This window comes from Chelonia mydas, chromosome 2 (assembly GCF_015237465.2).
Source record: "Chelonia mydas isolate rCheMyd1 chromosome 2, rCheMyd1.pri.v2, whole genome shotgun sequence".
Classification (NCBI taxonomy): Eukaryota; Metazoa; Chordata; order Testudines; family Cheloniidae; genus Chelonia; species Chelonia mydas.
In genome coordinates, this window is record NC_057850.1 from 237061634 (window position 1) to 237133722 (window position 72089).

The 72089-nt window shown below is 42.1% G+C and overlaps 1 long non-coding RNA gene across 1 annotated transcript; it reads right to left on the minus strand.

The window, feature by feature from the left end:
• Nucleotides 1–12596: 12596 nt before the first annotated feature.
• Nucleotides 12597–58450, minus strand: LOC122464766. The gene is made up of 4 exons (XR_006289112.1): nt 58317–58450; nt 52472–52568; nt 16946–17022; nt 12597–13370 (listed from the first exon to the last, which is right to left on the minus strand). It is a non-coding gene; the product is annotated as an uncharacterized LOC122464766 (long non-coding RNA).
• Nucleotides 58451–72089: the final 13639 nt, after the last annotated feature.

The window sequence follows — 72089 nt, forward strand, 5'->3', positions numbered from 1 at the left end:
TACACTGGAGGGTAGGGTTAGGATACAGAAGGCCCTAGACAAATTAGAGGATTGGGCCAAAAGAAATCTGATGAGGTTCAACAAGGACCAGTGCAGAGTCCTGCACTTAGGACGGAAGAATCCCATCCACCGCTACAGACTAGGGACCGAATGGCTAGGCAGCAGTTCTGCAGTAAAGGACCTAGGAGTTACAGTGGACGAGAAGCTTGATATGAGTCAGCAGTGTGCCATTGTTGCCAAGAAGGCCAACTGCATTTGGGGCTGTATAAGTAGGGGCATTGCCAGCAGATTGAGGAACGTGATCGTTCCCCTCTATTCAACATTGGTGAGGCCTCATCTGGAGTACTGTGTCCAGTTTTGGGCCCCACACTACAAGAAGGATGTGGAAAAATTGGAAAACATCCAGCGGAGGGCAACAAAAATGACTAGGGGACTGGAACACATGACTTATGAGGAGAGGCTGAGGGAACTGGGATTGTTTAGTCTGTGGAAGAGAAAAATGAGGGGGTATTTGATAGCTGCTTTCAACTACCTGAAAGAGGGTTTCAAAGAGGATGGATCTAGACTGTTCTCAGTGGTAGCAGATGACAGAACAAGGAGTAATGGTCTCAAGTTGCAGTGGGGGAGGTTTAGGTTGGATATTAGGAACAACTTTTTTACTAGGAGGGTGGTGAAACACTGGAATGCGTTACCTAGGGAGGTGGTGGAATCTCCTTCCTTAGAAGTTTTTAAGGTCAGGCTTGACAAAGCCCTGGCTGGGATGATTTAGTTGGGGATTGGTCCTGCTTTGAGCAGGGGGTTGGACTAGATGACCTCCTGAGCTCCCTTCCAACCCTGATATTCTATGATTCTATGATTCTATGCACTCCCCAGACACTGCCAACACACTCTTATCAACCTCCTGGCTCCAGTCTGTACCCGCTGCATTCCATTCTTGCCCCATTACAGTCCAGCCCTGCAGACTTCCAGTACCCACTGCACTCAACATCCATCCCTCTGCAGTTTAGCTCTGCTGAAGTACAGTACCTGCTGCACTGCACTGCAAAGGAGAAGGTTAGATATGATACCTGGACGTACACAATAAAATAATTGGTTTGGTTTGAAAGCAATCTTTATTCCATTAAGTGAAAGCAAAGAGATCCCTGCAAAGCAACAGTCAGTTTTCTTAAACCTTCACAGTGCATCGTCTGCACCAATTACAATCACATCCTAGTATTACAAGCATTGCACTCCTGAGCATAGCAACAAATATTAGTGGCTTTCAGCTTCAAATTGCTGCCTCAAGGCATCCCTGATCCTTATGGCCCTGTGCTGCACCCCTCTAATAGCCCTGGTCTCCGGCTGTTCAAATTCAGCCTCCAGGCACTGAGCCTCAGTGGTCCAGACCTGAGTGAAGTTTTCACCCTTCCCTTCACAAATATTATGGAGCATACAGCACATGTCACATAAGCATAGGAATGTTGTCATCGACCAGGTCCAGCCTCCCTTATATGCAATGCCAATGGGCCTTTAAATGGCCAAAAGCACACTCAACAGCCATTCTGCACTTGCTCAGCCTATTGTTGAACCACTCCTTAGTGCTGTCAAGGTGCCCCATGTATGGTTTCATAAGCCATGGCATTAAGGGGTGGGCAGGGTCTCCCAGGACCACAATGGGCATTTTGACTTCCCCTATGGTGATCTTCTGGTCTGGGAAGAAAGTCTCTTCTTGCAGCTTCCTAAATAGGGCAGTGTTCCAAAAGAAACGTGTGTCATTCACCTTTCCAGAACAGCCTGTGTTAATGTCCATGAAATGCCCACGGTGATCCACAAGCGCCTGGAGAACCATAGAGAAATACCCCTTCTGATTAATGTACTCGGTGGCTAGGTGATCTGGTGCCAGAATTGGAATATGCGTGCCATCAATCGCCCCTCCGCAGTTAGGGAAGCTTATTTGTGCAAAGCCATCCACAATGTCATGCATGTTGCCCAGAGTCATGGTCTTTCGGAGCAGGATGCGATTAATGGCCCTCCAAACTTCCAACAACATGAGTCCAGTGGTTGACTTTCCCACTCCGAACTGGTTAGCAATCGATCGATAGTAGTCTGGAGCAGCCAGCTTCCACAGTGCAATTGCCACGTGCTTCTCCAAAGACAGGGCAGCTCTCATTCTTGTGTCTTTGCAGGGCTGGGGCAAGCTCATCACACAGTGCCATGAATGTGGCTTTCCTCATCCAAAAGTTCTGCAGCCACTGCTCGTCATCCCAGATGTGCATGACGATGTGATCCCACCATTCAGTGCTTGTTTCCCAAGCCCAAAAGCGGCGTTCGGCTGTGGTCAGCACATCCGTGAATACCACAAGCGGCCTCGTGTCATAGCTATTACACATGGCGAGATCAGTGTCGAACTCCTGTTGCCTTTGCAGTTTAAGGAATAACTCCACTGCCACGTGTGATGTGAGAGTGAGCAGCATATTGGTCAACAGTGTGGGATCCATTCCTGAAAACTGAAGAGGCAGAGTGGGGTACACAAACAGTTGAAAGATGGCACCAAATGCGGACGGAAGCACAGGGACTTCTGGGATATGAAGCCATGCATCATGGGGCATTGGGACAGGACCCAGGATGCCCCGGGATACCCTCCGCCTTCCCACAACTCTTAGTGGCAGAAGAGGAAGAGATGCTCTGTGGGATAGCTGCCCAGAGTGCAATGCTCCGAATACCAATGCAAGTGCCACAAGTGTGAACTCGCTATTGCTCAGCCAGCTGATAGTGTGAACACACAACAGCGGTTTTCCTTCAGCGCTCTCTGAGCGGCCATGTAACTGCTGGTGATGTAACTCTGCCAGTATATACATACCCTTAGATCCTGAAGGAGAGCAATTGCCTTCCCATGCAAACTGATGTCCCTGGAGAGGAGCTGAAAGAATGAGTAAAATAAAAAAAGAAAAATGGTGCAAACACTTGGGAGAGAAGAAAAAGGTTGACAATGTGGGACTAGATTAAAGTGACAGCTAGTACAGGCATTTAGTGTATTAGTTTAATGAGAATGGAAACACTGTGCTAAACATTGATAGTGGCACATGGAAGTAATGAATCAATCTGTTGCATCTCTATCCAATTAAGAATGATTATAATATAGTCTTGTCTTTTTCTCTGGTGATTAGGATTAGTAGATGCTCCTTAGGAAGAAGGCTAATAACTAAGGCTAATAACAGGATATTGTATGTCTTTATCTGGGGCTGCAGTTCTCAAACATTTTCCTTCAAGCTCACCCCAAGTCCAGCCTCTCTCTCCAGTGAGTAATGCCTTTGGCCAAGAACCTTTGGTACCAGTTTTCATGGTACCGCAGAAAGGGAGCTGATTAACTTGGCATTGCAAACAATTTCTGGCTAACCTGTGCTATTAGGATTGGAGAAGTTTCTTTTTCTCTTTTCCCCTCACCCTTCCTCTTCCCTCTTTGACTGCTAGATGCTTCATTTGCTCTCTCCTCTCCCTCCTTTCTTCTTGGTGGCCTGTTCTCATACTGCAGGTTTTGAGTAACTGCAAACAAGTAGCTTACATCCTACAGTTAGAGAACAGTGCTCCTGGGAATAGGAAGAGAAACTCTACCTTCACCTTTCTTCTTGGCTGCTTGGAGCATGATGCCTTCATTGTCTCCCCACTGCTGGGCTCTGAGAGGAAGAAAGCAAGCTCCCCTCTCTTATTCCCTTTTCCAGACCCTTGGGAAGGGGTGGGAGCAATGGTCTCCTGAAAGACTCTGACATTTCTTTCTTTTATCTGTCGGCCCTTGCGGGGTAGGAGGGCTGTTTCTTCTCTCTCCTGTTCATACTGTATGCCCCCACTCTGCCCACAGCTTTGCTGATGGAGGGGTTACTGGGCTGTTGCTAAGAGAAAGTAAGGAAGGAGTAGAGAATGGAGTTCTCAGTACTCTTGACCTTCTTCCCTAATGGGATTTGTATGGAGATTCTTGCTGTTTCTTCTTCCAGGAAGAGAGACATTCTTAAGTACTTCTTGGGTGTTGGTGCCCCACTTCTTAGGACAGGGCTTGTATAATTGTATCAGGGTTTCAGGTTTGTCTGCATTGTGATCATTTATGCACCTAGAAGGGAAGCGCTGACTGCATGAAAATCAGAACAGTGCCAGGAATATTCTAAGCATTCACTGGATGCCTGTATTTCTGCCTTTCACCATCATGAGTAGTAAAATGCATTATTCCTTTAATGTTCATCTCACTTTGAATTCTAAGGGAATGTTCAGCCCAATTAGTGCTGTAGCTTAAAACAATAAAACCTTCCAGAATCTCTAGTTGGGGGGGGAAATGCTTTTATCTATTTGGTAAATAATTTATTAATCCCACTGATGTATCCTCCCTGACAGCAACAGAGCCAGATAAGTGATGGTTCAAAATCAATTTATCATGGTCCAGTGTGTTCTCAGTGACCTACTTGGTCTGTTATATAGGTCAACCTGAATAGGATGCTCCGATAACAGAAGTGCTTATTTAAAAACACACCCTGGAGTTTGGTTCCGTCTGTTTATGGCAGCATGCACTGCATTTCCATGCAGGAGACCCAGGTACAGGACTGGGCTAGGGACAGTCTTGGTGGAGATCACACTCTTATCCCTCAGGGAAGGCAAAATCTGCACTGCTTAATGAGCTCCCCCACAGTGACTGACCATGCAGCAGCACTATCTAGGAGGAGACTCTGTGCTCTACTTTCTCTGACCTTGTTATTATCACACTGCCCTCTGCCAGTGATGGCAGCCTTTGCTCCCCATTTGCCTGCCTCTCCCACAACTCCTTCAATGTGATTTCTCCCACAAAGTCTTCTACAGGTGGAGCTCCTTCCCTGAGCGAGTCCAGAAAGCCACTACCTCTTTCCTTTTAAATCCCTGCTGAGATGCCAACAAGAAACTTGTCGATTAAGCCTCTCACTTATTTATTCTAACCGTCTACCTGAAAGGCAAACAAAAGGTTTGCTCTAACATGCCATGCACTAGTCTGGCTTAGTAACCAATGAAACTGATCAATGTTGTCCCTGTCCTTCCACCCCACTGTCTGGCTACTCAGCCCCATTGCATCTTGTCCGGTATAAGGCAGTGATCCTATTAGGAGCTCTGCACGGGTGAACCTTTGCAACTGCCCATTGAAGGCAATGGGGCTCTGTGCAGATGCAGGAATCCATTCACATAAGGCATTGGGACACTGAGCATTGCCATGCCTAAGTGTTAGGGATCCTAGCAAATCGCTGGGATTCACAAAGCCTGAGTTAGGCGTCTAGGCTCTCTGTACAATGAATGGGGAGAGAGAAGTGTATCTCTGCTGCATGTTCCTTTTGGTGGTGCATGGAGTTCCCATACTGTACGCCCCCACTCCCGCACGGCTATACATAGAGGTGTAGATGGTGAGGCAACTGCTTAGGCAAGTAGAGTTAAGACATGCCTGAACCCTGTGGGCATGTAACCCTGTATAAATAAAAGGGCTCTCTGCTGGCCCAAGCAGTACCTCCCCTGTCTAGACTGCTATTTTTAGCAGAGTGTCCTGCTGCCTCCCCTCACCAGAGCCTTTCACCGATGGACGTAGCTACACACCACAGTGTGCATGCAGCTTGCTTTTCACTGTGGCGTGTAGCTACACATACCCTACATGCCACTGCCACTGGTGTACAGCATAGATGGGGGGAGGGATAGCTCAGTGTTTGAGCATTAGCCTGCTAAACCCAGGGTTGTGAGTTCAATCCTTGAGGGGGCCATTTAGGGATCTGGGGCAAAAATTTGGGATTGGTCCTGCTTTGAGCAGGGAGTTGGACTAGATGCCCTCCTGAGGTCCCTTCCAACCCTGATATTCTATGATGTACCTGGAAATGGGAAAACAGAAGCCAGCATGCTAGGCAGCTCCTTGCCGAAGATGCCAAGCCAAGGAGTGGGTGCTAAGCCTCGCTCCTCTCTGAGACAGACACCTAAGTCAGGGCTTTAGGGAGAGACCTCTCTCTGCTTGGGATTCTTAGCTGAAAACCTTCCCTTGGAGTTAGGTGCCTATGCAGTTTTAGAAAGAAGCTGGGGGCAAAGGCCCTCCCTCAGAACTTTTAGCCCAGTACTCACCTGGGATGTGGGAGACCCCCCCAGTCAAATTACCCTTCTGCTTGAAGGAGAGAAAGGATTTGAACTAGGCTCTGCTACCTTTCAGTTGGGTGCACTAACCACTGGGCTATGGAACAGTCTCATGTGGGGTTCCCTCAGTCTCAGCTGTGGAAGCTGTTCCAGTGTGGCTAATGAATGAAAGAATCACTGGGCCACTGAGAGACACAGATCATGACTCTGTAGCCTGGTGGTGAGAGCATTCACATAGGATCCAGTGTCCCTGCTCCAATGAGTTTTAAAATTATTTACTCACAGTGGAATATCTCCAACAGGAGAGACTAAAGGAACCCTCATATGAGAATATCCCATATACTAGTGGTTAAAGCATGCCCCTGAGGTGGTAGAGCCCTGTTCAAATTCCTTCTCTGCCTCAGGCAGAGGATGGACTTGAACTGGGAGGGGGGTCTCCCACATCCCAGGTGAGTACTCTACTGTGACACTCTTTACCACAAAGTAGCTCCCTAGAACCCCCATATTCACCCCTGTCATATGATTATATGTTTTGTACAATGCATGTTGGTGAAGTATCATTTTAAAAGTCTTGATCTGTTGAACCTTAATATCCTGTTGAATTGTATGTCAAATTATAGAGTATTGATGTATGTGTTACTGAACTATGTTGTGAGGTTGGGAGATGCCCACAGCTGGCCTTTCAGTAGGGACAAACGAGCACCCATCACTGGCCAGGCAGGCATTGGGGCCCATCAAGAAGAATCTCTCCCAGAGGCTCCTTAGAGAGGGCACGTACGCAATGGAGACTGCCTGACCCCCACGTCACAGCAAGGATCTTTCTAGCTGTTGGAAAAAAGTTTCAAAGAGGGACAGTGATGTCATCACTTGGCCTCTCTCCTCCCCTGATCTGAACACCTGGAAGATCATCAGGAAGACAAAGACTTTGAAATGGGGAGATTGGTCCCAGCCTGGGAAGGGAATCAAGTCTGTGTACTGAGAACTGGTGGGCTGCCTGTAACACCTATACGGAGAAGAGACTGCTTGATTCAAACCTTGCTTCATCTGTAGAATTTGGACTGCAAATTTATTCTTATTTTTTGTGTAACCAACTTTGATCTTTATGCCTGTTACTTGTAATCACTTAAAATCTATCCTTCTGTAGTTAATAAATCTGTTTTTTATATTTTACCTAAAACAATGTGGTTTTGGTTGATGCGCTTGGGGAATCTCCACTCAGGTTAACAAAGGTTGCTGCATGTCTATTACCCTTTTGTTTGTGTGGTGAACTAATTAGTGAGCTTGCACTGTCCATGGGACTCTTGAGCAGTGTAAGACAGTATATTTCTGGGGTGATTGGCTAGTGCCTGTCTCTGTATGAATAATGAGTAGCTCAGGGAGCATTCATGCAATTTAGCTGAGTGTGCGGCTCAACATACTGATGGCTGAGTGATCACAGCCCCTGGAGGGGTTCGCTGCTTGTCACTGGCATAGCATTGTGTGAGACAGCCAAGGCTGGAGAGTTAAGGAGACACCATGATCCCACAGTTCCAGGTTGTACCCGGGATCTCATCACACTTACCCACTGGGCTAAAAGTTATGAGGTAGCTCTTCTTCCCCTCCCATCCCCACCAGCCTCTTTGTGCAAGCTCATCTATCGGCATCCAATCCGGTACGAAGGTGAGGTCTGAGTATACTTACCAGCTCAGGCCCCTCAGGCAAGTTAGGCAGAGCAACCCTACCTTTCCCTGGTGCATGCATGACTCTGGGGCTTAGGCCTCTGGACACCTGGAAAGGGGCTGCAATATGCATGTGCACAGGCAGAAACATAGGTGCCTAGTGAACTTTTACTGCAACAATGTAGATGCTGAGTGAGTTTAGGTGCTTACAGAATTCAGTGACAGCTTTGTGAATCGCTATGGGGCCTGATTCTGGATTTAGGCACCTAAAGTGGCAGTTAGATGCCTAAATTCCTTTTGTGAGTCTAGCCCTTAGTTTGTAAGCTCCTTGGAATTGGAATCTCTTCTTCTGTCAGTCCTGGGAGGCATCTAGGATATTTTTTGGCTATTTAAGGATAATTAATGGAAACTATTTTAATGACTATGCCTGTTACTTTCAACGAATGGGGAACCCAGGAATGTAAAGTAAGGGGGAAGGCATGTTAGGATGTACAGCAGGGGGAATCCTAGTCATGCTAGCCCATGTCAACCTGACTTTCCTCTGTTTTTTCAGGGCATGTGAAAGCTGCACAGTACACGCCTTTGGCCATTAAAGTGTCCGGAGTGGGAAGGAAATACTCACTCCAGCACCTGGGATTCCCCTGGGAAACATAGCACATATTTAAAAAAATTTGGCAATGCTTCTATTTACTACAATTAAAAATAAACTGAGCTGGACTTTTCCCTTTTTTAAAATTTTTTATCTTGGCTCAAGTTCCCCATGTGGAAACCCTGTTTGAATCTGAGCCAGAACAATGATACCTTCCTTCTCTAAACAGAACCACTGACTGACCCCGGGGATTGGAAAACCATAAAACACCATCATAAAATCTCATTGTGGGTGTTATTCAACCAGAGCCAGTATCTATTTGCATGCACCTGTGATGGAGTTCTCATCAGCAGGCTTCACGTCCTAAGGCTTCTCAATGACTGGTTAGAATATACATCCACTAAATGCAGGGACTGGCCAGGCTATTTGGAAGGCTTTCAAACAGCCGTGATTTGCCATGTCTGCTGTTTTATAAGCACCATGGGTGCCACTGAATATGCAGCACTGCTCTTTAGTACAGCTGAAGATTTGTTTGGAACATGGTTATTTAGAAAACAGAGAAGCAAGGTGGTGTGAGAACTAAGTGGCACCACAGCTACAAAGCCAGGAATTAAATATTAGTGTTACACCTATTACTCTAATTTCTAAATAAACAGATGTCCAGTTACCTTTATGCATGTTTAAAGCACTGATAAATGTGCTTTTATGAGAACACACACAGCCCTGGTAAATTACTCCAGCTTTCCTAGTTGTTTGTACACAATACAGTGCATGGGCAGCATATAATGGAGACGAGGGGAGGCTAGGCCTCCCCAAGCCTTGCATTGCCTGTGGGGTACAGTGGTGGGTTTGGGGCCCCCTGAAAAATCTCCCCCCGCTGTGGTCCACAGCCACAGTGAGGACACAGAGCTTTTCTGGTCTCGGGGTTGCAGCAGGGGGGAAGGAGTGAGTGGGGGGGGTGGGATATAAGGGGGAAGAAGCAGAGTGGGGGTGGAACAGGGGTGGGGATGCAGCGTAAGGAACAGAATGGTGTGGGGCCATGGGCAAGGCCACGGGTGGAATGGGGGAGGGGCCCCAGGCTCAGAGCTCCACCCAGGGCAGAGAGTTCCACCATGGTTAGGTCCCCGGTGAGGCTGAGAGCTCGACCCCAGCTGGGGCTGAGGCCATGGATGTGGGGGAGACCTGAAAGCAGCAAGTGGGGGTGAGGCCTCAGCCAGAAGATGTGGGGCGGGGCAGGGAGCTACCAAGGGGAAGCTTCACCTGCTGCCCATGATATACTGGTCACTTTGGGATTTTGCAATGAAGAACTCTTAGTTTCTATTCCCCTGTCTCTCATAGCGTATTCCATAGGTTTGACAAGTCACCTATGTCCAAATTTTCAGAAGTGGCTAGTAATCTGAGGTAACTCAGTTACCCCAGTATAAATTAGGAGTAACTTTAATCAAGCCAGTGCAGTTACATCACAGTGGGTATGTCTACACAGCAACTAGACACACCCATGGCTGGCCCATGCCAGCCAACTTGGGCTCATGGAGCTGTTTCATTGCTGTGTGTAGACTTCTGAGCTCAGGCTGGAGCCTGGATCTGGGACCTTGCGAGGTGGGAGGGTCCCAGAGCTCAGGTTCCAGCCCAAGCCCAGAACAAAAATTGGAGAGAGTCCAGCGAAGGGCAACAAAAATGATTAGGGGTCTGGAACACACGACTTATGAGGAGAGGCTGAGGGAACTGGGATTGTTTAGTCTGCAGAAGAGAAGAATGAGGGGGGATTTGATAGCTGCTTTCAACTACCTGAGAGGGGGTTCCAAAGAGGATGGTTCTAGACTATTCTCAGTGGTAGAAGATGACAGGACAAGGAGTAATGGTCTCAAGTTGCAGTGGGGGGGGTTTAGGTTGGATATTAGGAAAAACTTTTTCACTAGGAGGGTGGTGAAAAGCTGGAATGCGTTACCTCGGGAGGTGGTAGAATCTCCTTCCTTAGAAGTTTTTAAGGTCAGGCTTGACAAAGCCCTGGCTGGGATGATTTAGTTGGGGATTGGTCCTGCTTTGAGCAGGGGGTTGGACTAGATTACCTCCTGAGGTCCCTTCCAACCCTGATATTCTATGATTCTATGAACACTGCAATGAAACTGCCCCACAGCCTGGGCTCCGTGAGCTCAAGTTGACTGGCACTGGCCAGCCATCGATTTTGAGTAGCTGTGTAGACATACCCAGTGAGATCAGAACCTGGCTCATCGCCATGAGAAACCACTAGCCCTAAGAGACAGAGGCAGGAGATAGATATTTTAATAGGATGTTTTCTAAAGTTTTCCAGGAGGTGCCAGCAGTTCCTTAAGCCAAGGCAACAGTGGCAATAGATGGCTTTTCTTGCAGAGCATTCAAAAGGTTTGCTTTAAAGCCTGCAAACTGTCAGCTGGTTTCAATAGAGGATGTGTTCTCAAGGTGTATTTATGCTGCTGTCTCTGTATCATTCCAAAGGAGTCTGCCACTTTCAAGCATATGAGGCTGGATTTTCCATGGTTTTGTGCCTCCGCAGCTCTGCATTTCTGAAAACCACAGATTAGGTCAGAAGCTGAGCAGCCAACAAATGAGGCACCCATTAGAACAGGCTATGTTTAAATTTTTTCTCTGCTCACCTATCTGTATATTAAAATAATTCTGATTTTGTAGCATTTGATGCCCACGTCGGAAAATGAGTAACACAGGGTGTAATGCAACGGAGAATAGGGTCTTTAAAAGCCAAAGGAGCAGATCAAACAAAAATCCTGTTTCCATCCCTAATGAGGAGGGGAAGAAAAAAAGTACCATGACTGTATCTGGATTTTTGTCATAATTTGTCAGAAGTCATCGATTCCGTGACTTTCATATGTGGACAGCTGAATAAAACACTACCAGTTGAATCCCCTCCACTGGGAACTTTGAGAACTGCAGACTTAAACTCTGGGCTTCATGGTACGCTGAGGGAAAGCAGGAACTCCCAGACGTTGGAATAATGGTTTATGACAAGCGCATGATGCTGCTACTGTTCTGCTGTGCTGATGCTGTTTGAAGAAGACATGGCAGCAAAATGAGGACAGACACATGCATGGCACAACTTTTACTAAACTTTAACAGAGGGGAGGGGCGCTACCCACCCATCACCCATATTCTCCTATACCATGCATTTAACTGGTTCCAGTGCAGGGCTCCTTACCACATAACCCATAATGGGCACCAGAGTTACAAGGCTCCTGGGGAAAGGGGCCCCAGAATCCTTACCAGCCTCCCTCTGCCGCTTGAGGGCTGCTGCTGCTGGAAGCTAGTGAGTAACCCTTTCTCTGCTGGAACGAAGCTGAAAGAGGCTCCACATGGACTTTACACTAGGCTAATCCCGGGAGCTGGGGAATGTTGGTCAATCAGCACTCCCCTATCCCAGCGGGCCAATTGCTACTAGAGACCCCAGGGGGAGGAGCTACCTATTGTTCTTTGGAGAGTATCTCCCTCCCTTGCTTCTGGGATTGTTCCCCTTTCACCGCTGGCCCCATCACATTCCCCTACCTGTTGATGCGGGTGGGTGGCATTCATCAGCTATGCATTGTTGCTGCTCCTGCTTCCCGTGGTGAATGGAACCAGCAGGCACGTAGCTGGCAATTTTCAATGCTTTTAATCTTTTTGTTATATTTTATTAAATGGCTTTAAAATGGACATTTGGATAAAAATAAAGCAGCCTCAGACTTTTGATGTTGTTTTATTATAAATTCAGGATTTTTCTCTGGCCATGAACTCTGTTACCCCAATCTAAATCAGGAGTCACTTTCATAAATTCAAAGGAGTTACAGCACAGTGAGATCAGAATCTAGCTCATCACCATGAGAAACTTCTAGCCCTAAGTGACAGAGAGGCAGGAGATAGATATTTAAATAGGATGTTTTTAAAAGTTTTCCAGGAGGTGTCAGCAGTTCTTTAAGCCAAGACAACAGTGGCAATAGATGGCTTTCCCTGCAGAGGATTCAAAAGATTTGCTTTAAAGCCTGCAAACTGTCAGCTAGTTTCAATAGAACAAGGGTTCTCAAGGTGTATTTATGTTGTTTTGTATCATTCCAAAAGGTTCTGCCAGCACATCCCATTACAATGAGTAATGTCTTCTTTAATTGCAATTGAAGAAGACTTAGATCTTTCTTAATTAAATATTCTTTTAAAATTTACACAGGGAGACAACCTTCCAGTTTCCCATCCCCTGGGACATTACCATATTCACCTTGATAAAGGCATAAGGGCAATGTGCTGGTGTTATCTATCTCCCTATAAATGAAAGAGTAAAGAATGTCTAATTAAGCACAGATTAAGACTTCTATAAGATTAATTAAAAAACCACCAACCTGCTTCCTCTGTGACTGGGATGTGCTGGCAGACATCTCCTGGAATAGTACTGCCAATTAACTATGGAGGTGTGATACCAGGTAAGCTGTTCTTTCCGTTGTTATTAATCTCCTGTGGAGGCTGGCAATTCCCCATGTGGAACTCTGTTTATGGGATATTTATTTGTGGTGTATCAGAAGCACACTGGCATCATGAATGTCCATCTATCAAAAATACTGAAGCATCTCCCATGACGGAATGAGGATGTTTTTGCAGAATGCAAAGTAGAAAAGGAGAATGTAAACTCTCTCTGCAACAAGCAGCTAGGAAGTAGCCTCAAAACCAATTTACACTAGTCATGGATCTGTAACCAGAGTACCTGAAGTTTGATCAAGAACCAAGTTTTAATAATCTAACTAGACTGCCAATCTCCATCGTGTGTAGACACCAAATGCAAGAATGAAAGTCTCTGTGTTGTCCTAACAGGACTATTTTCTCATCTCCATCCTGAGCTGGGTTGTACTCCATAGGTTGTCTTTCTTGATATAAGATGCATAAAGGATTTTAATACATTATTACCTTGTGCTCCCCCATCTGTTTCTTGATCTCTTGTCTTTTAGATTGTAAACTCTTCAGGGCAGGGACTGTCTCTCTATTATATGCTTGTACATTATCACACATGTTGGAGCTGGAGCCTAGGTTTTAAAGAAATATAAATAGTAAATAAATAATAACGGGGAAGACTTGCCAGCAAATGAGGTCAGTGCATTACACAAGGAAAAGGTTTTGCAATCAGATGTGTCTTTTATCCTGTGCTCTAAAGAAGACAAGACCGCCCTATCTCCTGCGATCAAGAATTTCATGTCTGGACAACTTTCACCAAAAATGCCTTGTCTGCATCTCCTACAAGCTTTGTCTTGGTGGCTGTCAGATGTAGCTTCTAAGATGACTATAGTATTCCTGCCAAGGTACAGAGGAAGAAGCAGTCTTGGGGGTAGATGGGCCCTTTGGGATCCTTGCTGATCAGAATGTTGCAGTTGGCTGTGATGTGGATCCTCTGTGGCCTTAGGCAAACCATTAAGGCTCACTTTTCAGATGTGGCTACCAATTTTGAGTGCTTCCATTTGTAGATGCCCAATATCCAATACCTGGACATTGATTTTCAGAAAAGCTGTACTTCTGCCTGTCCTATTGACTTCAGCTAGAGTTGCGAGTGCTGAGAATCATAGAATCATAGAATCATAGAATATCAGGGTTGGAAGGGACCTCAGGAGATCATCTAGTCCAACCCCCTCCTCAAAGCAGGACCAATCCCAAACTAAATCATCCCAGCCAGGGCTTTGTCAAGCCTGACCTTTAAAACCTCAAAGGAAGGAGATTCCACCACCTCCCTAGATAACGCATTCCATTGCTTCACCACCCTCCTAGTGAAAACGTTTTTCCTAATATCCAACCTGAACCTCCCCCACTGCAACTTGAGACCATTACTCCTTGTTCTGTCATCTGCTACCACTGAGAACAGTCTAGATCCATCCTCTTTGGAACCCCCTTTCAGGTAGTTGAAAGCAGCTATCAAATCCCCCCTCATTCTTCTCTTCTGCAGACTAAATAATCCCAGTTCCCTCAGTTTCTCCTCATAAGTCATGTTTTCCAGTCCCCTAATCATTTTTGTTGCCCTCTGCTGGATGCTTTTCAATTTTTCCATATCCTTCTTTTGGGGCCCAAAACTGGACACGGTACTCCAGATGAGGCCTCACCAATGTCGAATAGAGGGGAACGATTATGTTCCTCCATCTGCTGGCAATGCCCCTACTTATATAACCCAAAATGCCAAAATGCCCAACTTATACAGCCCAAAATGCCATTAATCAATCAGGCTTGAGGTGTCACAAATTGGACACCCAAAAAAGGAGACCACCTTAGTCAATGACACCTTCTGAAAATGCGGGCCTTACCTTATCTATGCCTCCATTTACCTCTCTGTAAAGCAGGAAGAATGATAGTCACCTACTACACAGCTGTGTTGTGAGGGCTAACTAGTTAATGTGTGTCATTTTCTTTTGAGATGAGTAGTGCTAAGTGTAATTACTACTATATTTAAAATAGGGCAGATAGCCAGCCTCTCCCTGTAGCTGCAGGATAATGAAAAAGCTGATCAAATGATGGATTTCACTGTTGGTGGTCTCAAACAACACATATTTCTATGCGTGTATCAAGGAACAAGAAAATAATATGGCTGGGTGCATCTAAGTTTTCATTTTAAAATGTCTGTAAGCATGGAGACAAATTAGGTAAGCCCTGTGATCTCCTTTCAGTGCAGCCCTGCCTCAGACAGTCTTAATGAAAACTGTTTGCCAAAAAAAGGCTCAGCTCTCAGACAGCTAGCAAGGACTCCCTTACTCTTTACAGTAATTTATTACTTTTTTCACCTCTCACTATCTAAGGAAAGTGAGATCCCAAAGTAGCATTAATGGCATAGGGCAAAATGATTCTTCCCAACAGAGGTTAAAGTAGATTGAAATAGAAGGGGGAGCTCTCAAAGCACCAGCTTGGAGGAGGAGGAGGAGTGTAATGGAGAACTGCTTCCCCAGCTCAGGAAGGAGTGCTCACCCTGTTCCTTAAAGCTAGGGTGACCAGATGTCCTGATTTTATAGGGACGGTCCCGATATTTGGGTCTTTTTCTTATATAGATGTCAATTACCCTCCCACCCCCATCCCGATTTTTCACACCTTACTATGTGATCACCCTACTTAAAGCAGAGAAAGAATTGTGTTTTCCTTACCCTACCATCCTCTTTACTTTAACTCCAGATTACTGTATATACATATGCAGAAGTCCTACTAAAATCAACAGGAGCTGCATGCACATACCGCTCCCCCCCCCCCCCGGCTGGTATTAGCTCATCTTAAGTGATCACTCTCCTTACAGTGTGTATGATAACACCCATTTTTTCATTTTCTGTGTGTATATAAATCTCCACACTGTATTTTCCACTGAATGCATCCGATGAAGTGAGCTGTAGCTCATGAAAGCTTATGCTCAAATAAATTGGTTAATCTCTAAGGTGCCACAAGTACTCCTTTTCTTTTTACCTAAATACAGAGGTTCACACTGTAGGGAACTTACTTTCATGGGTGACCACATTCTTGCAGGAGTAGTCCCATCTGCATACATGCTCACCAGCATGGACAGGAGCTCCATGACCTGGTCCAGAAATTTAGCCACCACACAGCAACCTGAACACTAACCATAATTTTAACCTTTTGATTAATTTAGCTGACACTCGGAATTATGACTTCACTTTATTAGACTGGACTCTGCTATTCATAAACAGGATGATATTTCACTCAGTTTTCACAGTGCACACAAGAAATTAAATACAGTGTATTAATGAATAGCATTAGATGAAACTTAGTTTCTGAAGAAAATGGAAATGTTTATGAACACTGTCTGCACAGTAAAAAGCTAGTTTAATCGGTATTCTTAGATCTGGCATACTTTTGTCTACATTGCACACATCTCCCAATGAGGACTGTGTTTTGTTTTGGACAAGGGGATAGCAAATGTCTGGAGGAATGCGGGACTCCGCATGCGTGATTGTTCTCTATGTCCGGTAGTCAATGAGGTTCAAACCTAACTAGGGGACACAGTAGACTTGAATCATACACTTCCATGTGGGAGAAAGAGAAGAAAGAAAAGCACTTTGGAATCCTCCAAGTAGTAAGCAGTAAGTGCGAACAGCATTATGTTGTTTTAGTAGGCAATTGCCCATTTCAAGACTTATTAATTAGTCCTGTCTACAGACTATACTGTATGGGTCAAACTCTTTTCACAGCCCTACATCTGTGTTTCCTACTGAAATCAATAGGAGATATGTTCTGATGTCTCAGAATAGAATTTGGTCCTATGTATTTGATCTCTCTCTCTCCTTCTTTCTTTCTCTCTCCCCCTTTTTCCCCAAGAGACAAGGTGGGTGAGGTAATATCTTTTTACTGGACTTGGAGAGAAAGACAAGCTTTCAAGCTACACTGAGCACTTTTCCAGGTCTGGGAAATGTATTCATAGTGTCATCACCAAATACAAGGTCGAACAGATTGCTTAGCACAAATAGTTAACACATATTTCAAAGGACCATTCAAGTTCTCTTTCCTCCCTTCTTTAACACTTTCTGTTTTCTAGATAACAAATATATCAATATCTCAGGTATATTTAAGGGATTCTGCTGTTCAGTATATTATGAAGATGATATTGTACTTGACTTCTACATACCTTTTGGGCATTATTTTTTGCCTGATCAGAAACAAACGAATCCTAGCTCCTTCTGTCCATAGGGCACTACATGACATCTAGAAAAACAAATTTGTTAAAATGAATCAGATTGTTATTACTGCATATTTATACACATTTTTTATTGAAAATATGATAATGAAACTCAGTCTTCAAATCTCTCTGCAGTCACAAAACTCTCTTTAGTGCAAGTAGGGACAAATGGACCCTCAATGCTGCAAGAGAAAGTCAGTTCTCTTAATATCTTTCAATACACAAGCAGCTTTCACCAACTGGCCCCACTAATCTCATCACATCCACAGCAGGTAAAAGTACATAACATGAACATCCACTTTATCTAAGGAGCTTCTTCAACATCCACACTGCTTTTTTCCAATTTGGACTGAAAAGGAAATGTTTAAATATTCAGACAACAATTAAGCACATTCACGGAGACTTCAATAAGAATAGGCGTGGCTCTTTTTTTAATCCTTTCTGTAAGCAGGAAAAGTCACACATGAATCTTGATAGATATGTGCAAAGATCATATTACTCGTGTGATACTTAACACTAGCCTGATACTTTGTAATCATGATCATGTACTTCTTTTATTTAATAAAACTCTAATACTTAGATGAAACTACTGGGTTATGCTTGGCTATAGCTCCTCTGTCCTTGAGCTTAAAAGACACATTGAAATTTTGCTCAATATTTAGCATTATGGGAATAGGCTAGAAAGGAGCTCACTGGAAATCATAAATCATAGAATTGTAGGACTGGAAAGGACCTCAATAGGTCATCAAGTCCAGCTCCCTACACCCAAAGCAGGACTACGTAATAACTAGACTATTTCTGCCAAGTGTTTGTCTAACCTATTATTAAAAACCTCCAATGATGGAGATTCCACAGCCTCCCTAGGCAATTTATTCCAGTGCTTAACTACCCTGACAGTTAGGAAGTTTTTCTCAATGGCCAACCTAAACTGCTCTTGCTCAAATTAAGCCCATTGCTGCTTCTCCTATCCTCAGCAGTTAAGGAGAACAATTTTTCACCCTCCTTTTTGTAACAACCTTTTATGTACTTGAAAACTGTTATCGTATCCCCTCTCAGTCTTCTCTTCTCCAGACTAAACAAACCCATTATTTTCAATCTTTCCTTGTAGGTCATGTTTTCTAGTTCTTTAATCATTTTTGTGGCTCGTCTGGACTTTCTGCAATTTGCCCACATCTTTCCTGAAATGTGGTGCCCAGAATTGGGCACAATACTCCAGTAGAGGCCTTATCAGTGCAGAGTAGAGAGAAAGAATTATTTCTTGTGTCTTGCTTTTCCAACACTTCTGCTAATACATCCCAGAATGATGTTCGCTCTTTTTGCAAAAGTGTTACGCTGTTGACTCAAATTTAGCTTGTGATCCACTAGGACCCCAAGCCCCCTTTCTGCAATACTTCTTCCGAGGCAATCATTTCCCATTTTGAATGTGTGCAACTGATTGTTCCTTCCTAAGTGGAGTACTTTGCATTTGTCCTTATTGAATTTCATCCTGTTTACTTCAGACCATTTCTCCAGTTTCTCCAGTTTGAATTTTAATCCTGTCCTTCAAAACACTTGCAACTCCTCTCAACTTGGTATCGTCTGCAAACGTTATAAGTGTAGTCTCTATGCCATCATCTAAATCATTAATGAACATATTGAACAGAACTGATCCCTGCAGAACCCTACTTGTTATGCCCTTCCAGCTTGACTGCGAACCAGTGATAACTACTCTCTAGGAATGGTTTTCCAACCAGCTATGCACCCACCTTACAGTAGCTCCATCTAGGAGGTCCCTTGATATTTAAAACTAAATATTCCATTGAAAACAGTGGGCCAGATTGACTGACTGGCCTGCTGCAGCTGCTTTGCTTTGCCTAACTGGTGGATTAAACTGGCTTTATGGTTGCTTTGTCCATAGGTGCCAAGTTTCTAATCTGCAGGGGGTGCTCCCCCCGGCTCCGCCCAGGCCCTGCCCCCACTCTACCCCTTCCCCCAAGGCCCCACCCCACCCTGCTTCTTTCCACCCCCACTCTGCTTCCGCCCCACCTCTTCCCACCCCGGACCCACCCCTTCCCATTCCACCCCCTCCCTCGAGCACACTGCACCCTCGCTCCTCCTACCTCCCCCCCAGCACCTCCTGACGCTGCGAAACAGATGATCCGTGGCAGGTGGTAGGCGCTGAGGATGGGGAGGTGCTGATTGGCGGGGCCACCTGCAGGCAGGAGGCGTTGCGGGGTGGGGGAGGTTCTGGTAGGAGGGCTGCCAGTAGGTGCCCAACACCCACCATTTTTTCCCCATGGATGCTCCAGCCACAGAGCACCCATGGAATCGGCACCTGTGGCTTTGCCTCACTGAAGTGAAGCTAAGGAACTAGAGCAAATTGGTGATAAATGTTCTTCTGCAGTGCCTGCAAGCTGAACCTTGAAGCATTCTACTGGTACCTGAGATCCTGAAGGTGAAATTGACTATGAAAACAGTGCAATTTACTAGTCTGTTTATTGTCTAAACTGAGAGAAGGGCAAAAGGTCACCAAAGTATAACCGTGATAAATACATCAGATTTTTAAAAATTCTTCACTTTTAATAAACTAAAGGAGTTATCACTTAAAAGACATGATTATGATGAATCATTACAATAAATGAAGCTAACAGTAACTCATGAAAGCTAAATTTCTCTGCAAGGTGCCTGAGCAAACCTCAAGGGATGTTTGACATCAGGTGCCTTGCAATGTGCAGACAGTGATTCACAAATTGTGGGAGACCACTGTCTCAGCAGGATCTTTTTGTCATACTTAATCAACTTCTTAAGGATCTGACACAAATCCTGAGCTTAGTTGATATTGCTCTTACAAACAGTGAAATGTTCATGAAAGCACCAGGGAGATCCTCTTCTAACCTCACTGATGCAATCATCTGCTTGAATGCAATTAGCCACATGGTGCCAGTTTCCATTATAATCCAAAGAAGCTGACCTTTGAAATTAAGAACATACCTGTGGTGCAAAATAGAATTAACTACCTACTAGGCAAATATGTGTACAAGCAAAATATCAGTTGTCTGTATTGTAGGTATCCAAATAAGTTCCTATAATAAAATGTAGATTTTGAAAACATTTCACTTTTCTTTTTGTCTCCATGATCAGAGAGGAGTTATATTGACATCTCTGATTTTGCCATGGTTTACTCTATTTTAAACACTATAATATGATGTATGGAGTTTGAGAGTAGTACTAACGTAACAGTAGAAGGGCAGGGTATTTTGTTAAAATAAATCCTTGCAACAGAAAAAGTAAATCTAGAGCACAAGAAGGAGAGAAAGTAAGGCCTTCAGATAGGAAGTCATTTGGGAAGTCATATTGTTTGATTGTCTTAATCATTATGGAAAGATAAAATACTTTGTGGTAAATACAGGTTACTACGGCCAATTTAGTATGCTATGGGTAAAATTCTGGCCCTATTAGAGTCAGTAGCAAAACTCCCATTGACTTGAATAGAATCAGGATTTCACCCTATATTTTGTTTTGCAGAAGTCTGGCTTTACTATGCATCTTAAGCTTGGACAGTACTCAATGTCCTTTTAAATTAAGTCTATTAGACTATCCAGAAAATTATTAGGAGTAGAGATGGAGATGTACCTATAAGATCCTTCCCTGAAATCTCCCCTGTTCCTATGACAAACCAACATAACATAAGAATATAAGAATGGCAATACTGGGTCAACCAAAGGTCCATCCAGCCCAGTATCCTGTCTACCGACAGTGGCCGATGCCAAGTGCCCCAGAGGGAGTGAACCTAACAGGTAATGATCAAATGATATCTCTCCTGCCATCCATCTCCACCCTCTGACAAACAGAGGCAAGGGACACCATTCCTTACCCATCCTGGCTAATAGCTATTAATGGACTTAAACTCCATGAATTTATCCAGTTCTCTTTTAAACCCTGTTATAGTCCTAGCCTTCACAACCTCCTCAGGCAAGGAGTTCCACAGGTTGACTGTGCGTTGTGTGAAGAAGCACTTCATTTTATTTGTTTTAAACCTGCTACCCATTAATTTCATTTGGTGGCCCCTAGTTCTTATATTATGGGAACAAGTAAATAACTTTTCCATATTCACTTTCTCCACACCACTCATGATTTTAGCCCCCTTAGTCTCCTCTTTTTGAAGCTGAAAAGTCCTAGCCTCTTTAATCTCTCCTCATTCTAAACCCCTAATTATTTTAGTTGCCCTTTTCAGAACCTTTTCTAGTGCCAGTATATCTTTTTTGAGATAAGGGGACCACATCTGTATGCAGTATTCAAGATGTGGGCATAGCACGGATATATATAAGGGCAATAAGATATTCTCCACCTTATTCTCTATCTCTTTTAAAATGATTCCTAACATCCCGTTTGCTTTTTTGACTGCCGCTGTACACTGCGTGGACGTCTTCAGAGACTATCCAGGATGACTCCAAGATCTTTCTCCTGATTAGTTGTAGCTAAATTAGCCCCCATCATACTTTATGTATAGTTGGGGTTATTTTTTCCAATGTGCATTACTTTACATTTATCCACATTAAATTTCATTTGCCATTTTGTTGCCCAATCACTTAGTTTTGCGAGATCTTTTTGAAGTTCTTCACAGTCTGCTTTGGTCTTAACTATCTCGAGCAGTTTAGTATCATCTGCAAACTTTGCCACCTCACTGTTTACCCCCTTCTCCAGATCATTTATGAATAAGTTGAATAGGATTGGTCTAGAACTGACCCTTGGGGAACACCACTAGTTACCCCTCTCCATTCTGAAAATTTACCATTTATTCCTGCCCTTTGTTCCTTGTCTTTTAACCAGTTCTCAATCCATGAAAGGATCCTCCCTCTTGTCCCATGACAACTTAATTTATGTAAGAGCCTTTGGTGAGGGACCTTGTCAAATTTTGTTTTAGATGAAGTACTTCTATTACACATTCTGTTGAAGAGACTGATTTCTGTACATCAATAGAACAATGCTATTCTTCACTATTTCTTCATGAATGCCAATGAATTGTGTATCCTTCTTATGAGTATATTTCATAATTTTTGGAGGTGGTCACATAACATGGATGAATATAATATCAGATAGGTCGGTGCTCAGCAACCCCTAACTCATGTTGAGTACTACTTAACTTCACAGGGATTGTTGGTGTAAGCAAGTGATAGTAATGTTTGCTTTAAATGTTGTGGACTCTGGTCCTTCCTAAGGAGAAAACTAAGCACTAAAGTAATTTGTTCACTTTTATGACATTAAATTTTGTCGAGAGTTTTTACCAGCAAAAAATAAAGTACAGCAATAAATAAAGCTAAAGCAAAAGGGTAAAAGGTCAGCATTCCTATAAGGCATAAAACTGTATCGAATAAGGGGTCAGCAATAATCTATGCTGCTAAAGAATTTAGCAAAATCTATATTGTTATAAACATATCGCATAGAACAGGGTCAAAATTCCCATACAGATTTATTTGGGTAGATTTCCAACTCCAAATTTTCTTTTCCAGCCGGAAACAGAAGAAATATGTGCTAAATCTTATAAACCTGGTTTTCTTTCTTTAATATGTAACTCCCAAAATATGTCTACTTATGTATGGAACAAGAGGTATCACTATAAGTAGAGAAAGATGTAAATATGTGCAGACAGATGATGATGATAATACCAGGCTCTTATATACTGCTTTTCATTGGTATATCAGTAGATAGTGATATATATTTTTCCTAATTAGGGTGACTACTTTCTAAGTATTGTAAGGATCTGTCTATCTATTGGAATGAGTTCAATAATATTATCAAATAGATTCTTTCACTTTTCCCCCATTTGTTTTCAATCAAATTTGTGAATACATCTTGTCTACTATTTGACCATTTATGGATCTGGTCAATCAATATTCATCAAATAATTCATTCAAGTTATTTTCCCATCAATCAGCAAATAATTTATTCACATCTTTATTTCTCTCCGTAGACCAGGTCTCTTCTCTGTGCTGAGAAATGTCTGTCTATAAGGAGATTTATATTATTGATATTTTTCTTACATTGAAGATTGATCCTCTTGGGGCTCTAATAATTTTGTGATGGGTCTTCATTTATTCCTGCTAAGGTGCCAATCCTAGCCCCTCTTTTAAGTGAAGAATGGAAGAATAGAATGTTTGCTGGACTTAGAACAATCCATCATTTATAACTGCTGGTTTGCTGGCTTAGCCTCCCTACTAATAAAATTTTGTCATTGACAACAGGTCTACACTACAGCGGAATCAACACTCTGAGATCGATCCACCAGCAGTCGATTGAGCGGGTCTAGTGAAGACCCACCAAATCGACAGCAGATCACTCTCCAGTTGACCCCTGTACTCTACCCCTAATGAGAAGAGTAAGTTAAGTCGATGGGAGAGTTTCTCCCATTGACCGCCCGTGGTGTAGACCACGTGGTAACTTGACCTAAGGTATGTTGACCCAAGCTACGTTATTCACATAGCTGGAGTTGCGTAGCATACATAGGTCGACTTACCTAGGTATACATAGGTAGACATAGCCTAACACACAGCCCCAGGTCTGGGGAGTGGTGTGGAGTCATATCACCTAGGAGGAGGGGAAGCAGGAATTCTGTCTCCCAGAGTCAGAGTTCCCACTGTATAGGGAAAGCACAATTGCTGTTATACTTCTTCAAGGGGTGCAGCATACTCTCCTCTGCATGTTCACCATCTCCTTACCCTCTCTGAGGTGTATTGCACTCACTGGGAGTAGTCTCTAAACTATGGGAAGCACAGGGATGGCAACTGTAACTATCTGTTGCACAGGAGTGCAAGAATGGAATGTCATTGTGCCTTACCCCCTCTCCCTCCCTGTGCAGCCATAGAGCAGCAAGGTGCCAGATGGCTTTTGGTGAACTTCATATCCTTTTGCATTTTAAAATTATGTCATTTGACTTGATTCAGTCCGTCTCTGCAGTTGGCTCCAGGTTCCCATTGAATCTCCAGGATTATTTCTATGTATTTACAGTATTTAAAAAGAGAGACGAGCTACATGGTGGCTAAGTTCAGTGATGATATTTATTTTCCTGTGCACAGACAGTGATAATTCATGAGCGGCACAGCCTGGAGTGACTTATTAGGTTTTTCTTCACTAGAGAAGAAAAAAGCCATAAAATAATTCAGTCCATCATGTGCTTTATGATGATAGCTCTATTGTGCAATGCACATTTTTCTACCCAGTTTACTAAGAATATATTGGCAGTATAGCTGGACCTTTCAAACTATACCCATTGCCATAAATTGGGTACAGCCATGGATTCCAACACTGTTTGGGATTTAAAAGCCACAAGATGTTAATAGTTCTTAGTACTGTGATTAGCCTGGAAGTTGTTTATTGCCCAGATGTGACCCTTGCACATGCAGATGAGTTAGATGGTGTAAGGCTTCCCCTTGCTCCCAGGTACAGGCTACTCATGTTGCTGGTACCAGAGCTTGGGTAATGTGCAAAAGAAGTAGCTTCCATGAAGCCACTACTCCCTCTCCCACAGGAGTGATAGGGAGTTGTTGTCAGAGCTGGGGACAAGACAGAGCCTTGACTTTGCCCCCTCTTTGATGGGATGTATAAACCTTGCAATGGAACTGAAGGGGTTAAAGAGCAACTCTGGGCCCAAGCAATCCCACCCAGCTGCACCTGCAGAGCATAGAATCATAGAATCATAGACTTTAAGGTCAGAAGGGACCATTATGATCGTCTAGTCTGACCTCTTGCACAATGCAGGCCACAGAATCTCACCCACCCACTCCTTTAACAAACCCCTTACCTATGCCTGAGCTATTGAAGTCCTCAAATCGTGGTTTAAAGGCTTCAAGGTGCAGAGAATCCTCCAGCAAGTGACCCGTGCCCCACACTGCAGAGGAAGGCAAAAAAACCCTAGGGCCTCTGCCAATCTGCCCTGGAGGAAAATTCCTTCCCGACCCCATATATGGCGATCAGCTAAACCCTGAGCATGTGGGCAAGACTCACCAGCCAGATACCCAGAAAAGAATTCTCTGTATTAACTCAGATCCCACCCCATATAACATCCAATCACAGGCCATTGGGCATATTTACCGCTAATAGCCAAAGATCAATTAATCCCATCATACCATCCCCTCCATAAACATATCAAGCTTAGTCTTGAAGCCAGACATGTCTTTTGCCCCTACTGCTCCCCTTGGAAGGCTGTTCCAGAACTTCACTCCTCTGATGGCTAGAAACCTTCGTCTAATTTCAAGCATGCTCCAGCTGCGGGTATAGCTTAAAAGGGAGCCAGGCAAGTCAGGTAGAAGCACCTGCTCTCAGAGCTTCTGAAGAACAACACAGCAGAAACCTTCCCTGGCATAGGAAGAGGCCTGTCTGCTGAGCCCAGCGGCGCTGAAGGTGCAATTGTTGCCTTTTCTCTTACAACTTTGCAACAGACTGCCAGACACAGTCAAGAGAGTGGGTGGTAGGAAGTGACCCAGGAAGGCAGACTTAAAGCACCCCTGGATGCTGGACATTTGGTAACCCTTACAGTGCCTGGGCTTGATCTTGCTGGAGTGGGAGGGCCCAAGCTCCCCCACTTACCCCCTATCTCATCAAGAATAGCAGGAAAACCCTCTCCTAGCCTCGCCACAGAAAAATGAGAAGGAAGGAGGTACATGACCCCATCATCCTTTGCCCAGTCAGTCAAGGTGACTAACTAGCTGTGGAAGGCAGAGGGCAAGGGATGTAGCCATGCAATACAATTTGACTTTGGGTGCTGCATTAGAGCAGGGGAGCTCTAATTTTTCATCCCATAAATATTTTTGAGAGCTTGAATTTCTTTTTCGATCCTGAATAAGGACCAAAAGTAAAAAAAACAAAACCAAAAAAAACCCCTTCTAAATAGGGCTGTCAAGCCATTAAAAAAATTAATCACTATTAATCGCAGAATTAAAAAAATTAATTGCTATTAATCACACTGTTAATAATAGAATACCATTTATTTAAATATTTTTGGATGTTTTCTACATTTTCAAATATACTGATTTCAATTACAACACAGAATACAAAGTATGCAGTGCTCACTTTACATTTATTTTTTATTACAAATATTTGCACTGTAAAAAACAAAAGAAATAGTATATTTCAATTCACCTAATGCAAGTACTGTGGTACAATCTCTTTATAATGAAAGTTGAACTTACAAATATACAATTATGTACAAAAAATAACTGCATTCAAAAATAAAACAATGTAAAACTTTAGAACCTACAAGTCCACTCAGTCCTACTTCAGCCAATCACTCAGACAAAGAAGTTTGGTTACAATTTTCACGAGATAATGTTGCCCACATTTTTTGTTTACAATGTCACCTGAAAGTGAGAATAGGTGTTCTTATGGCACTGTTGTAGCCAGCATCACAAGATATTTACGTGTCAGATGCACTAAACATTCATATGTCCCTTCATGCTTCAACCACCATTCCAGAAGACATGAGTCCATGCTGATGATGGGTTCTGCTCGATAATGATCCAAAGCAAAGCGGATTGATGCATGTTCATTTTCATCATTTGAGTCAGATGCCAACTGCAGAAGGTTGATTTTCTGTTCTGGTGTTTCGGGTTCTGTTGTTTCCGCATCGGAAAGTTGCTCTTTTAAGACATCTGAAAGCATTCTCCACACCTCATCCCTCTCAGATTTTGGAAGGAACTTCAGATTCTTAAACCTTGGGTCGAGTGCTGTATCTATCCTTAGAAATCTCACACTGGTACCTTCTTTGTGTTTTGTCAAATCTGCTGTGAAAGTGTTCTTAACGTGCTGGGTCATCATCCAAGACTGCTATAATATGAAATATATGGCAGAATGCAGGTAAAATAGAACAGGAGACATACTATTCTCTCCCAAGGAGTTCAGTCACAAATTTAATTAATGCATTATTCTTTTTAACAAGCATCATCAGCATGGAAGCACGTCCTCTGGAATGGTGGCCGAAGCATAAAGGGGCACGTGAATGTTTAGCGTAACTGGAAGGTAAATACCTTGCAATGCCGGCTACAAAAGTGCCATGCAAATGCCTGTTCTCACTTTCAGGTGACTTTGTAAATAAGAAGCAGTCAGCAGTATCTCCTGTAAATGTAAACAAACTTGTTTGTCTTAGCAATTGGCTGAACAAGAAGTAGGCCTGAGTGGACTTGTAGGCTCTAAAGTTTTATATTGTTTTGTTTTTGAGTGCAGTTATGTAACAAAAAAAAATCTACATTTGTAAGTTACACTTTCACGATAAAGAGACTGCACTACAGTACTTGTATGAGGTGAACTGAAAAATCATATTTCTTTTGTTTATAATTTTACAGTGCAAATATTTGTAATAAAATAATAATATAAAGTGAGCAATGTACACTTTGTATTCTGTGTTTTAATAGAAATCAATATATTTGAAAATGTAGAAAAACATCCAAAAATATTTAATAAATTTCAACTGGTATTCTATTGTTTAACAGTGCAATTCATCACAATAAATTTTTTTAATCACAGTTAAGTTTTTTGAGTTAATCGCATGAGTTAACTGTGATTAATCGACAGTCCTACTTCTAAACCATTTTTTTCAATTTTGGGTCAGCCATAACATTTCATTTTGATAATTTTGAAATGTTTTGTTTCAATTTTGACGTTTTTTCTTTCAATCTTTTTTCAGTCTAATAAACTTCAATTAAACCAAAAGTCATTTGTGCACTGGAAAACTTTCAATTTTCATTTCACAAATGTTAAAACAAAATATTTTGACAACTTCAAATATTTTCTTGACTTTTTTTGAGTTGGGAAATCTGTCAAACCTGGCGCTGTTTCACAAACAGTTTCAGTTTCAACAAATCAGCATTTTTCAACAAAAAAATTATTTGTCAAAAAATTCCTGACCAACTCTACTTTGCACTGCCCTAAGGTGGGCCAAGGGCTCCATGGCACAACTGAGTCATGTATAAACACAACCTCATAAGCAGACATTTTAAAATTACATACCTAACTCTGAGAGACTCACTTTTCTTAACTCTTCTAGGAGGCTGTGTTTGTCTCTTTGATTTTCTTAGAGGGTGTCCTGTAAGTCTCTGAACCATTTGAAAATTTTTTTAGGAGTTCCTGAGCGAACAATTTTCTGGTACAGTCTCTGACTCACTTCCTGGAGGCCAGGAACTTGTGGTGTTTCCAAAATCCGGCATCTTCTTGAATTTTTTGTCAACGTTCACTAAGATAAACATTTATACTCAGACTTCTCCTTTGTGTTACCCATAATGACCACATGACACTCTTTTGTGCATTCTGTGGTACATTTTGTGGGATTCTTATTGATGGCAACTGTGATTGGGCCTATACCCCACAGTGGTGCTAACAGGCTTAACTGGAGCTAGAGAGCTCATGCAAGACACTTGGAGGGTGGGCCAGGCTCAAATGAGGACGAGTTCCAGGTGGGGTAGGAGTTGGGTGGTGATCATAAAGGAAAGAAGCTCAGGTGAGAAGGAGGCTGCAGGTGGAGGGGCAAAGAACTCTGTGGTCCCTCTCTGGTTGCTAGAATCTGGAGGAAAGTCTTAGAGAAAGGCAGCTGTAGAGTAATCCCAAGGAGGAACTGTGGGAAAGGGCCTGAAGGAAGGCAGTCCAGGGAGTAAGGCAGTAAGGGGTCTGAGGGAGCAGACCACAGCTGCTTGCCACAAAGTCCCTGGGTAGGAACCTACAGCAGAGGGAAGGTCTGGGTTCCTCTATGAGTCCACCAGAAAATGTGTTGTGGAGACTCCCTGACACAAGGGGGAAAGACTTGTGACAATGCAGGTCCAAACACCCAAGGTGGAGAACAGATGGTTTAACCTCCCCAAATAAGCAGGTAAATCAACTGATTGTATACAACGTTAGCGCCAGGATGAGACCTTATGTTTGTGGGCTGACTACTGGTGTCAGAGATCTGAACCATAGCCACACACCACAAAGGCATCTCAAAGTTACAGGGCAGGTGGTGACAGGACCACTCACTGGTCTGAGTGGTCCCCAAAACATCATAGTGATGTAGTGGTACAGCATAATCTTGAAAAACACCGTGCTTTTTGTACAGCTTAGTATTACAAAAAGGCATGTGACAGAGCTTTTGAAATAGGTGATTTGGTTCTGGTTTTAGTCTAGAGAAGAAAAGACTGGGAGGGGACATGATAACAGTTTTCAAGTGCACAACAGGAGGAGGGAGGAAAAATTGTTCTCCTTAACCTCTAGGATAGGACAAGAAGCAATGGATTTAAATTGCAGCTTTCTAACGGTCAGGGTGGTTAAGCACTGTAATAATTTGCCCAGGGAGGTTGTGGAATCTACATCACTGGAGATTTCTAAGAGCAGGTTAGACAAACACCTGTCAGGGATGGTCTAGATAATCCTCAGTCCTGCCATAAGTGCAGGGGACTGGACTAGATGACCTCTCAAGGTCTCTTCCAGTCCTATGATTCTATGATTAGCCCATGTAGAAAAGCATAAAATTCAGAACTCATGGGAGAGTCCATCTGAGTGACTGAACAAAGTCATCTACCATATACAGAAACACTAACTTTACATGTTACCAGATTGAAAGCTTACAGTTATAGGGCAGGTAGTGACAGGACTCTTTACTGGTCTGGGTGATCCCCCAAATGGCACAGGACTACTGAGCTTGAAGCTAGGCCTTCAGGGAGACAGATCTGGGAGGTATCACTCTGCACAAGAGCAGGAGGACAACCCTGCAGAGTCCAGGAAGGGGTGAAGTATCTGCAGAGGAGTGAGCTCAGGTAGGGATGAAGAATTCTATTTATTGAGTTTAGTGTATTGGATTCTCTGTTTACCCTGGAAGGGGTGGGACTAAACATGACTTGACTGGAGGGCCAAATCACGAGAAGAGGCAGACCACTGCAATGTCAGAGCAATTGTTGGTACGAGGCACTAGAGGAAAGAGCTGCTGTGTCACACCCGGCCACAAGAGGATGCACCAGCTGTGAGCTGACTTTTCAACAGCACCTATAATCCAGGTTTCACCGCCTCAGTTACAGTATATGTTATCTACTGTGCTTTAGTTACCATCTTAAGGGTTTGATCCCAAATCCACTGAAGTCAATGGAAAGACTCCCGCTGACTTCAAAGGGCTTTGGACAAGGCCCTTAAATAATCCTCTGTTTCAGTGTTGCAGGAACGGAATAGAACATATTTCTTTGCTATAGAATGTTCACTTGTTGCTCTCTGCAGCAGTTGTCTAGACAAATAATATGCAAGGCTATTGTCTTTGCCAGGCTCGTGTACTGTCTGAGGATCACAGTCTTGTTAGTCCCATCTTTGTATTCTTGTCGGCTACTCTATCTTTGGGTTTCTAAACAGTGTAATCAAAGCTTTGTGATCTGTAACTGTTTGGAAATGAGCTTCATAAAGGTAAACATAAAAGTGTTCGCTGCATCCACAGCCAGTGCTGCTTTATCTGTGTGAAAGCATTTCTGCTCCATCTCGCTTAAACTGACTGGCATATTAAATAACGTTCTGCTCACCACTACTTTCCTGTCTTAAAATTGCTCCTAGCATCGCTGGGCTGGCATCTATAACAATTACTGGTCGTGTTCTTGGGATAAAGTAGGGTATTTTCTTGTATTCGCTACACTGAAATAATTCCACCAAAAAGTATCTTATTTAGTCTAACCTCTCAAAAATGCACAGAGGCAGTTCTTAAAGGCACAGGGCAAGATTCTCAGCTGGTACAAATTGGCATAGCTGTGTTGAAGTCAATGAGACATCACATCAACAGAGGATTTGGCACATGGTTCACCAGTGGTGAAGCGCTGCCGAAGCAATTTCTGCCAGAGAAGAAGTACATTCAGGTGTGAGCGGGTAACAGAAGAACCACACTTTCTAAGGGAAAAACTGCATGATTTTTATTTCTTTGATTAGATGGCAGCTTTTCTGAGATTGAAATTCTGCCAGACTAAAAATAATCAATTACAAAAAATGAAATAGTTCATCTTCTTGGCTTCTTAGGCTAATTACATTTGTCAGCTTGCAGCAGCAGAAATATGTATTAACTAAATGGTATAAGGGCGAGGAGGATGTGAAAATTCAGAATGAAAATAAAACTTGACAATACCTTTTTCTTCAAATAGGGTTGTTGATAGTCTCTAGTGTAATGTTGTTGTATACTGACTCATATTCGTCCTGCCCGATGCCTCAATAGAATGTATGAAATTCAGTCCTGTACAGAGAGCCGGCACAAAGTGGGACATGAGACATAATGGTCCTTGGGACATAATGGTCCTTGTTCTGGAGTGCTGCATAGTGGTGAACTTCACCCAATGTACATACGAAACCAAACATACTGCAAGTGCTGTATGCATCAGACTGAGTCCTGTTACTCTTGACAAGAAGAGTGAAGGAAACAAGTTAAAGCATGAAGCAACTGAAACTCTTACCTTCCGCCAGCAAAAGATCTTCAGAAGCAATGACTAGAAAGACATGGGCCTCAAGGTAAAGCAAGAATCCACATGGCTCTTCAAATTTGCAAGTGATTCCTTTGCTGAAGTTCCCCAAAGACAATTATTTGAAAGTTGAATGTGAAAAGTCAGGGCTTTTTGTGCCTAATGCAAATATATAATGGACGGGGGAAAGGGCCAGAAGCTGTTAATTTAAACTGGGTCTGCTTGTCAGACTGTTGTATGCAATTCCAAGTAAGAGAGCAGTAGGCCAGATCCTCAGCTCCTGAAAACTGGCTTGTCTGCACTGATATCACTGGAACCATAGCAACTGATTCCAACTGAGGCTCTGGCCCCGTATAACCATTTTTCTATGGAAAGTTTACATTCCTGTATGTTAGTAACCTCTAATGTATAAATAAAAACACTGTACATCTACATACCAAAAAAAAACCCCAAACCCAATCAACCCTGAGGCAATGAGTCTCAGAGTCCAGGTCAACTGACCTGGGCTTGTGGGGCTCATACTTTGGGGCAAAAAATAGCAGTGTAGACATTCCTGCTCGGGCTGGCGTCTGTGTTCTGAAACCTGGTGAGGGGGATGGAGTCTCAGACCCTGCATTCCAGCCCCAGTGGGAATGTCTACACTGCTGTTTTTAGCTCTATTGCATGAGCCCAAGGCAGTTGACGTGGGCTCTGAGACTTGCTGCTGTGGGTGTTTCTGGAGTGTAGACGAACCCCTTACAGCAGCTTTTCTCCTGAGGGATCCTAAAGCACATTACAAGCTTTCTCGAGACAAAGTGCACATCTGACTTCCCTCAGTGAGGGGTGAAAGTCATCCTGCACAGAAATGCATAACAAGGCCTAGGCATCACCTATTCTAAGGGTTTCAGAGGGTCTTCAGAAGCACCTGGGCCTTGTGCTGGCCCCCTACACTGAGGTGAAGCTTGTCCCAAATGTTTAACTTTTATTTTCGCATGGCGGGGGTGGGGGAAGACTCCAAGGAGTTTAGAGATTAAAAACCAGAACCTCACTAGCATCTCTCTCTAGCAAAAGTCTCTCCTCAAATCAATTCATTAAATAAACAGATTACCTCTGATTTTAATAACAGGCAATTCCCTTTATTTGAATGCGCTAATGATACATTATTTTCATCACTGGGCATCCACTTATCCCTTTTAAATAACACGTCCCTCTGTTGGTGCTAAGACTCTTGTACTCACTACTCTGGTCTCCTGAGGGTTTACCTCAGTGCATCACTGATTATGAACAGGACATAAAGACAAAATGTAACTTAAGCTTCTGTGAAACTGAGAGTAAAGCTTTAATATCTCCTACACTGGAACATTTGTTTTCTTTTTAGAAACATATTAAAAGGCAATAAACAGACTTTAATAATAAAACTGAAAACTGTGAAAAAGGAAAGATAATTCTCTTACATACCATAAAAAGTACAATCTAATAAAGCTACACATTTCCCAGGAACCTGGGGATTGAGGTAATATAGAAGTAAACAGAACATTTCCAAATAAATATTAATCATATCTAGTCCAGGGAGAAGACAGCTGGTTATTTTAGTAAGATCATGATTGGTTAGTTTAGTCTTCAAGCTGAGTATGCTATTTTGGTTACTGAGTCAAGATTGAGGTCTCTTATGTCATCCTCTACCAGTGAAGAAGGATTTAAATTTACCTTCCCCTAAACAAAGTATGAGGACCACATACCTGTGGTTTAAAGATGGGAAGATACAAATATATGATATGTTGTCCAACTATATAAAAGCTAGCCATCAACTAGAGCAAAGTGTATAAAGAAATATTGTTGTTATTAGTAGGGCTGTCTGAAACACTTCAAATGAAACCTTTTCCTAGTAGAAAATGGGGTTTTGTCATAAACAAAATTTTCCATGGGAAAAGGTTAATTTGAGTGGAATTTTTCATCAGGAAATTTGAAATATATTGAGTTTGGACTGATCTAGAACAAATGATTTCATTTTGGTTTTCCAACCAGCATTAAATATTTAATCTCAGCCTCTTCCTGAGCTGCTGCAGTGTCACAAGGGAGTTATAGTATTGGGCCCCTCACCACCCCAACACCACCTCCTTGAGTAGCGTTGCACCAAGGTTGATATTGAGGTTGAGGTAGCATGAGTGTAGACAATGCGTTAACTATTTTGACCCTAGTGGTTCTCCAGCAGGTGTTCCACAATGACTGAAACTGACCACTCTGGTCACAATTGTTAACTCCACTGCCCAGGGGTCACAGAGACTGGAATGTCTCCCTCTGCTTTAAAGTTCTGCAACTTTTTGAAATGCCTGGTCCTGATTGTCCAACTTGGCGAACACACTTAGCACCTCTCCATTGTTGTGTGCAACTGCCCAGCTAACGATGCTGTCTCCATGCTCAAGACGCACTCTGGTTTGGTGTAAACAGGAGATATTAGATCTCTTGGGCCCGTGGGGAGAAGAGGCTGTACAAACACAGCTACTGACCAGCCTTAGAAAGGTCAGCATCTATGAGCCGATTGCATGGGGGATTCATGGACCAGCAGCAGTGCCACAGGAAAACAAAGGAACTGCGGAGGTGAACCAGAAGGTCAGCGAGGCCAACAGTCGATCTTGTGCTGAGCTGCAGACCTGCTGCTTTTACAAAGAGCTGCATACCATACTTGACAGAGACCCCACCGCCACCCTGGATACTTCTGAGAAGCCTGAGCCACAGGCCCCTGGCTCAAACAGGGAGGAGGAGGAGGACAAGGCACATGCAGCCAAAAGGTTCAGCTATCCTTCAAGTCAGGACCTGTTTGAGACTCCACCGCAGTCCAGTCAGTCCTGGCAATCAAGCATGGATGAACCTGACGCAGGGGAAGGATCCTGGGTAAGTGTGTAAATTTATTTCCCATTACAATGATCGTGCCCCAACGATTGACTTTTCATTAATTTACTCATGCTAGACAAGGTAGTGTTTCAAGAAAGAGAGGTAGAGTTGTTATCTACTTTCATTGCTCTGTAGAGTTAGGCAAGGAGGGGATAAGCCAGAGCAGTTTTTTTTTTTATGTACACAGGATATCCCTTGAATCCTTCTGAGAGATCTTGATGAAACATTCATGGAGGTACTCTGCAATCCTCTCCCGAAGGTTTCTAGGGATGGATGCCTTCTTTCTCCCTCTGTGGTAGCACACTTTCCTATGCCAGTCAGCAACAACTGTGCCAGGCACCATTGCAGTGCACAAGCTAGCAGCATACGGGCCCTGGGCAGCTTTGGGATGCCAGCAGCAGCTGTGCTCTCTCAGCCTTTGTTATCCTCAGGAATGAGATATCAGCTAAAATCACAACCACCTGTGGAAAATGGTGCCAGTATTTAGTGCCATTGTTACCCGGGGTTCTTTCAACCAAAAGCTGTTGGTAACTTTTACTCTATGTGAGGTGGTGTCAGGAAATAAATCAGGGGAGACATGACCATCCGACTGATAGATGGCTGGCACAAACAGGACAGCACAAGAGTGCTTTCATTTAAAGCTAAACTTTACTTAGTCTCAAGCACTTATACACACTTCCGCAACAGGTTAGTAAAACACCCCCAACCCTTGATAATTACCAAACCTGAGTGTGGCTCTCGAGTGACACAGCGGCAGCCCGTCTGCTGGTGGGGAACACAAGATGCACCACAGGGGAAAGTCCTGTCCTGAAGAGTCCCACTACCTCAAATTTTCCCCCCTTATTTATACATGAGTGATAGAATGCAATGTCCCTTAAAGCAAACTTGTTAAGTAAGCAGTTTCAATGGTCAAGCAAGAGGTTCCTTCTGATTATCGATTAACCAGGTGTGAGTTTTTCCAGAGTTTGCAGCCTTGAGGCCCCAATAGACATTCCTGGGGCACATCCTGCTCTTCTAAAATGCATGTATCAGCAACTTCAACACAATTCTTATCAGGAAGGATGCGGGGCCAAGCTGCCCGCTCTGTGGCACCCAACCCCCCACCTCCTGCCTTGTTTAAACTGAGACTGCTGAATGGCCAATTTACAGCCTGCTGGCTTGGCTGCTTTTAGCAATAAGCCATAGTGGTTTCAGGCACTTTACTGGTTTTCCAAAGTCTCCCTGTACACCATTGCCTTATACTCATAGCTTTATGCAGCCGAGCAATTCCCTCCTCATTTTCCTCACCCCGGGTGGGCCATATTCACCATGATTGGTGCTGAGAGTGGCACCATGAACAAACACTCTGCAGCCACTGCTTGTGATCCCAAGCCCGCCGTACAATGCAAGCCCACCAGTCAGTGCTCATTTCTTGGGCCCAGAAGCAGTGCTCCACCATCTGTAGCTGCTCCAGGAACACCACCAACAACCTTGATTTGGATCTCACTATGTCCCACAGTAATCTGTCCTCCAAGAAATCATCATGTTCCCCACTGATTCTGTTCTTCTTGCAGCTCTGCAAATACCGGAGGATCATGCATCTTGTGTTTGCAATGCTTATTACAATAGTTCAGAGCTGTGCACGCTCCATGCCTCTATCAGAGATAGTGGACAGTGAGGAGGGCTGCATGGCAGGGATGGAGGAAGCTTCCTAAAGTTGGGGGGGGGCCACTGGCGTCCGATCTGTGGCCCCACCCCCCATGCCACCCTTTCCCCCCAAGGCTCTGCCCTCACATCGCTCATTCCCCTGAGGTCATGCCCTCCTGCTGCCTCTTCCCCCGCAAGACCCTACCCCTCCCCCTTCGGCGGCCAGTACGTCCCTCGGCCCGCGCTGCTTCCAGCAGCTCCCATTGGCCTGGAGCAGCGAACCGTGGTCACTGGGAGCCGCGATCGGCCGAACCTGCGGATGTGGCAGGTAAACAAATCGGCCCGGCCTGGCAGGGGCTTTCCCTGCACAAGCGGCGGAACAAGTTTGGGAACCACTGGTCCAGGAGAAAAACAGATATTTATCTGTGTCCCAGAGGTGGTAAATATGGTTAAAGAAACTGAGGTTCCTGGGTCTTTTCCCCATCCATCTGGATTGCTGGAACTGGGGAAACAATTTTGGTAAGTGAGAGCCACTTATAAAGTATTTTAACTGTATTGCCATACAGAAGTAATGGATTGCTGCCATATAGATTTAATTGTCACAAAAAGGAGAAAATCAGCGTAGGACTAAGTTTTCTAGGTATAAAGAGATGAATGAACTAACAACAGCAACAAATACATTTTTCCCCACAAAAGGCCTTAAAAACCTGTTGTGCTGTTATGGCAGAAATTCTGCTGCAAAGTGCGAAATAACTCACCGTCCTGGGCGAGGTTGTCTCATTTGACAGAGGCATTTTAACTGGACAGGTTTGACGCTGTATTGAAATAAGTTTGTGGTAACTCTAAATGCACATGAACACCACATATTTAAAGGTTTCAGAGTAGCAGCCATGTTCGTCTGTATCCACAAAAAAAAAAAGGAGGACTTGTGGCACCTTAGAGACAAACAAATTTGATGAAGTGAGCTGTAGCTCACGAAAGCTTATGCTCAAACAAATTGGTTAGTCTCTAAGGTGCCACAAGGACTCCTTTTCGTTTTGCACATATTTAAAAGCATTTCTGAGATTGTTACAAAATAGTCTGCTCTCTGAACTCTTTTTTTTTTTTTTAAATGGGAAACTAGGTAAAAAGTATATGTACAGGAATCCCCTGATGGTTTGTTTTGACTTACTGCCACTTCACAATGGAGAGATCTGTTTCCTCTGCAGCTTTTAGATGATGTTCAGGCTAATTAAGCTAGTGATCACTCCATCCATTTACCAGTGAAGCATAGACCACCGTCAGACTATTACTTTTTTAAAACAATCCAATATTCTTGAAAGTCATGTTCAAGTAGGTTGCATGCATAACCCATGAGCAGATTATTATTAACCTGGTCACATAATTCTGATTTTATTAGCCACTTAATACTAATAGCATTTGTTGCTCAGTTTATTGAACACTATCTGTGGAGAAAAAGGCCAGAAACAGAAGCGTTTATTTGGTAATGCATCAGTGCATTTTGTGGGAGAAAACATCTTCCTTTTCATCTGATGTCAGTAGTTAAATGCCTAACTGAACAAAGGAACAAGACAATAATGCTCCTGGAAAGCATTTTATTTAAGCTGCACTATATCTTGAGTTACTGAAAATGTTTATCAGTGCACATATAAAAGGCACACATATTTACCCATGGGAAGCGTTAGGCTATATCTACACAGCGCACCTTACAACTGCGCGGCTATGCCACTGCAGCCATGCCGTTGTAAGGTGCGCTCTGTGGCCGCTCTTTATTGTCAGGAGAGAGCTCTCCCGGCGGCAAAATAAAACTGCCCCCAATGAGGGGCAGTAGCTTCGTTGATGGGAACTTTTGTTGTTCACAGGGGTGTTTTATCACACCCTTGCGTGACAAAAGTTTTAGTGATGGAAGTGCTAGTGTAGACATAGCCTTAGACAGTGTGCTAATGTGGCCTCCAGCTCCACCTCCCCCCATGATATCTTAGGCAGTAATCCTTTAACTCCATTCCCCAACTGCCAGTGTGAATGTCCAATAAACAAATACCCCGTTAACACATCACTTCCACTCTTCCCCTTCCAGTATACCCCACTCACGGTTTGGTGTCAGTGGCTAGCATTCACCCAAAGTTAGGGAGTACACTTGGCCAGGCCTGTCTCCAGTCCCTTGGAAAGGGCTGCCTGCTGTTGTCCTGAGGCTCCACCAACTAATCCAACTATAGTGATTTCAGCTTTATTGGTGCTGGGTTTGGGGGAGTGGAGAGTGGATCTCACTGGTGTTCACTCAGGTCTGCTAATGCCCTCTGGGCCTTAAGCAGAGAGCTGCCTCAGTGTGGCCTCTCGCCATGAAGCCACCTCTGCACCATTGCTCATTGCAAAGTCTCCTCTGCATCAACTCTTCACAAAGGCCAGATCTACAGTATACACTGACATTGGCATAATTACATCGCCCGAGAGAATCCACACCCCTGAGCGACACAGTTATACCGATCTAACTCATTGACAGAGCTACCACCTCTGTGGAGGTGGATTAACTACATCTATGGGAGAGCTATGGTGTAGTAGCGTCTTCACTGAAGCTCTACAAGTGAAGATCTGCCCAAAGTCTTTAGTGCAGGGGGATCCTTGCCACAAAGGAGAAGGAAGGGCTCCTACCCTCCTTTTTCTCTTAGTATAATCCCACTGCTCAACCTATTTGGAGTTTGTGTACAGTTCTGGTGACTCCCCAAGGTGTCTCATGGAGGATTTCTGTGTAGGAAGTTCACTCAAATGAAGCACTCTCCCCAGCTGTTCTTCCACCTGTAGGACAGAGGGCTCCCTTTCCTATGCAATTTCCATATGCCCTTTTCTTTTATTCACCAACAGATGGTGGTAGCGAGCTCCCTACCCTTTATAGCTTCAGGCCATAGGGCTCATATTTTTTTATCGAGACACTTGCCTACTAGGGAACAATTTATTCTGGGGGATTGTCTTTTTTTTCTTTTGCTTTTGAGGTCTATATGTGTACATGTGAGTGGTCTATATGTGTATGTCTGTGCTGAGATATGTGGGAAGCATATATTTTATACATCTAAAACACCTATCAGTCTATGTTTTATTCATTTGTCCACTGTAAGCATGTTACTGTTCCTTTTGTCTTTCCGTAAAACATTATCATTTAGAGCGTGATCTGGCAAGGTGCTGTATGCCCTCCGTTCCCACTAAGGTCACTTAGCAAGATCAGGCCCTTAGGGGACTACCCCCAGGCTTAAAGTTAGGCCCATGCTTAAGTGCTTTGCTTGATCAGGGCCAGACTGCTCAGGGCTTCTGGGATCAAGCCCTTCATCTTTAAAGGTTGAAAATATTCTTTAAAAAAATCTATACCAAATCTTTCATCTAAATACAAGACTGCTTAGTTTATAAGATCTGAAGAGTCCACAGCCCCAAGGTGTTATGGCTGCAGGATCAGATTGCTTGACTGTCTGAACATTCTGACACTTCTTTCTGATAAGAGATGTCAGCTTGTGCAATGCAACAGCTAATGGGTTATTCCACTGTGACTTTGAGGAGGTTGGATAGAGTTGTTAAGAAGACACACCTGTAATATGAACATTTTTACTGACTAGACTAAATTTAAAAAGACTATTTAAAAAACCCCTAAAAGTGCTTTGCAATATACTAATGTTCACAACAGTGTCCGTTGCCATTAGAAGGTAATATTCTCATTTCCAGTTAACTATGTGGTATCCTCCATCCTGCTGAAAGAGAGAAGGAGTGTGCACCCAGAGCTCTAAAATGTACAGCCTTGAGGGACAGTTAATTCAGTCTGTCTATCAGGTCAGTACCTGTGTCAAGCTTTCAAATCATATCAGACAAAGTGGAATGCCTATAAATGTTAACGCTGATAATGTTTCATAACTGTCCTAGCCTAGTGAAATGGAGTCCTAGCCCTTCTCTTTTGAAAATTCACTAAGACGCTTGCTGTAAATAGCTGCAGTTGTTTCCCTCTTTAGGTTTTAGTGCAACAGCTGCGGGAAATATTCAAATCATGCTTGTGACCTTGTTAAAAAGGAACAATTATCCCTACTAGATTTGTAATCTGTAAAAAAATAATAATAATAATAATAATTTGCCTGTAGAGAGATTAAAAATGTTAACTTTTTGTTTGTTTGTTTTGTCCAGGGTGTTTTATACCTGACAGGACAGTACTGAGTGTGCTTTTCACCTTACAGTGGGGAAAAAACATTGCCTGTTACAAATCCCATTATGCATAAAGGATGAAATTCACTCCTCCACAGAGCACCAGCACTGGACCTATATACATCAGTTAGTTAGGTCCCAATTAAGCCCTGAGTGGGACTCAAATGGTGCATAGTCCAGAGCTGGCCCACTGCAGAGGGGTGAATTTCACTCAGAGCAAGTAAGATTGGGCCCAGACAGAATTCCAGGCCTGAATTCTATGCTCTAGTTCAGTGGTTCTCCATCAGGAGTACGTGAACCCTTGGGCATATGCAAAGGTCTTCCAGGGGGTATACGACACCAACTCATCTAGATATTTGTTTAGTTTTATAGCAGGTACATAAAAAGCACTAGGGCAGTGAGTACAAACCAAAATTTCATACAATGACTTTATACTGCTCCAAATACTATACACGGAAATGTAAATACGATATTTATATTTCAATTGATATATTTTATAATTATATGGTAAAAATGAGGAAGTAAGCAATTTTTCAGTAATAGTATGCTGTGACACTTTTGTATTTTTATGTCTGATTTTGTAAGCAAGTAGTTTTTACGTGAGGAGAAATTTGGGGTACTCAAGACAAATCAGACTCCTGAAAGTGATACAGAGTACTCTGGAAAGGTTGAGATCCACTGAACTAGTTCATCCACAGGTTGTAGAGCTAGTTGCATGAATTGCTGGGTGAAATTCTATGCCCTGTGTTATGTAGGAGGTCAGAGTAGATACCTATAATAGTCCATTCTGGAGGTTGCAAAATAAGAAATATACTTGAACTTTTGGAGTATTTGGATTCTGAACATTGGAATCAAGTCCAAGTCTTCTAGGTTTGGGATCTGATCAGAAACCAGAATCCTGGATTTTCACTCTTGTTGTAAAGAAGCTGTGGAAGTAGGTCTAATTTCAGCTTCATTACAATGGGAGTTAATTCACTTATGTTGGGAACAGAGAAGATGGGGAGAACTATATTTCCATGTTGCAATATGACAGGTTTCAGAGTAGCAGCCGTGTTAGTCTGTATCTGCAAAAAGAACAGGAGCACTTGTGGTGCCTTAGAGACTAACAAATTCATTTGACCATAAGCTTATGGTCAAATAAATGTGTTAGTCTCCAAGGTGCCACAAGTGCTCCTGTTCATGTTGCAACAGAGGCTAAAGGAAGCTGACATGTCATAGAGGACCTGTTAAATGGAGGAAACGGAAGAGATAAAAGCACAAAGTATTGCAAAAGTAATTGCATGTAGATAGTAGGTTACAGAATACAATGGAACTGCAAACTCAACCAAACAGATCTCAGCATTAAACCTCCATTGTAACATGGAAATATAGGTCTCCTTTTCCCTGCTCCCCAAAACAGCATTCACTGAGTGCTTGGTTTTACTATTTGGCTTCAGTTTTTGAGCTATTTCTTGGAAATATTCTGTTTTCTTCCATACCTATATGATGCCCAAATTCCAAGAACCAAGTATTTTGTATTTCTACTCTTAATGGACTCAATTGAGTATTGTCTTTTGCTTTTTAGTTTTTCTGGGGTTTTTTGTTTGTTTGTTTTGTTTTAAGGTCTGCAAGCTTTAATTCTCCTTTTGAAGTAAAGGCTGAATGACTTAATTTTATCACAAATTATTTCCCTAGCAACCAAAGTGTAATAAAGCTTAATTAACTATTTAAATATATATTTATAATAGTGTCATAAGATATGTGATTAAAATGATTTGCCAAACCCATTAATGAATGTGCTAAATCTGCCGTATAAATTCCATGTATCCCTTCGTTTTTTAAAATATTTTGTTTATTACTATAGCACTTGATCTGTCTTAAACCATCCAAGCCTGGATTTCATTTTATTCTCAAGTACTGAAATGATTCCCCCCCCAACCATTTGAAGTTCTCATCCCTGAACAACGATAACTGAAAAATTAGCCAACAAAAAAACAGAGATATTCCCATTTTCTAATGTGCTATGCTGAAATTATTTCAGGACTTCCATTAAAGGAGGGATAGATTTTTCAAGACCCTTTATCACAGTAGCACTTCATCTGCATATAACAGAGATTTTTCTCTGTAAACCTTTTGTCTCATTTCTTTTTGTGACTTCATTATTCTGAATGGATGCTGATAAGGGTTCTAGTTCAGTGGTGAACAATCATGTCTAGTGCTGTTGCTTTGGGTTATAGATATAGCTGGACAAAATTTTTCATATGAAACTTTTTTTGGTGAAAAATTCAGATGCAGTCAAACTGAAGCTTTTGCCAAATTCATATCAGTTTTGTTAATTTGCTTTGGTTGGGAGGGGGGAGAAGAGAAACTGAAAAAATCAGAAAATATCAAAACAAAATATTTTGGCATTTTTAAAATGAAACCTTTTTTGATTATTTAGCTTGAATCAACCTTTTGTTTCAAAATTTCCTTTGTTTAAAATACATCAAAAACATTTTAAAATGCTAGACATCAAGCCAAAATGTTTTGTTTGGGGCAAGACAAATTGTGTCATTTGACCCTAAATGAATTTTTTTGACTTTTCTATTCACCAAAAATTTCAAAAAAAATCATTTTTGGTTTGACTAAAAAAGGTTTCCCCCCATTTTTTCAGAGTTTCCAACCAACTGAAAAATCTGTGATTTGCCTAGCTCTAGTGGTAAAGAAAGAATTAAGGTTGTTTTTGTAAATATAGATTTTTACATTTAAGCTATTTATTATTGTTAATGTTGAGCTAAGTTTCCCACAGTATGCTGGCCTCTATAAAAAGCATATAATAAGACGTAGTCATTGTTCCAAAGATCTTATAATCTAAATAGACAACAAGCAACTAAAAGTTTGAGGACGGGGGGGGGTGGGAAATACTTCCCAGGAGTATGGAAGGTTGTAAGGCATCTCACTGGTACCTGTCCTTAATGTGAGGAAGCCTTGTCTGTACATGCTGGAGTCAACTCCCCAAATCCACTGCCCATGAGCAACACAAGCCCTCCCCTCTAGGCCTTGCAGGTCCTGCTGGCACTCTACAGGTTAGTGATAGACACCTTCCAGCCCACGAGCCTTCCTACCATCTCCCTGGAGTGTCCAATGACTGGCTCAATGGACACTCACAATATTTACATAGTTGTTGCTTTCATAGAAACAGTACAGCCCTGCTTACTAGTTTCACCTTAGATCATGGCTCTGCTTAACACACAGCACTTAGATACGTTTATAGTGAAATGATGTATAAGATTATCTAATAGAGATTTAGGTAATAGCAAGTAGAAGTACTGGAAACCAACGGTTCCATATGAAATAAAATCATAACCCATTCTGGATCCTAGACTTAATTACGAAGATACTCTCATGTCTTGTAGAGTTTGGCTTACCAAAATCCATGTATCATTTTTCAGCCAGACTTGGCTGTGATCCTCCTTTCATAAGACAAGCATGATGTCAGCTTTCCTCTCTGGTGAAGAAGCCTGTGTGTTTCCTTGTACCCACACACATATACCCTTTGTCTTTAGTCATAAACGGGACATCTTTTTCTTGTGAATTTCCTCTCTTGTAGATTTCATAATTTCTTCTTTTGCCTGTGGCTCAGAATGCAAACAGGCCTACATCAGGAGGTGTGCAATACACAAATGACCAGACAGGAAGATAGGTGTCTGTTACCTCCTGCCTCAAAGGAACACTGTGACTTTGACAGATCAGGTGCCAGCTCTTGCCAAGTCTTTAGTCCTCAGCTGAGCACTGACAAATTCATTGCTGGAACACAATCTGTTTCACCTGTGTGTTAGTCTGGTTAAGATGGATATTGAACTTATAACAATTTGTTTAATCTTTAGACTTTATGAAATGCTTCATGCATTAATCTCACTTATAATATCTTTATGACATTCAATAAGGTAATATTTAGGTTTTTGCTTTATGACTTAAAAAAATATTCTGAAACTGTGAACCCAGTCATGAGGGTTCTAACCATCAAGAAGGCCTATCAAAATGAAATGGCTACACTAAAGACTTTGTTAGTTGCCCCTTCACAGCCATGAAGAGAATGCATGCAAAAGGGCTTATCCCATTATCTTAAATTATGGAAGAAGGAAATAAAAACAGCTGATGAGGAAATTTTTGATCTCTCTTTTGCTGTTTGGACTCTCCCAAGGCTGGAGCTACAAAACAGAAGCAGAGATCTCCAGGGTCAATATGGGTTAGCCCTAAAAGACATTCAGAGCTGACAGATTACTACAACTCTGTCACCTTTTAGCACCACAGACTATAAACTCATTTGTGTATATATGTTTGCTTGCTTTAACCTTGTAATAACTCTTTAGTTAGTTTATTATAGGATTGGCTACGAGCAATGTCTGTGGTGAGAGATCTAAGTTACAAATTGACCTGGGTAAGTGACTGGTCCCTTGGGACTTTGAACAACCTGAATACGTTGTGATATTTGATGTATAGCAACCAACTATCACTAAGTTCAGCTTGCCTGGGTGGCAAGAAAGACTGGAATGCCCAAAGGGACTGACTGGGACTCCATGGTCAGACTGTTATAATGCTTTAGGAGTTCAGACTTGTTACTGGATTGTTGAAATTTAATTATAGAACACAACCAGTTTGGGGTCCCTGCCTTGCTTCTTGACAGTCTGCCCTGAGGTTGTCACTTTTGGTCATGAACCACTCCAGAGAGCGTGACAAACACTTCTGAGGTATGTTACCTCCGGATGACCTGTTTTAACTCCGAGACATTAGGAACATAACTCCTCAAATATGATCTGTGCTTACATACACAGGCATAAAGTCCTGTTTATGTCTAAAGACAACTGATTGTTAGGCTATACCTGGGGATACAAGGCAACACACAGGATCCCTCACCAGGGAGGCATATCTATGACCAGTGGGGTGCTGGCTCTCGGTAGAGACCTCACATGCCACTGTGGTGAACTATTATGCACATATCTAACACAGTGGATACTTGTAAAACCTGATGCACCCCCTGTGCCGTCTTCCAGTTTGCACCAAGAGGTCTCTGGGTCACAAAGGCTTATCTCCTTCAAGCAAAGTGATCAGTGTCATTGACACACATCAATGTTTATGTACGTGTGTGCATAGAGAGATAGGTTACACACACACACTGGTTTACATACTATTTATATATGTTCTATGTGCATTATAAACAGTTAATTTCAGGATGTTATGGGGGACTCGTGCAGTGGGGTTGGAAGATCTTGATTTAACCCCCTGCACCTGTGCCTCCCACTGGTGCTGGTTGTGCTGGCAAGTGATCTCCAAGGGACTGAGGATTTTCACTTAAATATCATTTTACACATTCATTCCAGTTATTTTTAAAAGCAACTTTTAAGGCACAAATACTTCAGTTATATTCCATTAAATTCAAATGCTTTATTTATTTTTTTTCCTTCACTGGGTAGAACAGCCATGGACATAGTGCTATTTTAACTTCCCAGGTTAATGGCAATTCCATGCAAATAAGAAAGAACACTTGTCATAAATATAAAGGGAAGGGTAACCATCTTTCTGTATACAGTGCTATAAAATCCTTCCTGGCCAGAGGCAAAACCCTTTCACCTGTAAAGGGTTAAGAAGCTAAGGTAACCTCGCTGACCAAAATGACCAATGAGGAGACAAGATACTTTCATAGCTGGAGGGGGGGGGAGGGGAAACAAAGGGTCTGTCTGTCTGTGTGATGCGGGACCAGGTCAGGAATGCTCTTCAGAACTTCTGTTAAGTTAGTAAGTAATCTAGCTAGAAATGCGTTAGATTTCCTTTTGTTAAATGGCTGGTAAAATAGGTTGTGCTGAATGGAATGTATATTCCTGTTTTTGTGTCTTTTTGTAACTTAAGGTTTTGCCTAGAGGGATTCTCTGTGTTTTGAATCTGATTACCCTGTAAAGTATTTACCATCCTGATTTTACAGAGGTGATTCTTTTACTTTTTCTTTAAGAAAATTCTTCTTTTAAGAACCTGATTGCTTTTTCATTGTTCTTAAGATCCAAGGGTTTGGGTCTGTGTTCACCTATGCAAATTGGTGAGGATTTTTATCAAGCCTTACCCAGGAAAGGGGGTGTAGGGATTGGGGGGAATATTTCGGGGGGGGGGGGGGAAGACATCTCCAAGTGGGCTCTTTCCCTGTTCTTTGTTTAACATGCTTGGTGGTGGCAGCATAGGGTTCAAGGACAAGGCAAAGTTTGTACCTTGAGGAAGTTTTTAACCTAAGCTGGTAAGAATAAGCTTGGGGGGTCTTTCATGCAGGTCCCCACATCTGTACCCTAGAGTTCAGAGTGGGGAAGGAACCTTGACAACACTGTGTTAGAAAAACTAAAGTACTCCAAAGTCAGGTAATGACAAGGCTAAAGTTGTCTGGGCAACATTAAGTTTACCACTCTGTGCTGATGCATTACACTATAATCCTCAATAAGATGATCCCAGGCTATTTTTACCTTAGGATCTCTGCCTCATTCAGGATTCTTTTGTGCAATATTAAAAATAAATAATTTAACTTTCTACTGAATCCCCTCATAGTGCATTTAATTATTTCCAATATTACTACATTAAAATTAAATGGCAATAATTATTTAATTGCCCAGTCAAGTGACTGCTACCACAACTCACAGATTCTTCTGCCATAAAGTAAAAAACCTGTTTGCCTTCTATGATGAGATAACTGGCTCTGTGGATATGGGGAAAGTGGTGGACATGATTTATCTCGACTTTAGCAAAGCTTTTGATACGGTTTCCCACAGTATTCTTGCCAGCAAATTAAAAAAGTATGGATTGTATGAATGGTGGCTAGAAAGCTGGCAAGATTGTCAGGCTCAATGGGTAGTGAGCAACGGCTCAATGTCTAATTGGCAGCCGGTATCAAGCAGAGTGCCCCAGGGGTTGATCCTGGAGCCGGTTTTGTTCAACATCTTTATTAATGATCTGGACAATGGGATAGACTGCACCCTCAGCGAGTTCGTGGATGACACTAAGATGGGGGGAGAGGTAGATATGCTGGAGGATAGGGATAGGGTCCAGAGTGATCTAGACAAATTGGAGGATTGGGCCAAAAGAAATCTGATGAGGTTCAACAAGGACAAGTGCAGAGTCCTGCACTTAGGATGGAAGAATCCCGTGCACTGCTACAGCCTGGGGACCGACTGGCTAAGAAGCAGTTCTGCAGAAAAGGACCTGGGGATTACAGTGGACGAGAAGCTGGATGTGAGTCAGCAGTGTGCCCTTGTTGCCAAGAAGGCTAATGGCATATTGGGCTGCATTAGTAGGAGCATTGCCAGTTGATCGAGGGAAGTGATTATTCCTCTCTATTTGGCACTGGTGAGGCCCGATCTGGAGTTTTGCATCCAGTTTTGGGCCCCCCACTACAGAAAGGATGTGGAAAAATTGGAGAGAGTCCAGTGGTGGGCAATGAAAATGATCGGGGGCTGGGGCACATGATTTACAAAGAGAGGCTGAGGGAACTGGGCTTGTTTAGTCTGCAGAAGAGAAGAGTCAGGGGGCATTTGATAGCAGCCTTCAGTTACCTGAAGGGGGGTTCCAAAGAGGATGGAGCTCTACTGTTCTCAGTGGTGGCAGATGACAGAACAAGGAGCAATGGTCTCAAGTTGCAATGAGGGAGGTCTAGGTTGGATATTAGGAAACGCTATTTCACTAGGAGGGTGGTGAAGCACTGGAATGGGTTGCCTAGGGATGTGGTGGAATCTCCATCCTTAGAGGTTTTTAAGCTCTGGCTTAAGAAAGCCCTGGCTGGGATGATTTAGTTGGTGTTGGTCCTGCTTTGAGCAGAGGTTTGGACTAGATGACCTCCTGAGGTCTCTTCCAACCCTAATCTTCTATGATTCTAATCCGGTAACCTAAAAACCCAACAAGTTAAGTATCTTGAATTATTAAAATACCTGGCTTTACATTTTCTAACAGTTTTTTTTCACGGTGGAAGGGCGGGTTAATATCATACACATTCTATAGCTAATAAATAATTCATAAATCCAGCTATAGTTTGATTGGTCTAGGCACAGATTTAGCAAGTCAGGGATCTTTGAAACCACAAGAACAAACAACTTTCAAAATTAATTTAGTTGATAGCAAACCAGAAGATTCCATTTCTCAATTTTCTAATTAATTAAAGTCTGCTATTATGAGAACATCCAGAATGAAAAATTCTGGTGGTGTGAAAGAGGCCATCAATTAACATGTAGAACCCACAGCTGTGGCCATTAATTACTCTGTTGTTCCCTTTTCCACCTAAAGGGCCAGCTCCTCAGCTGATTTAAATTACTCTTGATAGATTTACCCTCCTTGTGGATCTGGTCCAAAACTCCCTAGCCAGTGGAAATGGCTCCCTAGCCAGGAAATGTCCTTTACTAACAAGCATACAGTATGTGCCACTTACTTTAGAAGGCATATAATAGTAAAAGCAAAAACACATCCAACAATTCAATAAAAGGATATCATTCCTGTCAGGAGTTTGGCCCAGAAATTTTACCGGTAAATAAATGAAAGAGAGAAAAATAGCTCTTCAAATAGCCCCTGTATTCTCTTCTAAAGTCATTTTTTTTCTGTCAATAACTCTTCCGCTTCCTCCAGATCCTCAAATTTTCTTGTGGTCTTTCCTGTCATAACAATTAATGTAGCACGTTTTATATTCTTTTCCCTGCAGATTTGCCAAATGCATGCAAATTTCTACCTTCTAAGTTTTGTTTCCCTGCCCACATCTGTGTGTGCTTAGGATTGGTGACCCTTTCATGCCACTGATGTCTTGCTTACTGTTTTTTAATTACTTTGTTCAGAATTTGCTTTTTATCCACCTTATTCATTTTGTTATCATTGCCCTTGGGGAAGGGCATGGAAATGAGAGGGAAGCTTCTGTGATGTGATAGATTGTATGAGGATATGCTTTTGTACAGAATAATGTCTAGGAATGTAGGGAACGCTACTTTCAAGACAGTTGTTGAGAGAGGACTGTATACATGGGGGAAGGAATAAAGCCTGAATGTTGCACTTTCTTTACACTCTCTCTTTTGTTTGAACACTGAACATCCTATTTACTGGTATTGGACTAGGTTCTGTGTGCCATTCAATTGTAAGAATTTGGCATAGGATTATTTTGATAGCGAACATCTTAAGCTTTTTCTCCATGCCTTCCCCTTCAGGGACACCTAGTACCTGAATCCTCCTTGTTCCTCTTGTCATGTTCTCAGATTTCCCATGTCAGTCACAAAGTTCCCTTGGTTTACAGGACTCCAACTAAACTTTTAAACCTTTTTCACAGGAAAGCAGTTTAGCTAAGTTTTTCAAAATCATGTAAGTGACTTAGGCTGCTAAATCCTATTGAATTCCCACTAGGGCTTAGGTTATTAAAGGCCAGATTTTAATGGTATTTAGGTGTCTAAAGATCCAGATAGGCACCTAGTGATATTTTCTAAAGTGCCCAGGTGCTTAGCTCCCATTGAAGTCCATGGGACTAGGCAGTTTTGAAAACCCCATTAGGCAACTTTTTTGCATCTTTAGGTACCTAAATACCTTCAAAAATCTGCCCTCCTTAGGCACTATTGAAAATTGTACCCTTCATCCTCAGTGGAGGAAATCCTGTTTTCTGCAAAGTTTACCTCTGTACTCTAAGTTTGTGTGTGACTAAAGTATTGTTATTTATGATCCATCTTCTACAGGATGAATTCTAAAGAAGCTTTGCTTTCTTTTGTTCAGTAATTGTGTTGTTAGCCACCATACTCTCCATTTCATTCTGGTTATCTCCCAGATTCTGTTCCCTGGTTATCTTCTCAGTTTGGTACAGTTGAGGATTTCGGCTTGGAGACTTCATCTTGTGATTCCCCCTGCCCTTCTTCCGCCAAAAGCATGTTATCCAGTGATTTCTATTCAATTTTTCTAGTATAGTATCGGTAGGTTATTTTTCCTCTGAAGTGCAGTTGAACAGAGCTCACCAGAATGCCTGCTGCTACCACTGGATTCTGTAATTGGCATTTACTACCCAGTTCCTGCACAACTGTAACCTGCTTTTCCATAGTCTCCTTTCTGACATTATTAGGGTATTAAAGGCCAGATTCTACTCTCATTTATAACTGTGTAAATCCAAAGTAAATCCACTAACTTCACTTACCCTAGATTTACACCACCAGGGGCTGATCCAACTCTTCTTTGGAATATTTCTACCAATTTTAATGGGAGTTGGATCAGACCTGGAGTTAAGTAGTCTCAATTTTCTATTGAAATAATCTGGGTACCTTATGTCAGGCTTGATTCTCAAATTCATAGACTTTATTATAGAACACTCATTGATTGAAATTAAATTAATTACCAAGCAAGTTGATCATGTATGCAGATTCTTTCCATACTGCTGCATGAAGCTAGTGGTTTCTTTACATCAAAATATTACTTTTCAGTTGGTTTTAGATTCAGTTCAGTTGAGTTTAGACCTCCCAAAATCTAGTAATTTGGATTAAGCACCTAAACTATGAGGTGCTGATCTAAACCACGCTGAATCATCAAACTGTAAGGCCCTGCCGATAATGGCCAGGGGAACTGTTAGCACCTTATTTGCAAAAACCATGCAGAAACACAGTGTAGACATTGTTGTAGATGTTTGCCCATCACTAGTTAAATCTCAAAAGAGGACAAAGTTACATTGAGTACATCAAAGAATGTTGGCCAGAACCCATGCCACTGTGTTCCAAGGACTGAAAGGTATCGTGCTGTCTTTCTTGTTAATTAAAAATATGCCAAAGCCTCTATTTGCTGATTTGCTCTATTTCCTATCTAGGCATCTAGGCTCCCTATACAATGAATGGGGAGAAATAGGCACCTTAGGATGTGATCCAAAAGCCAACATGCTAGGCAAGGAGCTGCATAAACTAGCCAATGGGAAATGCTGATGTGTGTCGTAAGTCCCACCCCGCTGTGACCCAGGGAGCTCCTCAATGTCAAGATACCATAATTCTTATCAGGCCTGATACACTCATTGCCCCAATTCACTGTTGTCATAATCAGTATCTAAAAGTTGTTGTGTAAGGTATTATTTGCAAACTGGTAACACATTGACCATTAATATTGTGCTATTGTGCTACAGACAACACGTGGGGGGCGGGGAGCATGTAGGGTCAAGATTTCTGCTTGGCCTACCAGAGGTGGAGGGAGAGGGGCTTTTCTTTTCCTGCTGCTCCTGCCCACCCCCCCGGCATGCTCGGCCCCTGTCTCTGGCAGCTGGGCCCTGGTGGGGAGTGGAGGGGACAGGATCAGCTACTTCTCATGCCAGCTGCTCTGGGTCACTGTTCTATGCAGATGCGTGAAAGCGAGCCTGGCTGGGGAGGCAGTACTGGTAGTTATACCGACGTAAGTTCCTAGTGTAGCCCAAGTAGGGTGACCAGATGTCCCGTTTTTAAAGGGACAGTCCTGTTTTGGGGACTTTTTCTTATATAGGCGCCTTTTACCCCCATCCTGTTTTTTCACAGTTGCTATCTGGTAACCCTAAGCCTAAGTAACATATTCAGACTCAATTCTGTCACCCTTATTCGACTTACTCAGTATTCCTAGTGGTTCCAGAGTGACTGCTTCCTGAGTGCAGTCCTACTCGACATGAATAAAGGGTGCAGAGTGAAGGCAGCAGATATGACTGGAGCAGCTCTGTTCCATATGAAGGTGGCGGTTTTACAAACTTAATTACTCTTCAGAGTGGAATCGTACTTTAATGACTGGGGGCCTTTGTTTTTTCTTTTTGTTTTTCCTCACACCAGTCTTATGCTGACATCAGTGGAATTACTCTAGATTTACACCAATGTGAGAAGAGAATCTAGTCCAGGGTTATTAAGCATGTTAGGAACTAATAAGGGATTAGGCAAAGAAACTCCCTTACTAAAAGATGTTACTGATGGCTAGAAAGTCTAATATAAGAAGCAATTTATTGCCCATTGCTTACAAGGATTGTTGACATTTTGATAAAAAAAGGAGCATTTTAAGCAAAAACCCAGCATAGCACTGTTAGAGATGGAGTATCCTCTCTGAACAATAAGGAGCTATTATTATTCAAGGCCATCCTTACCTGGTCTTAATAACACCTTGTAGCAAAATTAATTTACTTTTAAAAATCCAGTTACCATAACAACTTGGTGCAGCTGTTCTTGTAACTTAATGAGATTCCAAAGAACTGTTTTATGAAGAAAAAGGCAGAATGAATGAAGATCAACTGAATCTTTTCAATTATTTTATTTAAACATTAGTAGCTGGCTGAAAGAAATGCTTATTAGAAAAACAAAAGCACCATTATGCACAGAGCTATTGTTCTCTACCTTTCTGTTATTTAACCCTTAGAGTCCTGACACTTTCCTGGTTGCCAGACAAAAAGCGTATTTATATTAGATACCTGCAGAACATGAGATAGATTGCCAAACTTTGGTCTCCCGTTTTGCACCCACAGTTCCTCTTCAAGAAGGGGAAGCATGCACCTAGGGAAGCCATTTCTGTAAAAATAGGTAAACAGTGAGGTGACAAAGTTTGCAGACAAAATTACTCAAGATAGTTAAGTCCAAAGCAGTCTGCAAAGAGTTACAAAGGGATCTCACAAAACTGGACAACAAAATGGCAGATGAAATTCAATGTTGATAAATGCAAAGTAATGCACATTGGAAAACATAAATCCTGTTATACATACAAAATGATGGGTCCTAAATTAGCTGATACCACTCAAGAAAGAGACCTTGGAGTTATTATGGACAGTTCTTTGAAAACATCCACTCCTTGTACAGCGGCAGTCAAAAAAGCTAACAGAATGTTGGGGATCATTAGGAAAGGGATAGATAATAAGACAGAAAATATCATATTGCCTCTCTATAAATCCATGGTATGCCCACATGTTGAATAGTGCATGCAGAGGTGGTCATCCAGTCTCAAAAAAGATATATTAGAATTGAACAGAGTACAGAGAAGGGCAACAAAAATGCTTAAGGTATTGAACAGTTTCCATATGAGGAGAGATTAGAAAGACTGGGACTGCTCATTTTAGAAAAGAGATGACTAAGGGGCAAAATTATAGGGGTATATAAAATCATACAGGTGTGGAGAAAGTAAATAAGGAAGTGTTATTTACCCCTTCATATAACACAAGAACCCAATGAAATTAATAGGCAGCAGGTTTAAAACAAACAAAAGGAAGTACTTCTTCACACAACACACAGTCAACCTGTGGAACTCTTTGCGAGAGGATGTTGTGAAGGCCAAAAGTATAAACTAGATTAAAAAAAGAATTCACTAAATTCATGGAATTAGACTAAGTTAAATTTGATAAGTCCATCAATGGCTATTAGCCAAGATGTTCAGGGATGCAACCTCATGATACAGGTGTCCCTAAGCCTCTGACTGCAAGATATTGGGACTGGACAATGTGGGATCTCTCTCTCAATTATTGCTCTATTCTGTTCATTCCTTCTGAAGCACCTGGCATTGGCCACTGTTGGAAGACAGGATCCCTGAGCTAGATGGACCCCGTATGGCTGTTCTTCTGTTCTTATGACCCATGCAGTGCACTTGGCCTGTGTTCAGATTTGATGTAAACAGTGGCCAGAGGAAGCCATTTGCAGTGCAAGTTTTATTGTGTCTACTACAATACACAGGAGAATTATGCTACACACACTTGAACACCATCTACTAGCAATTTAGCTAACTATATATACACAGATGTGGAGCTGTCCTGTAACAGACCCACCCATGGCCAGTGCATAAAAGAGTAGGGATAGGGCCTTGTCTTCTCCTTTCCCATCTCTGCCCCTTTTGAGGAGATGTACATCTGTGGGCAAGTGCATGGCAGTGGCAGACCTTGTACTTCCAGAAGCACAGGGAATTGACACTGATATTTTCCCTTGTGCTTTCCCACCCTGCACATCCATACAAGAGCCAGGGAGAATCTGGTCTGTACATGGCAAGTTCTGTGGGGTAGGTTACCATGTCTCTTTCTTTCTTTGTAAAGCATCTAGAATACTTTGGGTGCGATATAAATGAGTCATAGATATAATAACAACAATAAAGGGCCCACTTCCTCACCTGTGCAGATTTTAAAACATTCATGGTAATAAAGATATTGCATAATACATTGCTGAAGAGTATAGCCTAGATAAAATATAATAATATTTCCTATGTGAAATAAACATTTAGGTAAATCCATGGATCTGTCCTGGGGGTACCTTCTATCAAGAAGCCTCAGGTCTATAATGAGATATGATGGCTGAGTGAGTGAGCCTTCTTTTTAAGTGCCCAACCAGGCAGCCAATTAGTGATGGTTGATTCTGTAATTTAGACACCTGTCCACTAGAAATTGGACTCAGTGATCCCCAATTTATATCACATAGGCCATTGAACAGACAACATTGCAACATTCACTAGCTCAATGATCTGGATTCAAAGTGAAAGGAAAACTGCTGTGTTTTGCCTGCAGTCTGAACCACGCAGAAAGCCATTACTACTATCCTCCTTATTGTTATTATTGATTCATTATAACTAGAGCTGAGAGAACAGCTTGAGGAAATAATTGATTTGACAAACTTAGCCTGTATTTCTGTTTGTGAATTATCTGTGAGCACCTTGCAATTAGTTCAAATTTGTTTATTCTTTGAAATTAATTTGCAAATAATTCATAGACTGTGGATGTTTCAAGAATATTTTGTTATGGGGGTTTTATAAGGAAAATCTGAGTTGTGTTGGTTGGTTTGATTAAATTCCTTAGTCACATGATATTGTTTTAATACAGAAAAGTGAAAAATCAAGTTTCTGGTGCAAATACTTGCATTTCCGATTCCAAATTTGCTTACTGTGGGTATTTTCTATTATTTAATTGAAATCCACTCTTTCTGCAAACACTCCTGCCAGAAACATACTTAGGAGCTTATTTGAGGAAAACTAAAGTAGAGTGAATTAATGTAACATTCAACCAAATCTTCACAGGTCAATAACATTTGCGTAGGTACAGTTACAACCCTCAAAAAGAGTGGGGACCTTGACCATTTAGAGAAAAAGAGTTTGTGTTAGCACAGTAGTGAAGGGCTCGAAATCAAACAAGAGAAAACTAAAATAAAAATACATACTGAGTTAATCAATAGTTTTGTTTGTGGCTGAGGGAATATTCATTTTAAAGTTACAGTTTCCTTTCTATTACTATGCCCTTCTATGAATTAAAACTTAATTTAATCAGTCAAATGATACTATTCAACTACCATTTACCTTACAGCTGTGATTTACATAGCTTTTTAATTTCTAATAGCTCCTTCCGTAAATCTAGTTTTCTGGAAATGTATAGTGCTTTTATCTTTGAACTATAACCTACCCAAATTATTACTCTGATTTCATTCAGAGTGGCAAGCAGCACATTTTGCCTTTGCCTTTTCTCTTTTATGTTCTTTTAGTCCAACTTTTATTAATCATCTGTCTAGTGTGCTTTTCTTCCACAACAGTCTGGAATTTAAACATCTCCTGATGCTTTGTAATTTGGCACAGAAGGTGTGCCAAGCTAGACAAAGAGCTTAGAGATGTCTTTGTTGTTGTTTTTCAGTTAAAGTTACTTTTCCTTTGACTCATTTATGTGCTCGTTATCTTAACACATATGTTACAACTGTCTGAACATTTCAGTAATATGTAATAGAGAGGGTCTGAATAGGAATTAGAAGCATTGGTACCCACCAAAAGAGGTAAGATACCCCAAAAGAAAAATATTCTTGGGGGTAGATGCTGACACCTTTACTTGTGGTGAATGAATGGTCCCATTATCAGGAGTTGCAAACCTTCTGCATGCCTGAATTCCCCCTGCAGTTTCAGTTGGACAAGATAAACTTCCTGCCCTATTGTGCTGTGTGGTGTAACTGTGCTTTGCTAAGCAGCTGTTGTGGGAGTTTGCATCAGTAGTGGGAGAAAGAGTTCCTGTATGTAGTTTGTGTTTGTTACTTGGTAATCAACAGTGGGGATATTTGGGGATGAAATTTTTCATTGTTATCAAAGGGTAGATTCTGATCCCCATACTCATGGTAGTCCTGTTAGTCCACTGGTCCCATTGGTTTAAGCTGAAGAAAGCACCTTCATTAGCAGCATGCTGGGGCATTGATTTAATACTGAATCACCAAAACCACCTCAGCTTTGGTCAAACTGATTGGTTGATACTGGAACATCAGTCATGGAAATGAGATGGAGAAAGCTCCCAGATATGACATGGAAACCCCATCTTCCCTTGACATACTCACTGGGCAGGTTAGCTAAGCGTTAGCTAATGAGCAGTGAAGTGAAACAGGCCTTTTACTTATCCTTATATTGATTATTGTCCTTTCCTTTTGCCAACTTCAGGAACTGAACAATGCCCAAGGACTGTCCATTCCCTTTCTTACAGCTCTAAAAATGTTAGGAGGCCAAGAACTGTTTCACAGATAAAAGATCAAGAATGAGTAAATCTTGAAGGAAAGGTCAGACAAATAATCTGGAACAGACCCTTGGTCCCGTTCTGTCTGCTTTGCACTGTTCCCGAAGCACTGAGCAGACTTTAAACTGGTTTAAGTGGCCCATGAGGATTCCCCGGCATAGGCATATCCTCCAGTGATGTAGAGCCAGCCTAATCCACCCTTGGTATAGAGGGAATGCCATGTGGAAAAGGTATGGGTGAATCGTTAGTATGCTCCAGTGAGCCCCAGCTACCAGAATAGACCTTTGGGTGCTGTGGCCAGCCACATGGAAATTAGAGCTGTCCTAAAGCTACACTAAGTTGTGCTTAGGCCAAACTGCTCCTTGGCCAGCCTCAAGACTGAGGGCAAATAAATGGCAACATCTTAACTTCCTCCCCAACCCCTTTGTGAGCTGGGTGAGTGGAACATGGCCAGACCTGAGGATCTAGCCTTATATTTACAGATAAACTAAATATAGAATTAAATGTAATTATATCTGATTAGTTTGCTAGGAGCCCAGGCATCGCTTGGTGGAAGAGGCCACTGTTTAAGGCTATTACTGTAGAGAGAGAAAGGGACAGCAAAAGATAGTGAAATGCAGCTTCAGTAATGGAAGCTGCATTTCACTAACAGTGTTTTGGCTGAAAGCCCTTGGCATATGCCCCAGGTTTACTTCCCAGGAGTCTGGCTGCTCTTGCTTCCCTCTGGCCAGCCTATGGAAATCAACTTTTTGTTTTGTTTTGTTTTATTTACCATGACCTGGCTACTTGGGAATTGATTTTAGCTTGACAAACTAATCACAGCAAGTGTTTCAAGGTCAGATTTGTCAAGTCTGGCTAATCTGAACTTTTATGAGATGGAAAACACAAAGAGATGGAGAAGAATTAGGAAGAAGAAGGTGTGTGGGGGTGAAAATCAATATAGTAGGTGGGGTAGCAGGAACTGTAGGTTCACATCTTGGTTGTTGCTCAGGACACTGCTGTAGAGATGGTGATGTCATCTCATTTCCCCTTCTCGTCAGTTCTGATCATCTTTCAGGATCAGGAAAAAAGATAGCCCGATGGGGTAATAGTAAATCTCTGTTCCCTGAGTGTGGGGGTGATGCTGATTAATACAGTCAGAATGCTGCTGCCCAGAACTTCACTGAGTAAGTTGCCAAATGCTCCTGGGGGATGGGGAAAAGTCCAAAAGGATCAACAACCTTCTCAGGTACTTATCTGATCCTCATCAGTGTAGTATCTGTATGTGATGGGTTTTCCTGGGGTGCAACCTGGAACTGGGGTACCGCTGAGCTCTCTGTCCCATCAACCTGGGCTCCCTCTCACACTGTGATATTGTGACAAGCTGCAAACCTCTCCAGGTACTGCACTTACACAGATATCCACAGGCAGGGACACACTCAGCTGAGTTACATGAATGCTTCTTCCAGAAACTCATGAACCAACAATAGAGAGGCTCCAGCCAATTCCCCCCAGCTCCCCAGCCTAGGACCCCAGAGTTGTACAGTCTTGCCCTGGTTAGAACCCTAACATTTATAACCCAGTCTGCCCCTCCCTCAATGTGCAGAAGACATGCACCAGCTTTTGTTCCTGGACTGAGGTTTCCCAAGCACTTCAAGCAAAATATACTGTTTTAGGTAAAATATAAAACAGGTTTATTTCCTACAGAAAGATAGATTTTAAGTGATTATAAGTGGTAGGCATAAAAGACAAAGATGGTTACCAAAGAAAATAAAAATAAGTGCACAATCTAAAGTTCTATAAACTAAATAGGATTTGAATCAAGCAATGTTCTCACCCCACTGGAAGTTACAGTCCTTAATGCAAAGACTTCCGCCCTGAAGTCTCCCCAGATGATCATCTTCTTGGCATCCCGATTGTTTCCAGCGTAGGTGGGAGAGGAAAAAGGCTCCCTCATAGTGCAACTGTTCCTTATTTTATCCCTCAGCCCATGTGCCTGGCAGACACTAGCCCAGGCATGTCCTGATGGGCTTTGCTGAGTCACAGTGAACAAGCAGCCCTCAAGTCACGGTGATCGAGCAGTTCCCATTGTGTGGTGCTTGCATAGTTGTGTCACACAGTGGATTAATGGGTGACCAACAGCCACCTGGGCAAGGATCCTTTGCATGCCACTAGCAAACTAACAACCAATCAGCACAATCTCATAACTTCATACACACTAATGATATACATATTTGAACAGATTTTAGCAGATCATGACCTTTCATATGATACCTTACATGGCATGCTTTTGCATAAAATATCACAACTATATATGAATGATGAATATGGGTGTTATAGGGACCTCCTTTGCGGTAGGGAAGTGTCACTATTAAAGCTAAGATTTTGTCATGGTTATTTTTAGTAAAAATCATGGACAGGTCACGGGCTATAAACAAAAATTCACGGAAGCCATGACCTGTCTGTGACTTTTGCTGCTGCGGCTCTGGGAGCTGCAGAGTTCTCACCTCCCCTCACCCCGCAAGGCTGTCCCCTGTCACTGTAACCCTGCAGGGAGACCCTGAGGAGGCTGTCACCGGTTGCTGGAAACCTGCAGGGGCACCACTGGCTGCCAGCTCTAGTCCCACAGACCCAGGGGCTGAAGCAGAAAATAGCATGGAGGTCTCTGCTTCCATGACATAAATGTAGCCTTAAACATTATCCCCATTTTACCTACAGGGAGCAGGAGGGCAAGTGACTTGTCCAAGGTCAAACAGGAATTCTGTAGTAGAACAGGGATTTGAACCTATGTTTTCCAAGTCAGTTGCCCTAACCACAGAACCATCCTCCTGTCTACATCAAAGCTGCTCAGTAAAAGCAAATTCCTGGTGGCTCATATATTGACACTTCCTCTCAACCTAAGATAGTTCTAGTCTGTTGCTATAACAATTTTGTACCTTGGGGATCTAGCCCTGTGTGTCCAGAAGATGGATGTGACTTTGGAAAAGCTATTGAAAAAAAAAATAGGTCTTACATGTAGTCCTGAAGGCAGAGAGCTTTATGCTTGTTCTAATCATTTGAGCAGTTCTGTAGAAAAGATGTGAATAATGTGGCTGATATAAGCAAATATTTTATGTGTGTGTATTGTAATAATATTTAGAGCTTACCATTTAAACCTCATTTAAATACAATTAGATATATGTTTTGCATTGTATTTAGAGCATAGAAAAATCAATATTGTATTTAGTGCCTACTTCTTTATTGCCATCTCAGCTGGCTTAGTTCAAATGCTTTTGTTTATTGTATTTATATTATCTGCATGTTCCTGTTCTCCCGACTTAACAGCAACTTGTGTTTCAGAGTATGACCATTTAATCATGCTGTGCCTTGAGGCAAAGTTTCTGGCTCAGTATGTGTTTCATGCCCCAGTTCTGAGCTGTGGTTGACCACAGTGCTATGCATCTTGGGTGGATGGGGAAGGGCAAGTTGGCTTTACAGCACCTTTGCAGCTCCTCAGATTTTGGAGTTGGGGAGAGACTGGGTCCAATTCCCATTGTAAGTGACTGCTCTAATTGAAGGCTGCTGGCTAGGGCTCCCTATAGGCCATTGCAACAGCCCAGGCTAGCTGGAGCACAGCGTGCTCTGACCACACACTCTCCCTTTTGGGTGTGCTCCTACCCTGGAGCTGGGTGATGGGGCCGCGTAGGGCAATTCAGCCACCTAGGGAAGCTCTCTCTGTTACTGGAGATTCCCAGGTGAATATTTCCAGAGAGTATATGATACCTGCATGCTAACGGCATCATGTAACCCAGAATCAGGTGCTTTGAAAGTTGCTTTGTTTGCTGCTGTTTAATAACAGAGAAATACTTCAATTCTTTCATACTGTCAGAGTTAAAAATTAAAAATAAAAAATAAAAATCCCAGCTTACCAAATATGAGCAACAGGAATATATATGTAACTGTTTAACATTTTGGTTTTAGGAGCACAGATATGAAAACAAGAGCTTGCTTCTCATGAAAGCTACACTCTTGCATTTGATAGCCAAACCTATTTATAATGCCCACTTATTTAGGATACTTCAGTGTAATTGTGATTGTAGATATCTTGTTTCTGCTGTAAATATTTCAAACCAGTTACAAGGAATGTCACTGAGTTGACTCAACAGAGATGTTTTAATAACAAAGAGCTTCTATAACTCCCCCCTCCATAAAAAAGGCAAATGAGGCAATTAGCTTAGCTGGCAAGGTGCCTCGGCTCCCACAATCAGTTATGGCATGATTGGTGTCTCTAAAGCAAAGGGTATGCAGCGGGATTATAAATAATCAAGAAAGCTTTAACAAAAGCCTTCCTTTCTCAGGTTGGCATCAACAGATGTATTCTAATGAGGAACGCACAAATACATGTCTTTCCTTTCCTAGAGCTCATGTTGGCGTTGTGTTTTTTACCTTTTCTTTAAAGAAAAAGGTTTGTAACACAGATGAAGTGAACAACTTGGCAGGCATGAAATTGATCACACGGATGTGGCCACACATCTGAGTGATGTCACTTTAGACTGGTGGAAACCAAACAGATTATTTTTTTCATTTTAAACAGTCCACTGTATGAAATGTTCAAACTGAGGTTTCCAAGTGTCCGTGAAATGTAGTTGTAATACAGGCATTTTAAAATAGTAGGGGCTGGATCCTCAGCTGGTGTAAATTGACACAGCTTCACTGAAGTCACTTGAGCTACGCCAGTCTACATCAGCTGGGGACCTAGGCCATAGCTCTCTCTTATTCGATCCAAAAGTCAGAGCTGATCCCTCATGGTCTGTGGACCCGTGAAGGTAAGAACCTTTGTGTAATGCCACCAGGGGCAACAGTCCCAGACAGGATCAGACATGTCAGGTCAGTAGGGTAATAGACTTAAAGGGTTTGATTCTGCTTACATCAGTGTAACTCCATTGATTTCACTAGTGGTACCCAAGTTTTCCTGGTGTAAACAACAGGAGAGTCAGGCCCAGAATCTAGCAGTGCCATTCCCTGGACAAGCTTGGAGCAGTTCCTGTCAAGATTGGCAGCTGCTGCACTGCTGGGGAAGCTTTGGCTTGGCAGTGAACCAGAAAGAGCTGGAATGTACCAACTGTGTAACAATTGTAGGCTCCATTTTATTTTAATCCTAAATACATATCAGTTTAACCATGCTAAACAGTCTTTAACATCTGACTAACTATTGTTCAACCACCTCGTTGAACGTCGTCCAATTTGAGACTTCCCCATTTCATCAACTGTTTTCCCTGTGGATACACCCCACACCACGCGGCTTCTTCTAACACGGTCAGTTCTGAAGGGGAACATGGGATCTTGAGGGCATGATAAAAGGGGTTAGAGACTTTAGGCTAGTTCAACGGAGCTACAGCAATTGAGGATCTGGCCCTATAAATCCATATAGTTATACATCACTTAAATATTTATTTCCTTGTATTGCTGTCCTACCATCACAGACTCCAGGACTTCTGCTTGATGGAGTGCCCTCATTCTACCACCACTCATCTCCAATGCCTTCAAATGCCTAGTCACTTCAGCCTACTCCTGCTCCTTGAAGGATCCTCCCATACCCTCAAACAGCTAGCAGGCTGCTGATGCAATGGCATAAACCCAGCCCTGTTCAGAGGACTCCGAGCTTTAGTGTGGCTCCAGATTCCTGATAGACAGAAAAAGCTGGTGGAATTTTTCTGAAATTAGACTGGGGGGAGGAGGAATCAGTCTGAAATTTTGATGAGTTTTAAACAATACACAATTTTTAGGGCCAATATTTTCATGATTTTTTTCATATTTTTCAACTTGCTTTATGGCCTAGGGAAAATATAACTTGCGTTTCCCTCCCTGTTGGCAATAGTGCACAGTGTGGCTGGGTCAGCAGCCCAGTGACCCATTTAAAGTTATTTCAACATGTCAGAGATATAAAAACAGCCACATTAGAGGGGTTAATTATTTATACAGGTGAATGAGGAACTGCTTAGCAAGAATCTGTGTCCCTCTCTCGGGATTCCTAGAACCATATATGGGGGTTCTGAATTCAAGACGAACAACCAAGTTAGCCTTGTTATTATTTATGCATTGGAGAGAGTGAAAGAAGGAACAAATGGCTGGAACCATCTCAGTGTAAAATCCTAGTGGAAACAAGGCACTGTGTGGTTCTTACCTTGATGTAGCTATTCAAAGTCTACCCTATACCCCCACCTGGGATTTACCCCAACTAGCTACATTGAGGTAAAAACTACTGTGCCTTCTTTCCACCAGGATTTTATGAGAGCTAATTCAGTGTAAGAACACATCTCTTTTGTAGTGAAGATATCTGTTCTGGGTCTCTCACTGCATTCATGTTTCCTGTTTAGATCAGTGGTTCTCAAAGTATGAGTCATGACCCCAAAGTGGGTCATGACCCCATTTTAATGGGGTGACCAGGGCTGGCATTAGACTTGCTGGGGCACAAGGGTTTCAGCCCTGCAGGGGGGACTCAGGCAGGCTCAGGCTTCAGTCCCCCCTCTGGGGTTGTGTAGTAATTTTTGTTCTCAGAAAGGGGTCGTGGTGCAATGAAGTTTGAGAACCCCTGGTTTAGACTATAAACTTTGTGGTGTATGGAAAACTGTTTTTAAATTACATGTTGTCACTTCAAGTTCTCAGGGATTTACCAGGTCCTGGAAACAAAACCGAAAATTCAAAAAAATGTCAGTAAATTGAAAACATTGACAAAATGCTCAGTTTGGTTGAACAAAAGGGTTGACCCAATGTGAAATATTTTGTTTCATTTCCAGGCATGTGTGTACATGGCTGCACTAGGGCTAGTCACTGTCTAGCTCTTCTTCATTTTTATTTCTAAAGCAGCTTCCACCTAGAGATCTCAAGCACTAATGAATTCAATTGCACAATACTTCTGTGATATATAAGTATTATTAGCCCCATTTTACAGATGGGGAAACTGAGCCATAAAGAGATTATCTGTCTTGTCCAACCAAGCCAGTCAGCAGCAGAACAGAGAATAGAAGAAATTTCTTGGGTAACAACTTGTGCATTATTTAAAGTACAGGATGAGGAATCATGAGCTCTCTGTTCTATTTCCTCCTCTGTCACTGACTTGTCTAATGAGTCCAATCCAGGGTGAGCCTTTCCCACTCCTTCAGCTTTCAGGTGGTTTCCCATATATCTGAAGCATTTTATCACCGGAGCATGTAGAGTGTTACCACAATAAATAAATAAATACATAAATCACTAGTAGATTTCACACAATTTTAAAGAAAAAACCCACTTGACTATAACAGCAACCTTCTGAAATTCGACCAGCTGCAGGCAATCACTATGTGAAATATCTTTGAAACACCTTTTGTAAGACTCATTTCCAGGATTGATTTCTTAGTTAAAACCTGCTTCCTGAGTAAGCTGCTTCATTAAATTACCACATTTCTGATTTCCTAATTCTACAGTAGACTTCCGTTGGCCTTTGTGCTGATCAGGCAAGGTGTTACTTGTCCAAAGAGGGAAGGATGTGGCATGCAAATTACCCAGTACTACTACGAAGGGTGGGGAAAATGTTTCTGTGATTCCTTGCATATTCACCACAGAAGGTTCTTGGTATGGTAAAAAATGAATGAAAAATGAACAGCTCAGTCAGAGGGGAGACAACAGTGCATCATGAAAGAAGTAGTTTTGCCAAGGAGCCCATAGGAGAGAATGGGGCCTTGAGGCACCTGACCTGAAGATCCCATGAGATACTTTGGCACCTTCTGCAGAGACAGTTTATTGTCAAACTGACTCAAAATGAAATGTTTTGGTTCAGTCAAACAAACCATAATGTGTTGATTTGGGTTAAGCTGACCCAAAGTTAAGTATTTTGTTTTGATTTCCTCGATAAAAATAAAATATTGGCAACATTTTGGGGGAAACTGCATTTTCTGCCAATCGTTTAAAGGAAAATTCTTGACCAGTGCTAGTGATTTGTTTTGTGGGAACAATGATTTTTCCTTTGTATATTGCTCCCTACATGTGCACCGCACTCCCCATGGATGCATGCATATATGTATGCATGCACACAGACATCCACCACTGCCCCCACACACATTTGTACCCCATTATATACTACTCTATGAGATGGATCAGAAATAGAGCTGGTTGAGAATTTGTAGACTACATATTTCTGTTGATGTTGAAAAATGCTGATTTATTGAAACAGAACTTTCTGCAGAAACATATTGGCTTCAACAAAGCTCTGTCAAGAAGGGCTGGCGAAGCGGCTGTTCCTGGTGTCCAGGAGCCTGAGCCACACATTGACTCGTTCTTCATTCATCGCAAGAAAACCTGACCATACAAAACCAAACTGGGGAAAAGGTCAGACTGACTTTTGGAACTACTGCAGCTCTATGGGTCCTACTCTTCCAGCCACCTAATGAAGATGTAATGGAATATGGAAGGAGAAAAGAAGAGAGGGAGAACCTGATGCATGTACAGGATGTTCATAGTTAATGATATGCTCTAAGAAGTGATTGAGCAATAATTGTAATCCACAAGGAAATGATAAACAGGGTATCAGAAAATATCTGGATTTTTGTTTTGTACAGAGCACTGTGAAATAAACAGCAATTACTATGGGGGGGGGGGGGAAGAGGAGGGTCTCAGGTCCTGGGCGGGGGCGGGAAAGAGAGAGAGAGAAACAGACAGAGTGACTCTCTTATCTACTCCAGGATAGCCAATAGCTTACTTATTATGCCAATCCTCTAGGATGTTAGAGACCCAGGTTCAAATGCCTATACTGCCTCATTCAAAGTAGGGACCTGAACCTGGTCTCCCACATCCCAGTACTGCAGCTATCGGCTCTTCCAGGGCGAGGTTCTTTCTCTCTTTTTGTGAATCCTCAACATTTGTTGTGAAATGAAGTTCTTGTTTTCTGGCCAGTCCTAATCACAACAGTAAACAAATGGCAACTCAGAGAAAAAGGGATACATAAAGGATTTGTTCACAAACCTTTTCCATTTTCATTGATTTAAGTCAGTCCTCCTGTGTTTCACTCTGGCCCTTTCAGTGTCTCTCTAATGATTTGGTCATGGCCACCTTAATTCACCTCATTTAGTGTTTACGGTGGGGAATCCTGTGTCCCTAGCTGTATTTATTAACCCAGTGAGCTCGGATTTAGTATCTAGAATTTAGCAGCATTTCTATTGTCCACTTACAGTACATTCAAAGAGTAGGGCCTCATTCTCTTGCACTTGCACTGGTGTAATTCCATTGATTTAACTTAAGTTAGTCCCAGTACCCATTGTGGTGAATGAGAAGAGAATCATGCTCCATCTCTGCAATATCTGGTAGAGTTACTCTCAGGGCTCTGCTCCATAATACAATCACAGCTTCCTTGGGTAACTTAAATTAAGTTATCCTGTAAATATTTGAGGACTGAAGGTAAAATTAAAGCTCTTAGCATTTCAATGCAGCTCCAGCCTGGTATTTAAATATACAAGGCCAAGTTCTTTATTCCAGCTGAGCTGAGCTTGCTGCCGGAGCAGCGTAAAAGAGGCTCAATGGAATGGAGAATTCAGAACCATAGTTGGTTCATTGATCATTTGCAATCAACGCAGGGAGTACATCCTTTGGTCCTGCCACATGGTAGCCCCATGACAACATCCATCTCCATTCACATGTCAGAAGCAGTACATGATCCCGTTGCCTCCTTAAACTCTACATCCTCAGCCTTGATGAAAATGACCTCACACCATCATATCTTAATATGTCCTCTGTTGTCACAACTACAGTCTACAAAAGAGTTTTACTGAAACACTGAAAAGAGCTACATCCACTCTTAGTCTCAGAGTGTAAACTAAAAATACCATGTACCCTCATATGGTGGGGGGGATCCATTCTGTTAGAGAAAGGAGACTTTCTCCTAGTCTAGGAGATAATGCAAGCCCATACCATGTGACCTTTAGGGTCCTATCTTATGGTAAGGCCACATCTGATCAGTTAGTGGCTCATCATCAGGTATTCCCTTCCTCCTGTATCTCTGCCTCTTTCTTGTCTCTCACTTCCTTTCCTTTCTGTGTCTCAGTCTCTTCTGTATATTCCACTTGCTTTGCCTTCTTTAGTTTTCATTTCATAGAAATTCATAAGATATAAATTAACATTTTATGTTCTATATATAGATTTTTATACTCTGCTAATCACTGTAGTATATGAGCACCTTCCATCAGTGCATTAAGCGATGTGACTACACATCTGTCACATGTTGTTTGTTTTCTCATCCTCTCCCCAGAGGGAGAAGCATGTGCAGTGGAGTGTCTTGTTTTGACAGTGTGTCTTTTAAAAAATATATAAATATACTTGTGATGATGTCTTCATGTTAGAGAAGGCAAGGTCAAAGAAATGTGTTTTGCACTTGGAGCAGAAAGTGGTCCTTCATTCCTGGGCCGGGGGGGAGGGGGGGTTCATTCCACAATCTTAGAGCACCCTTGGAGAAAGTTCTGCCTCCCACACAGGTAAGCTTTGCTCTTATTGTTGAGAGCTCCACTGTGCCAGAGGAACAGTTATTGACCCCGGTCTTTGTTTTAGAGCTTTAGATGATATTCTAGGTATGCTGGGCCTAGGTCATGGAGCACTTTGAGGATAAGGACTCAGACCCGGAACTTGATTTGAAATTCTATGGGAAGTCAGTGTAGAGAGTGAAGGGCAGCTTTGATATGTTCACAGTTCCCTGAGTTGCTGAGGAGATGCAGGGAAGTATTCTTATTAATTGGAGTTTCCTAAGCATGGAAGACTTCATGCACTGCTGTAATCCAGCCAAGACGGAATGAAGTCATGACTAACTGAGGCCATGTCTGTGTCCGCCAGAATGGGATACAGTTTCCTAGCCAAGTGGAAGTGGTAGTAAGCCTAACTTGTGGATACTGCAATGTGAGAGCTCAGCATCAGGGAGGAATCCAAGAGTACTCCTAGACTACAGACTGACTCGATCAGTTGTGGTTGTGTATTTTCAACCACCAGAGACTGCACTGTAGCTGCAAGCTCTTCAAAATACTTTCCTCTGCTCACCAGTGGCAAGCCTGTCATGCTCGGGTTTGGCTTCAGCCTACAATTCTTCATCCAAGAGCTGATCTTATCCAAGCGCTGGTCCATCTTGGTGGTAATAGGGTGGTCATATGTGGTGAAGGGGCATAGCATCTGCATAGTGCTGGCACTTGCATCCATGTTGACTGACCAGTTCACCTAGAGGTTGCACATAGATATTGAAAAAGCCTGGAGAGAGAATTGATCCTTGTGGAACTCCACATTAAAACATTAACCTACTTTACAAAGTGGCAACACGCTTAGGCTCTTAAGATTTTGTTCTTTTTCTCCTTTAAAAATAACCAACATTTTGGACTAAATTGTATCTTTAAATGTTTCCATATAAAGATTTTTCTTTTCATTGTTAAGTATGACATTTAAAGCCTGATCCAGAGCCCTCTGATTTTTCCACCGACTTCAATGGGACAGACTTTGGATCAGATACACAATATTGTGAAATTTCTCTGTTTATGGAGTTTGTATAGATGTTTGTGGTAGCATTTTTAATAAAATAAAACAGATGACTAGTAACTAAATTTCTCGCTGTTCATAAATTAGTCATGTGACCAGTCTGTAACAGAATTACCAGTATTTCCATATTAATACTGCACAGAGTAACATCTCTTTGTAAACCTTGTCCAGCAAACAGAAATGAAATATGTACTGTTGTGAAATTCTGTTTTTTTAATATATATTTACAATGTTTGAGTGAGGCTGAAGAAACAGAGGAAGAAATAATTGAAACATACAGAACAGTTTGTTCCAGATACGTCCCTCTCAACCCTTCATGATTGTGCAAGTAACCACAAAATATTTGCTGCAATTGCTCCTTCTTATGGACAATGTTATTGTTTTATTAAACTGTCATTTGCTTGCACAGGTCAGATTCAGTAATGCAGTGACTATACATTAAAACAGTGATGCCCCCTTCACATAGTAAGTGCATACACCTGCCAGGTGGGATTTTTCAAAAGTACTCAGCATTGGCCTAATTCTGCTCCCATTGATGTGAGTGGGTAAAGCTCCCATTGACTCTGCTCTCATGTTTATAAACACAAGTTAGGACCTACTGAGTTAAAGATAGTCATATTAAACCTGGGGGTAACCATGATCAGCAAATACATTGGTAAGCAGGAGTGCTAGAGCTGATTGAAAAATGCCAATTATTTTTGCGGCAAATTTAGAAAAAAAAAGGGGGCGTTTTAATGACTTAAAGAAATGTTGGTTTTAGGGGGAAAGTGTTTTTCTAACTGATTTTTTATCAAAGCTCAAAACATTTTACTAAAAAAAAATGTTGGTTTAAAAGGAAAAATATTTTGGCTCAATAATTTCATCCAGCTCTGAATTGCTAAGTGGTGATTAGAAGCATGTTAATTAAACCAGGTTATAATATATTTTCAAACATCACTCATTTTCCCAGTGTTGAAAAACCCTTTATTTGGCTCCCCCATTGCCTGATTCTCCCCTCACTTATACTTATTACTTATATTACTTGTGGGGAGGGAATTGGGTCACCAGTATCACCAGTGATACTACTATGGATTTGTCTTGATGCCCCTAAGCTACAACACAGCTTCAAATGTGTTAGTTTGCATCTTAAAGAGCATCAAGAGGGCTTTTCTGCCTTGTTAGGCTAACTTGATTGAGCTAATATGACTGAAACCTTTTGCCCATCTAAACAGAGCTTTAGAGATATAAGAGGGGAGAAGAGTAAAAGGGGACAAAATAAAGACATACAAAGTAATGAACAGTGTAGAGTAGATCAGGAACTTCTGCTCACCATTTTTTCAGACTTCAAGAAGAGGACTTTCAATGACATTGAAAGGTAGCAAATTTAAAATGGGTGAAAGGAAATACTTTTTCACGCAATTCACAACTTGCCTATGGAACTCATTGACACAAGTTATCATCACTACCAAGAAATTAGCAGGATTCTAAAAAGGATTGGACACTTCTGTGGATAACAAAAATATCCAAAGTCAAACTAAGAATGATTTTGAAAGGTCCAAATTTTGGAAAGGAGATAAATCCTTATAATTCAAGCAATAAACCAACCTTGAACTAATAAGGGTTAGGATGACTTTGCCTGTGGACAGTTTAGTCTGTATCTGCCTCATGCAGGGTTTCTTGTACCGTCTTCTTGAGCATCTGCTACTGGCCATTGTCAGATACAGTTTATTGGACTAGATAGAAAACTGGTTTGATTCAGTATGGAGTTTCCTGTGTTCCTTCCTTTTCTCAGTAAAACGGCTGCTAAAAGTAGTCTAGAAATACCAAGTGGACTAGAAATGCCAAGTGTCATTAAAGATGAAAGTTTTATTTTGAGATACGTTATAAAATGGATTTGTAGGAAGTTGCTACTTTTGTGTTTCGGGCCTGTCTTGCTGTCATTGGGAGAGGTTTTTTTACTAAATAACGTTGTCATGAACATCACTCAATTAAATGTTAGATGTCTGCCATTTTGAATAAGATGCCAAGTGTATCCCAGTTAGAGTAATTATAAGTTCCAGTACCATTATGTTACCTTTGTTTTTCAGCAGGTATGTTAAGTTATATATAATGTCGCACACACAGAATACCAAACTGGCACTAGTGCTTGAAACCACATGTGCAAACGAATACATTTTTATAACCTCATAAAACCCTGGGGAATATGTCAAGCATTAAGTTGATGCTGCTCTGCTGAATGAGATGACAGACTGAAGAGAAGCTCCACTAAAAACAAAAAAATGACAACTTGTACCATACAGGATTTCTTGACAAAAAAGAATGCCGTTTATTTTGCTTTATTTTTCACCAATGTGTGCCATTCAGTTTAGGTTATCCCAGCTCGCTCCCAGTTCTTGGAAGAATATCAAGTGCATTTGAACATAGGGCTTGCTGATGGAAGCTGGCATAATCCAAGGCCCAGGAAAAACCCACCATGGGTTTTAGGGGAACAATGGTTAGGGTGCTAGCCTGGGACTCAAGAGATGTGGTTTCAATTCCCTGCTCTGCTGCAGGTTTCCTGTGTGACCTTGAGCAAGTCACCTAATCTCTCTGTGCCTCAATTTCCCATCTGTAAAGCTGGGTATTATGTACTTCCCTACTTCATAGAAGTCTTAGGATAAATGCAGTAGATTATGAGGTGCTCAGATACTATGGTAACAGGGACCATATGAGTACCTAAGATAGATAGGGGCAGTGTAACAGAGGGAAGAAGGCACTGGCAACCCTTGTTCAGTTGGAGGCCTGCAGCAGTGCAGGCCCAGGTGTGCGTGGAACTGGTTTAGCAGGTTGTATGGCCAGAGTGATTCGGCAAATGCCACTGACCAGGCTCCTATGACACGCCTGCCACAATTTAAAATTACTTCTCTTTCCATAGAGCCCAGGAGAGGGTCAGAGTTGAAACACATACCACCTACCTCCCCTCAGGAGTGAATTCCTTTCAACTGGAGTACATTGCCTCCAGAGGGTCAAGGGGATGTGAACTGACCCAGCTGAGGCAAGGTGAGCAAATAGTGTATTTTGTTGAGCTTTTGGTCAAAGAGGTTGTGAACACTTGGCAATGCAAAAAAGTAAAAAAAAAATACAGGGCCAGCTCTAAATTGGCCTCCTTTGAAATCTATTGAGTGTAAATTCGCCTCCTTTGAAATCTATGGAACTATGTTGAGTTTGTCCAGATGAGATTCTAGCCCAGAAGCTTGATTCAAAATCTGAAAAACTTGGCTTTGAAGAGAATATGAAACATGGATGTGGACTAACATCAGACAATGGTGGCTCTCATGAATTTACCGAGAACTCTGAGGTGACAGTATTTTCTAGTGGGATCAAATGAGCAACCAGCCAATCCGTCATTGCAGAATTTCTAAATCTTTCTTTATATTTGACTTGAATTCTCAACCTCTATCTACAGTACAATTATAATGCAATTCCTCTAATTCTCTTACTGAGTTACCCACCTTCTGTGACCAACAAAGCTTTTCGCTTACTCAGATAATGACAGAAGACAGTCTTCAAGTTGACATTTGAAGCCAAGTTTTAATAAACAGTAAACCAGTAATGCTTAATTGGCCAATTAAATAGGGTTGGTTCTGTAGAGGGAATGCCATCTACTAGTTAGAGCAGAGGACTGGAAATCAAGACTCTTGGATTCTTCTCCTGGGTCTGCCATTCACCCATTTGGCAGCCCTAGGCAATTCATCAATTTATCTGTGCCTCAGTTCACACTTCTGTAAACCTTTTTTGTCAGTCTGCTACCTACAGAAATGTAGGATTGTAATGTTGCCTCTCAGTTTTATTGATGGCTTGACATTGTCCTAACAATATATTACCTGTTTCTATAGGGAAATTCATGTTGAATTGTGGTGTTTTGAGGAGCTATGTGTCTTTAATGTTTAAAATCTAAACTTATTGAGATCTCTAGATTTTTCCCCCTATACTGTGGGATTTTCAGTAAGAGTCAGAAAAAAATTGAGGGCACCTGTCTCAAGGAACTCTTCCACTTACAGCAAGGTCTTTACTGGTGGTTGCTTGGCTCTGTGCCCTCTGTTACTGGTATGTGCCAGTTTAAATTCACACTTTC